Source organism: Monodelphis domestica, chromosome 2, assembly GCF_027887165.1.
Source record: "Monodelphis domestica isolate mMonDom1 chromosome 2, mMonDom1.pri, whole genome shotgun sequence".
NCBI lineage: Eukaryota > Metazoa > Chordata > Mammalia > Didelphimorphia > Didelphidae > Monodelphis > Monodelphis domestica.
Genome location: NC_077228.1, coordinates 168,525,009 through 168,597,097, shown reverse-complemented (window position 1 = coordinate 168,597,097; position 72,089 = coordinate 168,525,009). Strand labels below are relative to the sequence as shown.

The following is a 72,089-nucleotide window of genomic DNA, read 5'->3' as shown; positions in this document are numbered from 1 at the left end:
TTTACACTTACTTAAGGGGGGGGTGGAATCATATTTTAATAAAATCCAAGATTTTTGATATTTTTGTTTGAGAAAGATCTTCAAGGAAGAAGCTGGCTAACTCCTAAATCCAGAGAATGAACTGTTGCAGAAAGATGCCAGAAAACCTATACTACATCAAGAAGATCAAGAATGAACTTTGAGTGTGGTTGATTGAACTGAAGTTTGATTGAATATTCATTTGAATGTATACTTTTATGCCAAGGCTACTGCCCCTAATTTGGCTTTTTGTCAATGAGCCCAGCAAAACATTGGTTTTGCTTTCGTTCTTTTCTATTCCTCCCTAACTACAGTAATTTCTTCTTAGAAAATTGAATATTGTATACATCTATAGTTAGAAGTGCTTTAGGATCATAAAATGATTATGTTAAATGATCAATGGGGAGATTAGTCTCCCAATGATCATCAGGGGGGATTGTGAATCTTAAAAACTACTCAGACTATACTTTGGAAGATTTTATTTCTCTATTCCCTTATTGTAACAATGGAGATACTTGGTCTAACAAGAATCAGGAATGTATTGGGAACTTTTAAAATTACTCCACCCTACTCAGACAGTGCCTTAGGGGAAGATAAAGATGTAAACTCCTGATTGAACAATGGAAGTCCCTAACTCATACCTTACAATAAAAATAAAGCTAGAAGTGAAGCTAGGTCTATTTTTAGATCTAATACAAAAAGGTGTTAAGTACCTGTAAAGGTTAAATTAGTACCTAAAAAGGTCAAGTAACTTACAAAAGGCAAGCTTAACAAAGAAGTGTGAAGTACTCAGAAGATATAATCTAACCAGGGAAGGTGAGAACCAAAGAAGGTGAGAACTAAGAATGGGCAGTCCTGGAAAAAAGCGTCTTCTGTGATTGGTAGACATCAAAATTTAGGGGAGGTGACATAAGAGAAATTTTCTTTAAAAAGAGGGGGTAAAAAGTCAGTGGAGGGAATTCAGTTCGGAGTGGAGATTCTGAACTGAGTTCAGGAGATTGAGCTCAGTGGAGGACTGGAACCCAGCTTGGAGATGGTCTAGTGGTGAGTGATAAGACTGACTCCTTTACCCTTAGGCTCAGGGAGGCCACTTTGGCCAAGGCCTTTAACTACTGCCTGGCTCAGCCTGAGCCAGAGCAGTTTAAACAAATTCTATATCTCTCTCTTTTTCCTTAATTCCTTCATTTATATTAATTAAAATCTCCATAACTTCCAGACTGACTTGGAAATTTTACTGTTTTGGTGTTTACACAGAGAAGCTTCGGTGTCAGAGGAGAGAAGAGGCCATATATGAGAGGTATTATAAAGGTAAAATGGACAAGATCTTGCAATAGATTGGACTTGGGAGGGATGGTCAGTGCAAGAGAGAAAAGTCAATGATGACATCTAGATTTTGACCCTTGCTGTCTTCTACCAATGAGCCTTATACAAATACTTTAGAATTTTTTTAAATTTAAATTAAAAATTTTAAATTAAATTAAATTTTTATGATTTAAATTAATTTATGTAGTCAATTTATGACATTATTCCTTGGTTACAAGAATCATATTATTTCCCTCCCTCCCCTACCCCCACGCTTTCCATAACTGATGCACTAGTTCACTGGGTATTACGTGTGTCCTTGATCAAAATGTATTTCCAAATTGTTGGTGTTTGCATTAGGATGTACATTTAGAGTCTACATCCCCAACCATATCCCCTTGACCCATGTATTCAAGCAGTTGTTTTTCTTCTGTGTTTCTACTCCCATAGTTTTTCCTCTGAATGTGGATAGCGTTCTTTCTCTTAGATCCCTCTGAGTTGATCAGGATCACTGTATTGCCACTAATGGAGAAGTCCATTATATTTGATTGTACCACAGTGTGTCAGTCTCTGGGTATAATGTTCTCCTGGTTCTGTTCCTATCGCTCTGCATCACTGCCTGGGGGTCATTCCAGTTCACATGGAATTCCTCCACTTTATTATTCCTTTCAGCACAATAGTATTCCATCACCAACATATACCACAATTTGTTTAACCATTCCCCAATCGAAGGGCATACCCTCATTTTCCAATTTTTTGCCATCATAAAGAGCATAACTATAAATATTTTTGTATGAGTCTTCCCCCCATGATCTCTTTGGGGTATAAACCTAGTAGTGCTATGATTGGATGAAAGGGCAGACAGTCTTTTAGTGCCCTTTAGGCATAGTTCCAAATTGCCATCCAGAACAGTCAGATTAATTCACAACTTCACCAGCAATGCATTAATGTCCCAACTTTGCCACATCCCCTCCAGCATTCATTACTTTCTTTTGCTGTCATGTTAGCCAATCTGCTAGGTGTGAGGTGATACCTCAGAGTTGTTTTGATTTGCATCTCTCTGATTATAAGAGATTTAGAACACCTTTTCATGTGTGTATTAATAGTTTTGATTTCTTTAACTGAAAATTGTCTATTCATGTCCCTTGATTTAGCTCTTTAATACATCTGAGTAATTAGACTTTTGTCAGAGGTTTTTGTTATGAAGGTTGTTTCCCAATTTGTTGTTTCCCTTCTAATTTTGGTTGCATTGGTTTTGTTTGTACAAAACCTTTTTAATTTGATGTAATCAAAATTATTGATTTTACATTTTGTGATTTTTTCTAGCTCTTGCTTGGTTTTAAAGTCTTTCCTTTCCCAAAGTTCTGAAAAGTATACTATTCCATGTTCAACTAATTCACTTATAGTTTCCTTCTTTATATTCAAGTCATTCACCCATTCTGAGTTTATCTTGGTGTAGGATGTGAGATGCTGATCCAAACCTAATCTCTCCCATACTGTCTTCCAATTTTTATCAAATTTTTAGCAGTTTTTATCAAATAGTGGATTTTGGTTCCAAAAGGTGGGATCTTTGATTGTCTTGCTGAGACCACTTACCCCAAGTCTATTCCACTGATCCTCCTTTCTGTCTCTTAGCCAGTACCAAATTGTTTTGATGACCACTGCTTTATAGTACAGTTTGAGATCTGGGACTGCAAGGCCTCCTTCCTTCACATTTTCTTTTCATGATTTCCCTGGATATCCTTGATCTTTTGTTCTTCCAAATGAACTTTGTTATGGTTTTTTTTTCTAATTCATGAACTAGAAAATCTGTGTGACACTATTACTTGTTGCTGCAGTGACTGATGTACTCTGGCTAGAGACCAAGTATGGGGACACCCTTGCATATTTGCAATGAAGATAGAGGTACTACAGAGATAGAGAGAGACACTGAGAGATACTGATACAGGGGAATGCTCTGGGGTTTGCCTATGGATCCCTACTGATGGCTGATGGATTAATATATTTTCTAACCCCCTCCTCCCTCTTCCTCCCTCACCTCTCTTAACTGCCCACTTCTGGAAGCCTTTTGGCTTCCTCCCTCCCCCCAGAGTGGACTACAAAATACTCTAGTTTTCTTTCTCAGTTAAGGGGTTTATTGTGATAACAGGATGGGAAACTGAAGTAAGAGGGATGAGGGTTTCCCTAAACTACAAGAAGAATTTAGGAGGGTTATGGAAATAATCACACTTGTCACAAACTGTGACAGAGAGACAGTTAGAGAGATGGATGGAGGACAACTGTTTAAAATCTTTTTTCTTTTTCATAAAGCCATCAAGAAAAGTCTCTCCTTCAGCTTGGCTTTCCTCCAACTCTTGGTCGGTCAAATATCAGAGAGAGCAGAGGTTTCCCCTTGATCAGAAAGCCCAAATCCAAGCCAGCCCTATAAGGGTCCTTCACCCATGGACAGAAGCTAACCGGGATCAGTTTTCAGCTTCTTCCCCTTCAGTCAAGCTCAACTGCCAACTCCAAGGAACATTCTGTTTGGAACCTTCTTCTTGATTGACAGGCAGGTCAGGTCCCCAGCTTCTTTCTTTCTTTTTTTTTTTAATATATTTTATTTGATCATTTCCAAGCATTATTCGTTAAAGACATAGATCATTTTCTTTTCCTCCCCCTCCACCCCCCATAGCCGACGCGTAAGTCCACTGGGCATTAGATGTTTTCTTGATTTAAACCCATTGCTTTGTTGATAGTATTTGCATTAGAGTGTTCATTTAGAGTCTATCCTCTGTCATGTCCCCTCAACCTCTGTATTCAGGCAGTTGCTTTTTCTCGGTGTTTCCACTCCCATAGTTTATCCTTTGCTTATGAATGGTGTTTTTTTCTCCTGGATCCCTGCAAGTTGTTCAGGGATATTACACCGCCACTAATGGAGAAGTCCATTACGTTCGATGATACCACAGTGTATTAGTCTCTGTGTACAATGTTCTCCTGGTTCTGCTCCTCTCGCTCTGCATCACTTCCTGGAGGTTGTTCCAGTCTCCATGGAACTTCTCCACTTTATTATTCCTTTTAGCACAATAGTATTCCATCACCAACATATACCACAGTTTGTTCAGCCATTCCCCAATTGATGGGCATCCCCTCGTTTTCCAGTTTTGGGCCACCACAAAGCGCAGCTATGAATATTTTTGTACAAGTCTTTGTGTCCATTATCTCTTTGGGGTACAGACCCAGCAGTGCTATGGCTGGGTCAAAGGGTAGATATTCTTTTAGCACCCTTTGGGCATAGTTCCAAATTGCCCTCCAGAATGGTTGGATCAATTCACAGCTCCACCAGCAATGAATTAATGTCCCTATTTTGCCACATCCCCTCCAGCATTCATTACTTTCCTTTGCTGTTATGTTAGCCAATCTGCTAGGTGTGAGGTGATACCTCAGAGTTGTTTTGATTTGCATCTCTCTGATTATAAGAGATGTAGAACACTTCTTCATGTGCTTGTTAATAGTTTTGATTTCTTTATCTGAGAACTGCCTATCCATTTCCCTTGCCCATTTATCAATTGGAGAATGGCTTGATTTTTTGTACAGTTGATTTAGCTCATTATAAATATGAGTAATTAAACCTTTGTCAGAGGTTTCTATGAAGATTTTTTCCCAATTTGTTGTTTCCCTTCTGATTTTAGTTATATTGGTTTTGTTTGTACAAAAGCTTTTTAGTTTGATGTAGTCAAAATTATTTATTTTACATTTTGTGATTCTTTCTATATCTTGCTTGGTTTTAAAGCCTTTCCTCTCCCAAAGGTCTGACATGTATACTATTCTGTGTTTACCCCCAGCTTCTTTCTTGCATCTTGGCTTGTCCTGAAAAACCTCTCTCTCTTCAAGTCTCTACCACAATCCCCCCGTTTATTAGAAAAAAAATGCAACTTGCATTTTTCAATGATACTTACCTTATTAATAATAATCTCATCTATCTATCTTAACTCTGCTCTGTTATAAATATACCCTTACCCCCCCACCCAAATAACAAAATCCTAACTCATATTAGCTATTCTAACTACCTACATGTTAAGCTAAGAGTGGGATAGGAAAATGGTTTAGGTAGGGGAATTACATGAACATAGTTTCCCATAAGAAAGCAAATAACAATTTCCAAATCATCTCAACAATTCCACTAACATTAAGAATATGCAAATGTCCTATATCCTAATGTTTCTAAATTCACTAAGTAAAATCTCCTAACACTAACAAATGCTAACTTACAATCATAATACAATCTAACTTCTATACTTCAGAACTACTATGTCCCTACGTTCTTAAGCCTTAAATAAATTCACTAGGCTATCACTATTGTTAGTAGTTAGATTATTAATAAATTAGTATAAAAAGTTAGCATGTTAGTAACTTAGTAATTACATGTGTAAATAGGATCTATGCAAACTTACATATGTACATCCTTGTAGATTTCTGTGAAAACTCATGCAGAAAAGAAAAATTTTGAATTTTCCACAGAAATTTCTCATCAGTGTATCTCTTTGTTATGCAACTATGCACTTTGTACACTTACCCAATCCATGAGATATCTTATGTTGCTACATAGGATGTGCATGCATATATATGTTCACATGTATGACACATCCTTACATATCCTCATGGTCAAAAATTCCAAGATTTCAAAGTTCCAAAGTCCTTCCATGTCCATTCATTGTAGAACCTCTTCCATCCTCTCTGGTCAACACTTCACTCTTCTGTCTTCTGTCACTTGATTGAAGACTTGTGTTCTTCAAATCAGGATCCACTGCAATAATCATGAACCGGGAACACATGAACAAACCATGAACAATTGTGTGCAAGTAAGGTTTTAACATGTGTGTGTAAGTAAGAGTGCAAAGTTGCTTTTGCATGGAAGTAAGATGAAATCTTCTTGAGTGCCAGAATTTATCAATTTTATGTCTGTGCAAGTAAGATGACATGTGGTTTTCTTCACGCATGGGGGGTAAGCTTTTGCCTTTGTTTCTCTTCATGCCTGCAAGTAAGCTCAACTTGTGTTTTTTTCATGCATGGGGGTAAGCGTTATGCATAGGTTTTCAAGACTTTGGTAAGAATAATGATATCAATTTTTTTTCATCATCAAGGAGGTTTATCATATGGTTACTGCTATTGTTTCTTGGATGGTTACTGTATGTAGTTCTTGGAGACAGTTCTTTTCGTTTTGTTACTGTTTCAGACAGAGACTATTTTATAGTTTACATTGATTCTTTGTGGCTGCTACTCTTTCAAATGCAAGTTTTCCTTTTGTATTTCTGTGTTACTGGCTGCATATCTTCAGGGGTGCTATCCTTTCATCATGTTAACTTGTGCAGGGCTCTCTCTACTGTATTCTGGTGGCTTTCCTTTGTTTTCATCAGGCTTTCATTCACAAGACTGTTGTTTTGATTTCTTCTTGGGCTACTTGTTGCTGTTCTTGACGAGGACTTTTTCTCAGATGTCATCTGTATATGTATCGTCACTGATGACATGATCGCATTGTTATGTCTAGTGAGATATCTGAAATTATGAAGTAACATCTTCATGGTAGACATATGGTCATGGAGACCCTTTCCCTGGTAGAGGCTGTTTTATGATGAAGGTTGAGAGATATGGATAACCTTTTTCTTTCAGGTCTCATCTATAACTTGCTGTCAAAGTCTTATCATAACAGATTCAACCAACATGAATCCATGCTTCTCCAGCATTCTAGATGTTTGTGTCTGTCCTAGTTATGAAGTTGGAATTTTGCTACAAGTTTAGGAGTATTCTTGCTGTTGAATTACTACTTCTTCTTTTGCTGGAATAACTTATTCACTATGCTACCCCAAGACTAGTCTTCATACACAGAAGGTTTTGTGTAGTATGTTACCCTATGGAACTACAACTAATCACAGTTTCACTGTTACAGCTTGAATGGTACTTGTCATGTGTTTGAGGTTAGAGAATAGAAATGAAATTGTGTATCTATATCTCCTCTTCCAGTTCTTAATATGTATCTTGATATTATCCTTCCCATTCAAAATCTGTATCTGCACAAGCCATGTTATTCAACTTATCTATAAAGTCATCTTCATTATCAACCCCTAAGCTTGCCTAAATTTCTTCTAATGGTATACAACTTGTTCTGTGCCCATAAAATAGTTCCTCCTCAGTGTCTTGGTAAGCATTTGTTTGCACTGGTTCCTGGCACTCTATCTTTTCACTTGTGTCCCACACATCTCCTTCTTTGTCTACCTCTTCATAAAACTTATAAAACTGATAAGGCATTTATTTGTTCTATATCATCTTCAGCCATTATTATCACACCTTCTGGTATTCCTTCAGATTCAGTGTCTGAATCGGGATCACTGAATCCAATCACTGGGTTATTTGGATTTTGCTCAATGCCATTTAAACTTTTGTCAGATGTTGGTAACTCTGGCTTTGTGTTTTGCTCTAAGCCTGTCACCAGCTACTGTGTTACTCAAATCAGTTTCTTTTTGTTTTTCATTACTAAGCTTTAGATTTACCTCTTGAATTGGTAAATTTGATGGTATGGGGTTATGCAGATCTTCTCCACTGTTAATAATCACAGATCCTACTCTAACACTAGTCTGAGGTTTATGTTCATTTCCCTTGTCTTTTGACTGTGTAGAGATAGGAATCTTTTCCTCTACTTCAGTATTTTGTTCTGGGAATAAGGTTTGTACTTATGCATTTCCCCCTGTGTCAGTAATAGAATGTGTGTCTTCATGTTGTCCCACAACACAAACGTGCTGTCCCCCACTACAACATATATCTGTCTCTGGCATAGTAGCTAAGGTGTTCATAACTACTGAATCAGTTCCCATTTCTTTGCTACTCTCTGCCAGGTGCATATGTAACTCAGTTAATTCTTTCTTATTAGATCCATTCCCAATGAAGTCTACATTAGAGGTTTTATTCTCAACTACAATGGAACATGAACCTAAAGCACAGCAGTTGCTTTGTCTAGATACCCCTTTGCCATTTAGAACACTGGCACTAACTGAATCATTGGTTCTTACTAAGCCTACCATTTCATCCCCAGATTCAAATTTAATTGATATGTCACCTCCACTACTTTGAATATGATAATTATTTTGCCCAAAAGTAATTTCAGCTTCATTTTCATTTAGTTTTCCCTTATCTATAACACTCATTGCTGGATGGAAAGTACTAGCTTCTGGATTCAAACTAGATGTATTTTCTAAGGGTACCTCTGCCATAAAGCTCTTGGGAGAATTAACTAAGCTTGGTGGGTCTTCTGTGAATGTTTTTAGAATCTTATTATCTTTATCAACAGTAACCATTAGGGAATTGAAATTATGGGTCTCTGTATCTGTCACAAACTTTTTCTTGAGTTCTTGTCACTCTTTCTTTCTTTTTCTTTTGCATAATTCAATCCCATTATCCACTCTACACTGGAAAAAGTTTTCTAGGAATGATTTGATTTCCTTAACAGATCTTTCCTGTTTAGTTACAGTACAACTCACCTCAAAGTCTTTCATCTCATTTACTATTTGAGATGTCATTTCCTTAATTTCTGCCTCAGTTACTTTAATCTGTCTCAGTCTTTCTCTTGCTTTATTGCAATGGCTATCATTCACAGATTCACTGTCTTGCACCAATTTCACACTATTTTCCAACTTTATTCTTTTTTTTTTTCAATGTTTTTTTTTTATTTTTTTTAAATATATTTTATTTGATCATTTCCAAGCATTATTCGTTAAAGACATAGATCATTTTCTTTTCCTCCCCCCCACCCCCCATAGCCGACGCGTAAGTCCACTGGGCATTAGATGTTTTCTTGATTTGAACCCATTGCTTTGTTGATAGTATTTGCATTAGAGTGTTCATTTAAAGTCTATCCTCTGTCATGTCCCCTCAACCTCTGTATTCAGGCAGTTGCTTTTTCTCGGTGATTCCACTCCCATAGTTTATCCTTTGCTTATGAATGGTGTTTTTTTTCTCCTGGATCCCTGAAAGTTGTTCAGGGACATTACACCGCCCCTAATGGAGAAGTCCATTACGTTCGATTATACCACAGTGTATTAGTCTCTGTGTACAATGTTCTCCTGGTTCTGCTCCTCTCGCTCTGCATCACTTTCTGGAGGTTGTTCCAGTCTCCATGGAACTTCTCCACTTTATTATTCCTTTGAGCACAATAGTATTCCATCACCAACATATACCACAGTTTGTTCAGCCATTCCCCAATTGATGGGCATCCCCTCGTTTTCCAGTTTTGGGCCACCACAAAGAGCGCAGCTATGAATATTTTTGTACAGGTCTTTGTGTCCATTATCTCTTTGGGGTACAGACCCAGCAGTGCTATGGCTGGGTCAAAGGGTAGATATTCTTTTGTCGCCCTTTGGGCATAGTTCCAAATTGCCCTCCAGAATGGTTGGATCAGTTCACAACTCCACCAGCAATGAATTAATGTCCCTACTTTGCCACATCCCCTCCAGCATTCATTACTTTCCTTTGCTGTTATGTTAGCCAATCTGCTAGGTGTGAGGTGATACCTCAGAGTTGTTTTGATTTGCATCTCTCTGATTATAAGAGATGTAGAACACTTCTTCATGTGCTTGTTAATAGTTTTGATTTCTTTATCTGAGAACTGCCTATCCATTTCCCTTGCCCATTTATCAATTGGAGAATGGCTTGATTTTTTGTACAATTGATTTAGCTCATTATAAATATGAGTAATTAAACCTTTGTCAGAGGTTTCTATGAAGATTTTTTCCCAATTTGTTGTTTCCCTTCTGATTTTAGTTATATTGGTTTTGTTTGTACAAAAGCTTTTTAGTTTGATGTAGTCAAAATTATTTATTTTACATTTTGTGATTCTTTCTATATCTTGCTTGGTTTTAAAGCCTTTCCCCTCCCAAAGGTCTGACATGTATACTATTCTGTGTTTACCCAATTTACTTATGGTTTCCTTCTTTATGTTTAAGTCACTCACCCATTTTGAATTTATCTTGGTGTAGGGTGTGAGGTGTTGATCTATTCCTAGTCTCTCCCACACTGTCTTCCAATTTTCCCAGCAGTTTTTATCGAATAGTGGATTTTTGTCCCAAAAGCTGGGATCTTTGGGTTTATCGTATACTGTCTTGCTGAGGTCGTTTTCCCCCAGTCTATTCCACTGATCTTCCTTTCTGTTTCTTAGCCAGTACCAAATTGTTTTGATGACTGCTGCTTTGTAATATAGTTTGAGGTCTGGGACTGCAAGGCCCCCATCATATGTGTTTTTTTTCATTATTTCCCTGGATATCCTTGATCTTTTGTTCTTCCAAATGAACTTTGTTATGGTTTTTTCTAAATCAGTGAAGAAGTATTTTGGTAGTTCAATGGGTATGGCACTACATAGATAAATAAGTTTGGGTAGGATGGTCATTTTTATTATATTGGCTCGTCCTATCCATGAGCAGTTAATGTTTTTCCAATTGTTCAAGTCTAGTTTTAGTTGTGTGGCGAGTGTTTTGTAGTTGTGTTCATATAGTTCCTGTGTTTGTCTTGGGAGATAGATTCCTAGGTATTTTATTTTGTCTAAGGTGATTTTGAATGGGATTTCTCTTTCTAGTTCTTGCTGCTGAGCTGTGTTGGAGATATATAGAAAAGCTGATGATTTATGTGGGTTTATTTTGTATCCTGCAACTTTGCTAAAGTTGTTGATTATTTCAATTAGCTTTTTGGTTGAATCTCTAGGATTCTTTAAGTAGACCATCATGTCATCCGCAAAGAGTGATAACTTGGTCTCCTCCTTGCCTATTCTGATACCTTCAATTTCTTTATCTTCTCTAATTGCTACTGCTAGTGTTTCTAGTACAATGTCAAATAGTAGAGGTGATAATGGGCATCCTTGTTTCACTCCTGATCTTATTGGGAATGCATCTAGTTTATCCCCATTGCAGATGATATTAGCTGTTGGTTTTAGATATATACTGTTTATTATTTTTAGGAATGACCCTTCTATTCCTATGCTTTCTAGTGTTTTTAATAGGAATGGGTGTTGTATTTTATCAAAGGCTTTTTCTGCATCTATTGAGATAATCATGTGGTTCTTGCTAGTTTGCTTGTTGATGTGGTCAATTATGTGGATGGTTTTCCTAATGTTGAACCAGCCCTGCATCCCTGGTATGAATCCTACTTGATCATGGTGAATGATCCTTCTGATCACTTGCTGGAGTCTTTTTGCTAGTATCCTATTTAAAATTTTTGCATCTATATTCATTAGGGAGATTGGTCTATAGTTTTCTTTCTCTGTTTTTGACCTGCCTGGTTTTGGAATCAGTACCATGTTTGTGTCGTAAAAGGAGTTTGGTAGAACTCCCTCTTTGCTTATTATGTCAAATAGTTTGTATAGTATTGGGGTTAACTGTTCTCTGAATGTTTGATAGAATTCACAGGTGAATCCATCAGGCCCTGGGGATTTTTTCTTAGGAAGTTCTTTGATGGCTTGATGGATTTCAATTTCTGATATGGGATTATTTAAGAATTCTATTTCCTCTTCTGTTAGTCTAGGCAGTTTGTATTTTTGTATATATTCATCCATTTCTCCTAAATTGGTGTATTTATTGCCATATAATTGGGCAAAGTAATTTCTAATGATTGCCTTAATTTCCTCCTCATTGGAGGTGCTGTCCCCCTTTTCATCTTTAATGCTGTGAATTTGCTTTTCTTCCTTCCTTTTTTTAATTAGATTGACCAGTACTTTGTCTATTTTGTTTGTTTTTTCAAAGTACCAGCTTCTTGTCTTATTTATTAAATCAATAGTTCTATCACTTTCGATTTTATTAATTTCTCCCTTAATTTTTAGGATTTCTAATTTGGTTTTCTGCTGGGGGTTTTTAATTTGATCGCTTTCGAGTTTTTTCAATTGCATTTCCAATTGATTGATCTCTGCTCTCCCTTGTTTGTTAATATGAGCTTTCAGGGATATGAATTTGCCTCTGATTACCGCTTTGGCTGCATCCCAAAAGGTTTGAAAGGATGTTTCGCCATTGTCATTTTCCTTGATGAAATTATTAATTGTTTCTATGATTTCTTCTTTAGCTAAATGGTTTTGGAGTATCATATTGTTTAATTTCCAATTGGTTTTAGATTTGGTGTTCCATGTACCATTACTAATCATTATTTTTATTGCCTTGTGATCTGAGAAGGCTGCATTCATTATTTCTGCTTTTTTGCATTTGTGTGCTATGTTTCTGTGACCTAATGTATGGTCAATTTTTGTGAATGTGCCATGTGGTGCTGAGAAGAAGGTGTATTCCTTTTTATCCCTATTTATTTTTCTCCATATGTCTATTAATTCTAATTTTTCTAAGATTTCATTCACTTCTTTTACCTCTTTCTTATTTATTTTTTGATTCGATTTATCTAAATTTGATAATGGTTGGTTTAAGTCTCCCACTAGTATGGTTTTATTGTCTATTTCTTCCTTCAATTCTCCTAGTTTCTCCATTAGAAATTTGGGTGCTATATTATTTGGTGCATACATGTTGATTAATGATATTTCCTCATTGTCTAGAGTCCCTTTTAACAAAATATAATTACCTTCCCTATCCCTTTTGATCAGGTCTATTTTTGCATTGGCTTTATCAGATATCATGATTACCACTCCTGCCTTCTTTCTATCAGTTGAGGCCCAGAAGGTCTTACTCCATCCTTTAATTCTGACCTTGTGGGTGTCAACCCGCCTCATGTGTGTTTCTTGAAGACAACATATGGTAGGGTTTTGGATTCTAATCCATTCTGCTATTCGTCTACGTTTTATGGGTGAGTTCATCCCATTCACGTTCAAAGTTATGATTGTCATTTGTGGACTCCCTGGCATTTTGATTGCCTTCCCTAATTCTAACCTTTTCTTCTTCGGCTCTACCTTTTAGTCCAGTGATTTACTTTGAATCAGTCCCCCTTGTCCCCTCCCTTGATGTTTCCGTTTTTAGTCCCTCCCTTTTTGTTCCCTCCCCCTCCCCCCTCTCTTTCCCTCCCTTTTTGTTCTCCCTCTCCCCCTCCCCCCCTTGGTTTTCCCTTCTCCTTACCCTTGTTGGGTAAGATAGAATTCAAGATCCCAATGGATCTGGATGTTTTTCCCTCTCAGAGTTGATTTCCCTGAGATTGAGGTTTAAGTAAACCCCCCCCCCTCTCTTCCTCTCCTTCTTATAGGAGTTTTCTTCCCCTCCCCTTCCCCTGTGAATCTTTGTGTGAGAACCATTATTCTATTTGGTCTTTCTTTACCCCCTATTTATACATTACATTTTCCCCACATATTAGTATACATAGGTTGATATAAATGTAGTCCTTATAGAAGAGAGTTTGAGTAAAAGAAGATAACATTTTTCCCCTTTCCTTAATATTTACCTTTTCAGGTATTCCTTGCTCTTTGATTTTCGGTATCAAACTTTCCACAGAGCTCTGGTCTTTTCTTTGCAAAAAGTTGGAAGTCTTCTATTTTGTTGAATGCCCATACTTTCCCTTGGAAGTATATAGTCAGTTTTGCTGGGTAGCTGATTCTTGGTTGGAGACCCAGCTCTCTTGCCTTTCTGAAGATCATGTTCCATGCCTTACGATCATTCAGCGTAGAACTTGCAAGGTCTTGTGTGACCCTGATTGGCATTCCTTTATATCTAAATTGTCTTTTTCTGGCTTCCTGTAGGATTTTTTCTTTTGTTTGATAGCTTTGGAATTTGGCAATTACATTCCTGGGAGTTGTCTTTTGGGGGTTTAGTGTAGAAGGTGTTCTGTGAGCTCTGTCAGTGGCTGTATTGCCCCCTTGTTCTAGAATCTCTGGGCAATTTTCTTTGATTATATCTTGTATCACCATGTCCAGTTTGGTGTTTATTTCTGGCTTTTCTGGGAGTCCAATTATTCTTAAATTTTCTCTTCTCCCCCTGTTTTCCAGATCTATCACCTTGTCGGTGAGATATTTTATGTTCTCTTCTAATTTCTTGGTGTTTTGGCTTTGCTTTATTAGTTCTTGCTTTAAAGCCTGGTTTTCTTTTACAGTTTGGTCAAACTGGTTTTGTAGATGCGTGAATTTCTTTTGCATCATTTCCCACTTTTCCTCCCAGAGGGCTTCCATCTTTTTGGTCCTTTCTGATTCAAATTCTTCATGGGTTTGTGGAGAGTTTCTATTTCCTTTGGAAGATTTTGGAGAATTTTCTTGTATATCTTCTTCTATCTGCTCTGTATTTTGTATTTTGGCTCCATAGAATGTGTCCAGAGTCGCCCCTTTCTTCTTATTTTTCTTGGTATTTTGGGGCTTCTGTGCTTCTGTGGAGTTTGTCATCTCTGAACGTGGAGGATTGGCTTTTCTTGTCTTTGTCTGGTGATCAGAGGCTTTAGTCCTGGGCAGATGGTTCTATGAGCGTTCCCTGGGTTAAACTGAATATGCCTCACTGGAACTGGAATGGAAGGGTCGGACCACGAGGCCACACTCTCCCCCTGGCTCGATTTCCGGAAGTTGCCTTCAGAATCGCTGGCCGTGAGGCTGTTTCGTCGGCCTGCGGGGGGATGGGCTGCCGCTTCCCCAAGCTCCGAGAGCACAGACTTTCACTGAGACTTGGATAGCAGGATCCAGCCCGTGAGGCTGTCTTGCCCGCCCTGAGGGTTGCTGTTGTTTTGACCAGCTCTCTGCAGCGGAGGCCCCAGGCAGTAACTTTCACCTGGACCGACCAGCTCTTTGCAGCGGAGGCCCCAGGCAGTAACTTTCACCCGGACCAACGGGCTCTCTGCAGCGGAAGCCCCAGGCAGTAACTTTCACCCGGACTGGGACTTGGGTAGAAGACCCTGAGGGTTGTTGTTCCTCAGACCCTGCTCTCTGAGCCCGGCACGGCTGCGGCTTCCGGGAGCCTTGGACTCTGCGCTCCTACCCCTGAGGTCCGAGGGATCTCGGGTTCTGGCTTTTAAGGGGAGCCGTACCTTTTGAACCGGGTCCAGGTCCAGGAGGAGGGTTCCCAGGGTCTGTGCTGTTGATCGTTTTGAATTTCGGCGCCTTAGGAGCTTCTAGTTTGAGATCGGTCGGGAAGGGTTTTCCGGAGATCTGAACTTCAGCTTTCTCTAAGCCGCCATCTTAACCGGAAGTCCTCCAACTTTATTCTATCATTTACAACTGCAGCCTCATTGTCATCTCCAAGTATCACAGTACACAACTTATGGGCCTGGCTTCATAACTGTTTTCTAACCATATCTGAATACTTTGGCTTTGCTCCAGTTTTTATAACATTTTGCATTTCATTCAAATCAGGAGTTTGCTGTGAGGACTTTAACTTGCAGTGTGAACAAGTGGATTTCTTGTACCTAGTTTCTACATTATGTTTGTCTCTGTTATTACTCTCATGTTTCTTCTTCAAAAAACAGTTTCTAATCAAATGCCCTTTCTGGTGACAAAAGAAACACTCCCTGGTTTCTCTTTGCACTGATCTTGCCTGGTAACCAGATTTCTGGGAACTAGGTTTTGTGTATGTCCTAACCGTGTTCAAATTTTTAATTTCATCAGTCTCCTTTTGTTTCAAATCCTTTTCAGTCCTCTCTAACTTATTTTTCAGATCTTGAACTTCCTTGATCTGAATTGTTTTCAAATAGGTAACTTGCAGCCTCTCTCAATTCAATTAGGGAAACTGAATCATATTTAGGGAAATAGTTTTTGAAGAATATTCTCAAATTGGGTGTGCATCCCCTCAAATATTGCCTACAAACGTGGCCAGCTGTCTCGTCAGTGTTGGCTTCTAGACCTGAGATGGACTCTGCCATCTCTGACAGATGGTCTATGTATGTGGCAGGATATTTTCCTTTATCCTGCCTGATCTTGTCAAACTTGGCCCATGCATTTGTTTTAATAATGATAAAGGGTGATAATGGGCATCCTTGTTTTACTCCTGATCTTATTGGGAAGGCTGCTAATTATCCCCATTGCAGATGATGTTGGCTGATGGTTTTAGATGTATACTGTTTATTATTTTTAGGAAAGGCTTGTTTTCAATAGGAATGAGTGTTGTATTTTGTCAAAGGCTTTTTCTGCATCTATTGAGATAATAATTTGATTTTTGTTGGTTTGCTTGTTAATTGTGAAGATTGGATCTAGCTATTTCCTGATTTTAACAATGATTTTAACAACTTACCTTATAGTGAAGCTAGAACTTTAAGCTAAGTCTATTTTACGATCTTAATACAAAAAGGTGTTAAGTAACTATAAAGGTTAAATTAATCACAAAAAGGTTAAGTAACTCACAAAAGGTAAACTTAACAAAGAAGTGTTAAGTAACTCTAAAGATATAATTTAATCAAAGAAGATGAGAACTAAAAAGAATGGGCATTTAGAGGAGGAGACACAAGAGTAAAAGGGCTATATATTTGGCTCACTGGCTCTCTCCAGGAGAACCTTCTGGCCCTTTCCCCAGAGAGGTGGCTTTGGCTGGTCACTTCCTGTGAGCAGGCCTGGGTGCCACTTCAATCCTGGAACTCAAGCCTGGAGGAGCTCCCTCAGACAGCTTCCTTGAGATGGTAATGTGGTGAGTGATAAGACTGACTCCCTTTTCCCTTGGCTCTCAGGGGAGGCCCTCTTGGCCTAGGCCTTGAACTCCTGCATGGCTCAGCCTGAGCTGGAGCAGTTTAAATTAATTCTTTTCCTCTCTCTCTCTTTAATTTTTTCCCTCTATATTAATTAAAATCACCATAAACTTCCAGCTGACTTGGGTATTTATTATGGGATTTCCTTGGTGACCAAATTAATTTAGATTTTAAGTCACAACCCTAAAAATATCTTTAACATAATATGGTCAATTATGTGGATGGTTTTCCTAATATTGAACCATCCTTGTATTCCTGGTATGAATCCTACCTGGTCATAGTGAATAACCCTTGTGATCACTTGCTGCAGTCTTTTTGATAGTATGCTATTTAAGATTTTTGCATCTATGTTCACTAAAGAGATTGGTCTGTAGTTTTCTTTCTCTGCTTTTGGTCTGCTTGGCTTTGGAATTAGTACTATATTTGTGTCATAAAAATATTCACTTTTCTGATATGGGGTTGTTTAGGTAGTCTATTTCTTCCTCTATTAGTCTAGGCAATTTATATTTTTGTAAATATTCATCCATCAAATATTTTAGTTTTGAAGCTAAAGTTACACAACTTTTAACAAGTAGAGAAATCCATCTACTAATGCCCTGGACATCCCTATTTGATTTTCCTTGGTCAGGTGAGGTTCTAGGAGGTGAAGCAAATGAGGAAGCAGTGGCTTCAGGCAAGTCTTTACCATTTAGGAAACTGAGTTGGAGGGAAATGTAATATTTTTGGAGTCAGGAATGATGGAAGGAAAGAGATTGCTCCTCAAAGTTGAGGAAAGAAGTTCACAAAGCAGGAGGGAAAAAAAAGGAGAGACTTTAGGGGCAAAGTTGGGAAGGGAGTGTCAGAGGCTGAGTGACACAGGAGGAGAGGGATGGGGATTGGGAGATACTGTGAGAGATAGGAAGGGATTGGGGGCACATTTAAGATTAATGGAGGGGCACAAGAGAGAACTGGGACAGAGAAAGAGTCCAAAAGAACACTGAGAAATGAGTGAGTGGATGTGGGAGGAAAGAGGGCATGAAGGAGAAGGGCATCAAGGTATATCTTGGGCTTCCCAACATTTATATGAGGATGGAACAAGAGTCTTTATTTGAATCCCAATAATTTCAGAAAGTACCTTTACAGAGATGTGCTGAGGTAGGAATTCAGACATCTAGCTTTCTAGGAGAGCAGAGGCTGATGCAGACACAGGCAGAAGGTAAGGAGGGGAGTGTTGGTTGTTCACAGTATATTCTTTCTACGTGTTTGGTTCTCTGTGTTTTGGGGGTGAAGTGGGGGTGGTATTTATGTTTCCTGATTAGCCTGAGAGGCTTTCCTAGTTTCCTTCCCCTCCATCTTTGAATATAAGGTCAAGTTTAAATTGAGCAATGAACTTTGATGATATCTTCTGGGGCCAAGAGTATGAAAGGGCCACATACAATCTTTAGGTTGTATAGAAGGTCTCAGGCTTGGGGGCAAAGAAGGAAGGATGTGGTGTTGCCATTTGGCCTCACTTTTGTGGTTCTGGCTCTTAACCACTCGGCCTCAAGGAGATCTGTAGGAGGTATTCTTGTTCATTCCCCTTTCTCTGTGGGAGGATCCTGGGTAGGCCTTGTTATCTTGCCACTAAACCACCTTTGAAAGTTTTCTTCCATTTAACAAAATATCTGAGGGTGTGAGACAAATCCTAGTGGGACTTTTGAAATTCATAAACCAACTGAGACCTCTAAAACTGGGTAAGAATTAGCACCAGACATTGGTGGGTAACATTAGAATCGCTGGCTTATGGCTTTGTACACATTGATCTCAAATGGTTCTCCAACAACAGCTTGGTTAATACACAAAATATGAAGTGTTTATTTTAAAAAGTCAACAATTAGTTGCTGTAAGACTTCACTTATCAGGACAGACAAAATGTCTATGATTGAGGTCAAATTAAGGCTATGTTTTAGAACTTGGTTTTTTACCCAGAGATCCAATTTAATTCAATTCTACTTGATTCAACAAATACATATTAAGTGCTAAGCACCATATTAGGTGTGTTGAGCAGTTAAAATATCTTTGGTTATTTTCCAGATGATATCATCAGAAGAGTTGGGTATAGGACTAGGGTATCCAAGTTAAGGATCCCCCCCCCCCTTACTTTCCATCTTTGAATCAATACTTTGTGTTTGATTCCAAGACAAAAAGAGTGATAAAGGCTAGACAATGGGAGTCAAGTGACCTGCTCAGGGTCACACAGCTAGGAAGAGTCTGAGGCCAGATTCGAACTTAGAACCTTCTATCTCTTAAGGCCTGGCTATCAGCCCCCTGAGTCACCCAGCTTCCCCCAACTTGTGTTTTAATCCTGGTTCTGCTACTGGTTGGGTGACTTTAATCATGTACCTTTTTTTGACCTCAGTTTCCTCATCTAAAAATGACAGGATTGGACTAAAGGAAAGACAAAATCTGTAAAACTGTGATGCTCAATCTTAGCCTCAGATAATCAGTGAAGAGCTATATCTTTTTCCTTTTCATAGAGAGGTAAATTACCATTGGTGGGGAATGTTTCATTCATTGTGAATCAAAATTACTGTGTTCACTGGGGTAACAGATTGGGTCAAGTGCAAGTGGTAGCCTCCTCTGCTCTGTAGTGCTGCACATCTATCACCTATGCATGTGGACACCTACTTACTCTCTGGATTATTTCATTTACACCACTCTTCTCTCACACTGGCAGGTTTAGGTTCCCAGAGAAGGACCATCAGAATGTAGTTACATTAAAATTCTCTCAGAGTCCTAGGGCATCTCTGTTGAGGGGAAATACCATGCCACTCCTTATGATCTTTGTTCTCAGACTCCACCAATTCATTTCCATTTCCATAAACCAGGCATGCACAATAGTGATGCTGATACTTTGGGATCTAAAACATAAGATTAGGGTAAAAAAGGATTTTATTGGGGGAACAGTCCTCTCAGAGTTTTTATTTCTCTTTGATTCTGCCCGTGACTTAAATATATGTAGTAAAACGAACTACCTGAATTTCTAGTAGGCACCAACTTGCAAACAAAACATCATCATTTGAACTAGGGTCTTCTTCAATTCTAGACCCAGTCTGCTTTGCCTCCCCACAATATCTTATTTGTTCTCTTTATTGATTTCAGAATATACTGGCTTTGAAAAGCTTTAGAGTTCTGCTTTTATGTAGCAGCTACTTCTCATGTGTCCCTTGGATTCCTTAGTTATATTCATGTAGCAGAAGTGGGTCACATGTGAGAATAATTCTGATGCCCCTAACTCAAATTAATTCATATTTACTCAGTTAATTGTAAGTTATGGCTGTCCATGATTAGCTATAGGTAAGATAAATAGGAGAGAAATTAAATTTGATGGAGTTAATACTGTTAGATTAGGAGTTATGCATATTAGAATTAAGGGGGCAACTAGGAGGCTCAGTGAATTGAGAACCATGCCCAAAGATAGGAGGTCCAAGGTTCAAATCTGGCCTCAGACACTTCCTAACTGTGTGACCCTAGACAAGTCATTTAACCCTATTGCCTAGCCCTGACCCCTCTTTTGCCTTGGAACCAATACATAGTACCAGTACACAGTATTGGTTCCAAGGTAGGAGGTAAGGGTTTTGTAAAAAAAAAGTTTAAAAAAAGAGGACTGATAGTTATCCCCAGTTGATAAATGGGCAAAAGATATGAACAGATAGTTTTTGAATGAATAAATTAAAGCCACATATAGGTATATGAAAAAAATGCTCTAAGTCACTATTCATTAGAGAAATACAAATCAAAACAATTCTGAGATCATCTCACATCTATCAGATGGGCTAAAATGATAAAAGAGAAAAAAGACAAATGTTGGAGGAGATGTGGAAATGAATAGAAACTAATATACTCTTGGTGGAACTCTGAACTGATCCAACCATTTTGGAGAGCAATTTAGAACTATGCCCAGAGGGTTATAAAACTTAGACTAAGCAATTTTATTGCTGGGTCTGTTTCCCAAAGAGATCAAGGGAAAAAGGAAGTAACCTATGTGTTCCAAGATATTTATAGCAGCTCTTTTCATGGTGGGAAAGAATGGGAAATTGAGGGAATGTTCATCAGTTAGGGAATGCCTAGATGAATTGTGTTATATGATTGTGATGGGATATTACTGCACCATAAGAAATGATGAACAGGTTAACTAAAAAATCCAACAACTTGGAAAGATCTACATGAAGTAATGAAGAGAGAAATGAATAGAACCAAGAGAACATTATATATAGCTACAGAATTAATATTTGAAGAATAACAGATGAATGTCTATCTCCAGAGAATGAACTGAGAAGTAGAAACTTGAAAAACACTATCTATCTATCTATCTATCTATCTATCTATCTATCTATCTCTCTGTCTATCTATCTATCTTTTTGTTGGGTGATGCCTTCTATAGTGTGGGGAGTAGAGGGTAGGGATGAGATACCTGGAAATAAATTCCATTAAATTAAAAAAAGACAAAAAGATAAAGGAAAAAATAAAATAAGATCAGATTTCATGATATTCAAGGCCCCCTCTGGCTGACAATTTTATGGCTGTCTGTTCTGATTCAACACTACTATTCTTCATGGGAAGGGAGAAGAATCATTCCCAGAAAAAAACAACCCATTTCCCCAAATCAGAAGGGAAGTATGGCTATTTATTAACCAAGACTCTGACAGTTAAACTTTGGCATCATTCTTGGGGATAGAGGAAGAAGAAATAGCCAATCTGATTAACTGTCCAATAGAAAAATGAAAAAAAGAGAACTTAACTGAAACGGAAGTAAAGGAATTATTAGAAAATATTTTGCCCAAGTATATGTTAACATGACATAACTTAAAGGAACTACATAAATACATAAAAAGTTTAAATTGCCCAGATTTTTTAAAAAAACAGGTTTTTTAAGCATCAGAAAAAGAAAAGTGAATAAACCATAAGTGAACTTCCAAAGAAAAGCAATGGTGTAAATATGTATTGAGGGATTTGTTTTTCATTTTTCAAAAATGTGCTTGATGGAACTAGAAGGTTGTAGAAGGGAGAGATTAATTAAAAAATTCCTTCCTTCTTCTCAGAATTCTAAGGCAGAAGAGCAGTAAGGCCTAGGCAACTGGAGTCCAGCATCACACAGTTAGAAAGTATCTGAGGCAAGATTTGAACCCAGAATTTTCTATCTACTGAGCCACCTAGCTGCCCCTATCATTGATTTTACAATGAGAATCAGTCACTACTCACAGATTCTTAGCTGCTTGTTGTCCTTACCTCTTAGCTCATAGTAGCAGCACCTAGAGACTACGGAGGCCAAAAAAAATCAAAATGGAGACAAGGCTGAATATTCCCTACCTGCTCTAGACATCAGTGCTAGAATGAACAGAGGTGGAAATGTGGAGCAAAGATTTCAGTCAGTCTAGGCAGGTTCTCTGGAAGGAGAAATACTCTATCCACTGTAGTACTAGCTGCCTAAAGAAACCTTAGTCTCCTTTATGCCCACTGAATACACTCAGCCCATCCCTTAGGGATCTTCCCCTTCACGGTAGGCCTATAAGAAGAACCAGGGGGACACCTAGCTGTGTGGTAAAAGAATTAGAGACCATGTTATGTAAAAACAACTTAAGGGAACTTCAGATGTTTAGCCTAAAGAAGTCTTGGTAGGGTAGGGGCAGCTGGCTGTCTTTTAGAGTTTTAATACTAGAAGCATCAGGCATGTCAACTGGCAGAAAAATTCCATTATGATTTTACTTTGAAATAAAAATTTGCATGCTATCTGTTTTCTGTGCTTTATGGCTGAAAGAGTGCACTGTGCCAATTGACAAAGCTTGGTCCTTCAAGGTCTTAAAGTCCAGACCTTCTGTTAAAGATTTGGGGTCCCTGGATCTGGCTTTGCTCCCTGCTACTGTGGGACCTAGGACGAAATCTCTAGGTCTGGTTCTCAATCTACTGAGCTACTCAGCAGCCTCCATCAATGTCCTTTCTAAGTCATGATGCCCCAAATGGAAAATAATACCTCCCATAAGAGCTTATTAGGAGGGGTTGTGAGGGAATAAAGATTTATCAAGCATCAATTATGTGCCAGGTACTGTGAACTTAAGTGCCTTTTACAAATATCATCTTATTTGATCTTCAAAATGACCTTGCAAGGTAGGTGCTATTATTATCCCCATATTACAGTTGAGGAAACGGAAGCAAACAGAGATTAAGTGACTTGTCCAGGGTCACACAACTAATAACTGAGGCTAGGTTTGCATTCAGGTCCTCTTAATTATAGACCTAGCTCTCTATGTCTTGTGCCATAAGCTGCCTCTAGGGAAGAAGATGGTGAGACTTTATCTCTATGCTCCTGGAAGTGCTAATTTTTAAAAACCCTTACCTTTTGTCTTAGGATCAATACTGTATATTGGTTCCAAAGCAGAAGAAAGCTAAGGGCTAGGCAATGGGGGTAATGTGAATTGCCCAGGATCACATAGCTATTAAATACCTGAAACTAGATTTGAACCCAAGTCCTCCCAACTCCAGGCCTGGCTCTCTACCTTGCAGCCCTGAAGCTATAACCTTCTGAATCAAGTGCAAAGGAGACTTGGCTTTTTTAGCTGCCACATCATGTGCTGACTCACACTGAGCTTGTTATCTTTTAACATCTTCAGTTTTTTACAGAACCACTGATATCTTTCCATTCCATCCCCCTTTTATAATTGTGAAGCTGATTGTTTTTTGTACCCAACTTTACATTTATCTCTTTCTGTCTCTATATTTAACATCCCTCCTGCCTCCATTTAAGAGCAGGGGCTTGCTTATTTTTGTCTTTCTTTCTTTGGAGCCTTTCGGAGAATCTGCTGGGTGGCCCAATAAAGACTTGTTGAACAGATTTGAATAGTAGTGACTCCTTAGTCACTATGCCTGTCTAAAAATGGAATTGGTTAGGTCAGGAGGTAGCAAATTCTTTTTCAGGGGACATCTCTAAGTAGATGACTTAAAATTTAAATGGGATGACCATTTTGGGGAGTTCCTACTCAGATACCATTTGGAGCAGATGATCTCAGAGGTCTCTTCTAACACTGTGATTCTATTACCCCCCCCCCAACAACTTGTGAGTCAAAAACTCATAGACAACTTGCCCTTCTGGAGGATAGCTGCACCTTTATTACTATTACATTATATTTTGCATTTATATGGGGCTAATTGTCCCTTTCCCAAGCTCTCCCCCACCCCTGAGGCTTTTGTTGACCAGGTTCTCTCATTTATTATATGACAAAGATAATTTGCATTTTCAGATCCTAATGCAGTTAGCAGTTGGAAGTGAATGCTTTGATGATGTTTCCTTTGGGCTTGAAGCCACAATTTTGTTCTCTATTAGACTTCAAGATGGGCTTTGACATTGAGCTCCCTTAGGGTTTGGAGATCCCTTCACAAGAGGAAACCAACAGCCTCCATGTCTCCTTCATTCTCAAAAAACCTTCATTTGATCCTTCCATTGAAGCTAATCTTTGTCTTAAATCTCTTTTGTTCTTTGTGGCTAAAAAGCTATTCTAGGTGCTTCTACTTTCCCTCCTCTCATTCTCTTGTTGTTCAGTTACTTCAGTTGTGTCTGACTTTGTGATCCCATTTGAATGTTTTCTTGGCAAAGATACTGGAGGAGTTTGCCATTTCCTTCTCCAACTCATTTGACAGATGGGGAAACAGAGGCAAACTGGGCTAAATGACTTGCCCAGTGTTACAGAGCTAATAAATATCTGAGGCTGCATTTGAAATCAGGTCTTCCTGACTCTAGGTGAGAGCTTTATCCACTTCATCATTTAATTGTCCCTTCTTAGTCCCCTAATTTTCTTCTTAACCCTTTATAATCTGGCTTCTGACCTCATTCCAAGGAAATGGCTCTCTCCAAAGTTACCAATGATCTCTTAAATTGCAAGATCCAAAGTGTTTCTCTCAATCCTCATTGTTCTGGACCTCGCTGCAGCCTTTGCCACTGTTGATCATCCTCTTCCCCTATTACTCTCTTCTCTCTAGATTTTCAGGCTACTGCTTTCCCCTGGTTCTCTTTTTACCTATCTGCCTATTTGTTTTCAGTCTCTTTTTCTGGATCCTTAACCAGATCACACAGTCTAATTGTAGTAGTCCCCCAGAATTCTATTATGGCCTCTCTTCTCCCTCTATTCCACTTCATTTGATGATCTCAGCAGGTTCCTTTGATTTCATTACTGTTTCTATGCTGATCATTCTCAAATCTACCTGACTTGTCCCAAACCTCCAATCTTAATCTCCAACTGTCATTCAGATATCACAAACTGGATAGCCAGTAGACATCTTAAATGCAATAAGTCTAAAACTGAACTTTTTATCTTTTTTCCCTAAAATTTTCTTGCTTCCTACCTTCCCTGTTACTGTAGAGGGCAACATCATCTTTTCAGGTTCTCAGGTTCACAACCTAGGAGTCATCTCGAATTCCTCACCATCTTTCATATTGTTAAGATTAAGAGTCTCTGAAGACTATATGTTAATTTAAAGTTATTTATTAAATAGGGAAAAGTGGATATATCACAGGGCTAGTCACCAAGTTAACCTGAGCTTGCTGCTCACCTCATGTCCCTGTTCACTCCTGTTGATTGTCCAGAAAAAGAAAGACCACTGCTTGGCCAGGGATAAAGGCCCTTGAGCTTCTTTGATCCACAACTGATAGTCCACGATGACCTCACTTTTTTTTAGTCTCCTGGAATGGACACATGATCTCAGTCCGGGTTAAAGGCCAGTCTTCTGGACTCTAGGAGTCATGTGGGATTAGAGGGAAGTGTCTTCTTGATGCTGGGGAGCCATGAGGTTTCTGGCATCCTTCTAGAGTAGGCCTCCCAACACACTTGAGGCAAGTAGACATACACAGGGTAAAGGTAAGAGGGTGGAGCAGAATTTACTGGACTGCAACTGAGACAAAGAAGGCAAGAGTAGGTCATAAAAACATTGCAAGCAAATGTAGGAAAGCAGAAATAATGAATGCATTTTTTCAGATCATAATGCAATAAAAACATAATCAATAAGGATTTGTGGAAAGGCACATTTAAAGTGAATTGGAAACTAAATAATCTAATTCTTCAAAACTGGTTAAAGAACAAATCAAAGAAATAATTACTGATTTCATTGAAGAGAATGACAATGAGGAAAAAACTTATCAAAATCTATGGGATGCAGCCAAAGTTACTCAGGGGAAAATTTATATCCCTGAGTGCATATATCAACAAATTAGAGAAGAAAGAGGTCAATGAACTGGGCATGCAACTTAAAAAATCAGAAGGAGCACAAATTAAAAGTCCCAAAATAAAAACTAAATTGAAAATCATAAAAATCAAAGGAGAAATTAATAAAATTGAAAGCAAAAGAACTATTGAACTAATAAATAAGACTAGGAGCTGGTACTCTGAAAAAACAAATAAAATAGATAAAGTACTGGTAAATCTAATAGAGTAGGCATCCCTCTCACTCCCATCCAGATAAGATTCAGGCTTTATTTTTAATCTAATCTTAGAGTGGAGTCTGATCAGAAACCCAGTTCCCTAGAGAAACACCCCAAGATTGATCTTAGGGTACCAAGAAGAAAAGTGCAAAATGATGTCAATTCTCACAATGTCCAATCTTTGGACTTCACCTTTGCAGTATTTCTCAAATATGCTGCCTATATCTTTCATTTGGCAGTGCTGCCACTTTAATGAAGGCCCTCATCACCTCACTCCCTGCATTATTGTAATAGCCTGCTGGTGAGTCTGCCTGCCTCAAGTCTTTCTTACTCAAATCCATCTTCCATTCAGCCACTAAAGGGATTTTCCTAAAGCTAGATCTGACCATGTTAGTCTCCTTCTTATAACCTCCCTATTACCTTCAGGAACAAATATAAAATATTCTGTTTGCTTTCAAAGCCCTTCATAATATAGCCTTCTAGTCATCTTACAATTTATTCCCCAACACATACTCTAATCCAGTGACAGTGGCTTCCTGGCTGTCCTAGGAACATACTCATTCTCTTGGCTCTGGGCATTTTCTGTGGCTGCCTACCATGCCTGGAATGTTCTCTCCCTTCTTCTCTATCTCCTAGTTTCCCTTAAGCCCCAACTAACATCTTACCTTCTAGAAAGCCTTTCTCAACCCTTCCTAATTCTAGTATTTTCCTCTCTTATTTATAATATTTATAATATATAATATATTTATAATATATAATATATTTATATATTATTTATAATATTTATAAGATATATATATCTTATTTTATACCTTGTTTATACATATTTATTTTCTGATTGTTTCATTAAATTATAAGTTTCTTGAGGGCAAGGATAGCTTTTTGCTTCCTTTTTTTATCCCTAATCCTTAACACAATCACAAGGCAAGTGCTTAATAAATAAATACTCATTTATTTTTTAAAAACTCTTTTGGTTTCAAGTCAGAAGAGCAATAAGGACTAGGCAATGGAGGTTAAGTGCCTTGCCCAGAATCACACAGGTAGGCCATATCTGAGGTCAAATTTGAACCCAGGACCTCTCATTTCCATACCTGATACCCTATCCATTGAGCCATCAAGCAACCTACCTTAGTACATTTTTATTGATTGAGTCATTGACTTGTTTGGAGATGACCAAGTTGTTTTTGTTTGTTTGTTTTTATAAAACGGCCTTCATTCATTAATTCAGCTTGAAGTCTTGATTAAAGATGAATAAATGTTTATTGCCTGACAGAGATAAATCAATAAAAGCTCTGCCTTTGCTCAGCCTCTCTGCCTGGGACTGAGCAAACAAATTGAGAGAATAAGGAGAGTGTGCTGGAGTCATGTTGAATTGAGAGAGTGGATAGTTACCTTTTCAGTGAGTTCATTTAACACTCCACTACTGGGTTTGATTGATTGCTTTACTGATTATTAATACTTGAGAGTGGTGGAGAAACATTACTAGAGATAAAACTTAAAAGTTCCTCTTTTTCCTTCCCCCCCCAGAGTTGTTAAAACTTTCTCAATGCATTTATGATTGCCTCTTCCATTCTCTGGCTACTTTGTGCTTTGCTACATTTTTGTGCATTTGCTACAGAGACTCCTCTCTGCTTATGGCAAATGAGGATCTTTGAATAACAACAGCCTGCTGGAGCCACTCTTCGAAGAGCTGCAGAGGGAAAGGGAGGGGAGCAGGGGGAGGGACCGGACCATCTGTTTCTGGTTTGTGAAGAAGAAATCCTTTTCTCAGCCCATTGTGCAGATGGGCAGACTTCCAATGAAAGCGCCACTTGCCTATAAACTAGTATGCCTCCAGCTCCCCAGGGTCCTGTGTACCTTTGTCTGTCTCCTGGGTAAGTCTTGCTGCCTTTGACTGGGTTGGGTTCCCTTTGTAGTCCCCTCAGCCTTGAGCCCTGGAGGAGAACAACTATGGGATCTCATCAAACTCTCCAGCTGAGGCTCTTGGGTCTGAGGAATGCTGGGCGGGCTATGGAGGAGGGGAGCTCTACTCAACTCGTGGCTCCCTAGGCTGCTTTTGGTGGAGGGGGAAGTTGAAGTTTATTTTAGGGAAAAAACAAAACAGAAACAGAATGGAAGTTCAAGGAACTGAAGCTGAGAGGTGAGGCTGGGGTTGGTGTTTCAAGGATTGGGTCTTGATCCTTTGAGTAGAGAAGGGAAGGGGACATCTTTGTTTAGGTTATTTCCAGGGACCTCTTTGCCCCCATACTCCAGGTGGCTGGTGGGAACATTGATTCAGAGTTCTTTTTCCACATGTTTGGTGAAGTCCCTGAGCCAGAAAGAAATCATTTCCCTTATAAAGATGCGTCCTCTATCTCAGGGTCACAGAACCTTGCCTGTACATGTCAGATCAATCAAATTATATTTAAGGCAGAAATAGTTATTGTCTCTCCCAAAGCTTCTGTCTCCCCCTCAAAAGGCCCCTATTTTTCACCAGCTTTAAATCTGGAATTTATAGTGGCTCAGTGTTCTTGCTGTGTTAGTTTAGCAGATATGCCCCACCTTGTAGCCAATATATTAGCAATGATTTCCCTACCAGTGTTTATTTCTGAACTGTCCTCATCTGTATGAGAATTGTTTCCATCCATACCTTTGTCATGACCTGAATTCCAGCTCTCCCCTCTCTGAAAAGGTTCAAAGAGAACATCCTCAAATTTGCCCTTCTTCTTCTTCTTCTTTTTTTTGGGGGGTAGGATTGTCATTTTTATTATGTTAGCTAGTCCCACCCATGAGCAATCAATGTTTTCCCAATTGTTTAGATCTAGTTTTAATTGTGTGGAGAGTGTTTTGTAGTTGTGTTTGTATAGTTTCTGTGTTTGTCTTGGCAGATAGATGCCTAAGTATTTTATTTTGTCTAGGGTGATTTTATTCATTTTTTAAAAATAAGTTCATTTAGTCAATTTAGAACATTATTCCTAGGTTACAATAATCACATTATTTCCCTCCCTCCCCTCCACCCATTCTTCCCCCGAAGCCGATGAGCAATTTTATTGGGTATTACTTGTGTCCTTGATCAGAACCTATTTCCATGTTGTTGTTTACACTAGGATATTCATTTAGAGTCTACATCCCCAACCATATTCCTTCTACCCATGTATTCAAGCAGCTGTTTTCCTTCGGTGTTTTTACTCCGGCAGTGATTCCTCTTGATGTGGATAGTGGTTTTTCTCAAATTGGCCCTTCTCAACCTGCCCCCTTCCTTCCTTCCTTCCTTTCTTTCTTTCTTTCTTTCTTTCTTTCTTTCTTTCTTTCTTTCTTTCTTTCTTTCTTTCTTTCTTTCTTTCTTTCTTTCTTTCTTTCTTTCTTTCTTTCTTTCTTTCTTTCTTTCTTTCTTTCTTTCTTTCTTTCTTTCTTTCTTTCTTTCTTTCTTTCTTTCTTTCTCTCTCTCTCTCTCTCTCTCTCTCTCTCTCTCTCTTCTCTTTCTTTCTTTCTTTCTTTCTTTCTTTCTTTCTTTCTCTCTCTCTCTCTCTCTCTCTCTCTCTCTCTCTTTCTTTCTTTCTTTCTTTCTTTCTTTCTTTCTTCTTTCTTTCTTTTCCAGTCTTTTTACAATTTACCCCCCCTATATTCTGTGATCCTGTGACCTTGGCCTCTGTGAATAAGATATTCCATCTCCTGACAACATACATTTTCTTTTCTTTAACCCTTACTACTTTACTTTTACTTTACTGCATATTAGTTCCATGACAAGAGTGGTAAGGGCTAGGCAATGGGGATTAAGTGACTTGCACACTTAATATATCTATGAAGTGACCGAGGCCAGATCTGAACATAGTTCCTCTTGTCTCTGGGCTTGGCTCTCAATCCACTGAGCCAACTAGCTGGCATCAACTCCATTCATTTTTGCTGGCTGTCCCAAATTCCTGGAATGGTCCCCTTTCTCATCTTTGCTTCCCATCTTCTCTGACTTTCTTAGAATCTCAGTTTAAGTGCCACTTTTAGAAAGAAACATTTATCTTAATGCTTCTGGTGTGGGAGAAATACACCCAAGTCTGTAGCATGGTCTTGCCCCCAAAATGGGAGACTCAAATGCCATTCAATTCAGAAGTAAGAAAAGAATTTTATTTGAAGAAGAGATGGTTTTTGGTGGTATAATAGCCTAATAGCTGGTGGAATAGTCCAGGGGCTAATCAGATAGCCTTAGAACTGATGGATAAGCCCAGAGGCTAGTGGAGCCTCTTTGGAGCTAATAGGATGGTGTAACAGCTCCACTGTAGAGTGGCAGCTTCCACACCCTGTGGATCAGGGTTGGCATATTTATTGGGGTCTAGTAGCTTAGCATCTCCCTTTCAAAACTCAAGTGGAAGCATGTTTTGGAATTTGTTGCCATAGGAATAAGGAGTATGTGAAAGATTGAGGAATTCTTCTGGAATGCCAGAGTCCCCGGTGTGGAGGTTCCATGTTCCTCCATTGCCCACCTTGTCATCATTTGTCAACTCTAGAGAGGTCTCACTGGTCTCTTAGAATGGAAACATGCTGGAAGTTGGGAGTGGGAGGGTGGTACATTGGAAGACCATTATAGGTAATTAATTATTTCTAAGACCACAAAGTTGATGCCTAGTATAGAATATTACAGATCTAGTACACAGAGTGGATAATTGAATAATCTACAATTCATGCTTGAGCAATGCAGACACTACAGATTTTGTAGTTGATGTTTAACCAGTGCTAATTGGTAAGAAATGCAAGATTTCAGAGTATGAGGGTCCTGGTCCCATTACTGCCTTCTATTAGCATCACTTCTCTCTCCAGGTCTGGAGAAGGATAAACGTTGTACTAATGTTTCAAAAGTGATGAGAGAATTATTATACAAACCAGATCAACTGAATTTCTATTCTTGGTTATTGAATATCTTGAAAAGGAAGTGGTGATTACCAAGGGCTGGTACAAATTCTTCAAGACCAGGTCATGTCAGGTTTGTCTCATTTTTCATTCTGAAGGGGCTATTTGACTGTTAGATCAGTAGAATGCCATAGCTAGAGTTTATCTAGATTTTCTTTCTTTCTTTATCTTTTTAAAACCTTTACCTTCTATCTTAGAATCAAATCTGTATATTGATTCCAAGGCAGAAGAAGGCTAAGGGCTAAGCTACAGGAGTTAAGTGACTTGCCCAGGGTCACACAGCTAGGAAATTTCTGAGGCTAGATTTGAACTCAGGGCCTACCATTTTTAGGCCTGGCTCTCCAGCCATTGAGCCACCTAGTTGCCCCTATAATATTCCTCTTGTGGATAGGATAGAGATATGGGCTAGCCAGGAGGTATAGCCAGATTCAAAGAATAGTTATTAATCATTCAACATCAACTTAGAAGGGGCATCCAGGAGAGTGTATCAAGGATACATGCTTGGGTCTTTCCTACCTAATCTTTCAATTGGTTACTTTAGTAAACATATAGGAGACATGCTTAGCCAATTTGCAGTGGCAGCTACATAGTGGTAAGGTTAGTTGATAGGTTGGGTAATAGAATCAGGATCCAAAAAGATCTTGACAAGGTAGGATATTAGATCAATTTTTAAAAAAACAGACTTGTGATTTCAATGATCTAGGGAGTTCCTGGTGGGGCACTACCTCCCTTAATGCAGATCAGAGCTTTCTCTTCTCTAATATTCTTAGATAGTCGCCTATAGGCATCAAGAGGGTCACATAGCCAGTGTAGGGAAGAGGTGGGACTTGAACCCACACCTGTCTCTGTACTTGTATTTTATAAGTACAAGATGACAGTCCTGGCTGGATAGCAATTTATCAAGAAAGACTTGGTAGTGTGCTGTGTCAGCTAAAAAACAAACAAACAGGATCTCAGAGTACTATAGTGTTCAAAAATCAAAATCAAGTAGTTTCTGATCTGGAAATATCTCACTTAGTTCTGAGTTCTACATCTTAGGAAGGATATTGATGAATTGGAGGATGTCCAGAAGAGGACCGCCAGACTGGTGATAAGCCCTTATGACATATTATATGAGGATTGATTGAAGGAACTGGGTAAGTTTAGGGTAGGGAAGAGAAGATGGTGGTGAGATAGGAATATAACAGCTTGAGGTATTGAGGGGTTTCATATGAAACAGGAAAATGAGACTTGTTCTGTTTGATGGAATCAGTAGCAATGGGTACAGGTAAATTTTGGCTTAATGTCAGGAAAAACTCCTTAATGATTTTTGTTTTGTCGTTTTCAGTTATGTTTGATTCTTTATGGCCCCATTTAAGGTTTTCCTGACAGAGAACTAGAATCATTTGCCATTTCCTCAGCTCATTTTACAAATGAGGAAATTAAGGCAAAGAAGATTAAGTGACTTGCTTAGGGTCCCACAGCTAGGGAGTGTCTGAGGCCAGATTTGAAATCAGGAAAAGGAGTCTTCCTGACTCCAGGTCTGGCACCCTATTTGCTACATCACTTAGCTGCCTCCTAACACCTGGAACTTTTCAAAAGTGAAATGAGCTGCTTTGGGAAATGTTTGAATTTTTTTCTCTTGGACAAGTAGAGGCCATCTGATTCCCCATTGGACATTTTGCAGGTGGCACTTCTTTTGGATATGGCTTAGACTACATGATAAATGAGGTTCCTTCCTTCTCCACATTCTACCATTTTGTCACCAAAAAAATGATTTTGTTATGATTGGGAAGGGGGAAGGCAAGACAAGAAGGATACAGAATGGAGACAGATGCTGCTGATGGTGGATGGGATGCTGCACAATCCTGAAAAAAGAAGTACAGAGTAAAGAAAGGTGATTGATTGGTGGATATGTTAAGGGGGAAGGGAATAAGTATTTATGCAGCATCTACAACATGCCAGGCACTTTGGAAATATTCTCATTTGTTCTTCAGAACTACCCAGTGATGTAGGTACTATGAAAACCCTCATTTCACAGGTGAGAAAACTAAGGCAGGAGTCAGATTACTTGCTCAGGGTCACATAATAGTAAGTGAATGAGACTGGGTTAGAACTCAGGTTTTCCTGTCTCCAGGTCTAACGTTCTCTCTGTTGTACCATCACGCTGCTTCTAATTTCATTTGGGGGCCTAGTAAGAGGAAATGAAGGCGGCAGCTGGGTGGGAGAGCAGATTGATCCCAGGTCCTGAGTCAGGAAGATCTGAAAGTTCAAATGCAGCCTCAGATACTTGCTATCTGTGTGATCCTGGCCAAGACACTTAACCCTGTTTGAATCATTTCCTCATCAACTGAGTAAGAACAAAAGAGGAAATGAATATTTAAAAAACCGTTCTATAAACATGAATGAAATGTCTACAATATGCACAATGCTGTTTTAGGTTCAGGACACATAAGAATAATAATGCTGTCCCTCAAAGAACTTAAACCTGTAGAAGAAAGTTGGATTTGGTGACAAAATTCTACTCGTGTAACCTATGTACCTTGGCATGGTGCTCTGGGATTTAGTTCTCCAGGCCTTTAAATATATCTCCTCCTTGCTGTTCAGCTTTACATTAAATTTCTGCTGTCCTCCTTGCAATATTCATTTACCTAGTTCATTTGCCAGTGCCCTCTTTCATTTGAAAGTCCTTCAGACACTTGAAGCCAGCTGTTGTGCTCTCTAGGGTATATGCTTAGGTTCCTTTATCTCCCTCCTCATAAAATAGTTTCAGGACCTTGACATCTTGGTTTCTGTCCTTTGGGTGCTTGCCAGTGTCTAAAAAAAAAAAATGAATTAGGTGGCCTAAAGACGGGAGGTTATGTGTTCAAATTTGAACTCAGATATTTCCTAGCTGTGTGACCCTGGGCAAGTCACTTGACTCCCATTGCATAGCCCTTAACACTCTTCTGTCTTGGAACCAGTACACAGTATTAATTCCAAGACAGAAGGAAAGGGTTTATTAAAAAAATTAATATCACACTCTGTGTTTTAGGAATAAATCTGCTAGAAATAAATTTTATTTATTTAATAGTACTTTAAATAAGGGATTCTTAACCTGGTGTCCATAGACCCCCCAAGAGGTCTGTGGATAGATTTCAGGAATCCACAAACTTGAACAGGAAAAAAAATGCATTTTAATTTCCATATAATTGCTTTCTTCTGTATTTATTTCATGGATTTACTAACCTTATTCTCTCTGCTGGCTTCACCAGACTGCTTTGGCCCATAACTCAAAAACAGGTTAAGAACTCTTGATTTAAATCCAAGTATTTTCTTGCTTTAGGGAGAAATGTCCAGACTAGCAGAGGGCAGATTCCTCAAAACCTTGGTCATATCTTTAGTACATCTTCTTGAAGTAACATAGGAACTGTAAACAAGGCAAATTTCACACTAAATAAAAAGTTGCACAGTTTACGGTTAACATTCTATTTCATCTAATAATAAAATATAATGAATAATTTAATTTTTTTGAATCATCCTCATAAACCCACTTAGTCCTTTTACATACCTCCCTTAAGGAAAATCTCTTTCCTCCCTCTCCCTCCAACCCTCACCATGGTTAAAGGTGTCCTGAAGTAATCAGGGGGGCCTTTTTCCTCTCTCAGTATCCTAATCCATTCAACAAATGGGGAAACAGGCTGTTGTCCTCGTTGTTCAGTCATGTTTGACTTTCTGTAATCCCTTTGGGGTTTTCCTGGCAAAGATCCTGGAGTAATATGCCATCGCCCTCTCCGGTTCATATTACACATGAGGAACTAAGGCCAGTGGGGTTAAGGGACTTGGGCAGGGTCAGCCAGTTAGGAAGTATCTAAGGCCAGATTAGAACTCAGGAAGATGAGTTTTCCTGACTCCACATGTAGGGCTCTATCTATTGTTCCACTTATCGACCCACTGACAACAAATCCCTTTAAGAAATGGGAAAGTTGGGTGCTACCCTTGCATAGGTCAAAACTAATCCTTTCAAGTAGATGAGAGAAAGCTTTTAAATCTTTTAATAAATAATCTTTAAATTTTTTTTAAGCTTTTGACATTTTTTCAATGATATGTAGAAACAATTTTTGACAATTGTTATCTGACTTTTTGCCATTCAGATTCTCTTTTCCTTCCCTCCCTCTTCCACTGTGGTAAATAGTCTGACATAGGTCATACCAGTACTGTCACGCAATGCATAGTTCTACATCCCTCATGTCTAGAGAGAAGATATGTCACACATAATAAAACAACTCATGAAGGAAATAAAGTGAAAAAAAATGTTCTGAGCTGCATTCAGACTCCAACAATTCCTTCTTTGGCTATGGATAGTGTTTTTCATCATGAGTCCCTAGAGTTTATCTTAGAAGCTTGCTTTGCTGATAATAGTTTAGTTTTTCACAGTTGATCATCGTACAATGTTTCTGTTACTGTATACAATGTTCTGGCTCTGCTCACTTCACTTGACATTCGTTCATATAAGTCTGAGAAAAAAATAATCTTAACTAGACAGGAGGCAGATCTATATATTGTTACTACTCTTTTTTTAAATGCTTACCTTCTGTTTTAGCATGAATTCTAAAACCAAAGAGTGGGAAGAATTAGGCAAACAGGGTTTAAGTAATTTGCCTAAGGCCACATAACTAGAAAGCATTGGAGACCAGATTTGAACCCAGGTTCCTCCACCACCAGATATGGTGTTCTATCCATTGTGATTCCTGATCTGCCCCTATTGTTACTATTCTCTTTTTTAAAAAAACTCTTACCTTCAGTCTTAGAATCAATACTGTGGATTGGTTCCAAGACAGAAGAGGAATATAGGCTAGGTCCATGGTGGTGAACCTATAGCATGTGTGCCAGAGGGGACATCCTGAGAACTCTCTGTGGACACAAGTTGCATCACCCCAGCATAGAGTTTGTTAGAGTTTGTTACTAGAAATCCAGAAGGATGCTGGGCCAGTGCTGCTCCTCTCCCCCTTGCCTGAGGACATTTCTCAATCACCTGCCCCTCTAAAAGATTCATCATCACTGGGAAATGGGGGTTAAGTGACTTGTTCAGGGTCACACAGCTAGGAAATGTCTGAGGCAAGATATGAACCCAGGACCTCTCATCTCTAGGCCAGATTCTCTATACACTGAGCCATCTGGCTGTCCCTGTTACTCCTCTTGAATATTTTCTAGGACCTTAACTTCCATTCTTGACTAAAAAAAAAAAAAAACTTACCTTCCATCTTAAAATCAATAATGTGTATTGGTTCCAAGGGAGAAGAGTGATAAGGGCTAGGCAATGGGGGTTAAGTAACTTGCCTAGGAAGTGTCTTAGACCAGATTTGAACCAAAATCCTGCCATCCTCAAGCCTGACTCTCTCCCTTGAAACACCTAGTTGCCCCTATTCTTGCCTTTTTCATACATTCTTCTAAGAGAAAGATGTCAGGCCTAACAAAAAGGTAAAAAGGTCCTTAAAGCAGGGCATTATTTCCTCTGAAATTTGATTAAGCTCTTATTAACTTTCCCTTCTTCAGATAAATCCTAAAAGAACTCTAGACTGGAGAAATTTAAATCTGAATATTTCCAGTTGAATTAAAAACCTCTTTACAGTTCCATACCATCTGATTGATGCCCTTCCTAAAACGTGGCATTCAGGGCTGAACATATGTTTAACGAGGACAGAATACAGCAGGACTATGACCCTTCTTGTATGCCTGTTAATGACCTACTGTTTACTCAGAGAGATCTTGCAAACACCTTAAACCTACAGATCTTTTTCAGAAAAATGATTCTCTAACCATGTTCCTCTCACCTGATTCTTGGAAATTTTATTTTTTTAATCCAATATAGATGTATCTTTTTGTCATTGGTATTCTATCTTCTCTCCACTGCTGGATATGACTTTATGTTCTCCAACTTCTTGTCTGTCTGACAGCTGGCGAATGGAGGTAATAATGCTCAGAATTGGTGAGCCATAAAGTAAATATAAAATAAAAAGTAAAGTAAAGCACAAATGTATCACGTGGGCTGTGATCAAGTCAGCCACCTGTCAGGATGTTAACAAGAAAGAGTCCCTTTGGGAGTTTCATATGGAGTATGGAAGGAAGGCAAGATGACAGAAGAGCCATGGCCCCTTCCTCTAAGCAGCTCTGAAGGAGGCATTGCTCCCTAGTCTCCAGGTGCTCCCAAACTGCCATAGACAGAGCCATAGAGCTAGGTTCCAGTGGAGTTTTGACTTGATTCATGGGATAACTATAAGTGGCGATCTTCCTATTTGTGTAACAAAGCTGAATGTGGTGATGAAGCTGGAGGCCTGCTTGATACTTGTCTGTGGATAAGCCATGACCAAATTTGCTCTGGCTGCAAAGGCCATAGGCATCTTAAACTCATATCCAGAATGGAACTAATAATCTTCCCCCACACCCCCAAAAAAACCAAACAAACAACCTCTCCTCTTCCCAACTTCCTTGAAAACAAACAAAAAACCTCTTTATCTTCTGTCTTAGAATCAATAATACTAAGTCAGGCATAACAGCAGTAAGGCCACAGCAACAGGATTAAGTGACTGGCCCAGGGTCACACAGCTAGGAAGTGACTGAGACCAGATTTGTTCCCAGGTCCTCTGGACTCTGGGCTTGGCTCTCTATCCAGAGTGCTACCTAGCTGCCCCCTAACTTCCTTCTTACTATTGAAGTTGCCACCATCCTTTCCAGTCACCCAGGCATGCAGCTAGTTGTCATTCTTGATTCCTTGCTCTCTCTCACTCCCTCTATCCAATCTGTTGCTAAGGTTTGTTGATTTTACCTTCATAACATCTGTCATATCTGTCCTGTTTTTATCTCTGACACTGCCACAACCCTGGTCCAGTCTCTTTCTCCACCTCCTGCCTGTGCTATAAGTCTCTCTCCATTCCAGTCTGTCAAAATAATTTTCCTAAAGTTCAAATCTAACCATATCCCCCCTCTCCCCTACTCAACAAACTCCAGGTGTTCCCTATTACCTCTAAAATCAAATAGAAAATACAAAAAACAAAACCCTTATAATAAATATGCATCGTGTAACCAGGCTCCTTGGCTTGTTCAACATTAGAGAATGGTAGAGCAAGGCAAGCCCTGTAGAACCTGCCTCTTCTCCTTAGAAGCTGCATATCTATAGCTTCTCATAGACTGATATCTCCTCTAGATGGTACAGATGTGCACTACCAGGAATTCTGGAAAAATACAGATCCACTGCTTTGACCCACCATAGCCTCTTCGACTGAGAGTGGTTTCCAAATACTCTTCAAATTGCAGGGGATCAGGGTCTGCATCAGGGGATTTTGGGGGGGAGGCATGGGTGGGATGGGAGAAAAGGAAGGTTTGAGGAAGCTGAGAGAGGGCACAGGATACAAGGGAGGGCAGAGCAGAGAAAGCTTTCAGGTTTGCTATTTTTTTTCCTCTTTAATTATAAGTAGTGACCTCTATTTCTGGTTCCAATGGTTTCCTGGTTGACTGTTCATTGACTGTGTAGAATTCTGACCAATTTTCTTTTCTAATTATTCCTTCATTTGCTTTTATTTTTTAAAGTTCTGAACTTAATAAATACCACAGTGAGAATTGCCATATACATCATAGAACAAATAATTAAGTATACATGTAATCATTGTTCTGTGGTGCTTTTAAAAAAAATTTTAGAATAAATTTAACATGTTAAATTCATTGTTCTGCACTGGAGTAAGCTCCACTGTCACCCCAGTGAAGCAGACCTTTCTGTTGACCTTCCAAGTAGTCTTGGGAGGGAAAATTTTTTACTGTTGGTTCTTTTGCTCTAGAATTTGTTTTGAGGTGTTAATTTAAGATCATTTGGAGGGGAATTTGGGAGCGCTCAGGTTAGTCTGCCTGTCTTATCTTTCCAATCTCACACCCCCTCCCTATTGGGGGAATAAAAAAGAAAACAAAATCTTTATAACAAATATGGATAGTCTAGTCAATTTTATTTGATGCCTTGTTTAACATTAGTGAGATGTGGGACATAGGCAAGCACAGACCAGACACAGAACGTGATCTCATCTGCACCATATGTCATTTTGCCATGTCTGTCCCTCTGTATATTTGAATCTCCCCTTCTCTCCTATCCATTTAAGAAGCATGTCATTTCCCTCTCAAAGTGGTGCCTGAACTTGGTCTGTTCTCACAAAGTGGGAAGAACAAAAGAGATGGTGATAATCTGGGGCAAATGTTGATTCCTCCGTTGGCTTCTTCCCCTGAAACCTAGCCTGGCTCAGCTCACAGAACGCTCACCCATTTTAATACTAGTTTAAGAGGAACATCATTAGGAAGGAAAATATACTTACATCAGGTCATCTCCATGTGGCATGCTCTTTCTCTATGGTTCTTCCCACTTTTGTTATTTTCAAAGCTTTTTTGTTTGTCCTTAGCCCTCTCATCTCACATTGGGGGATATCTGAACAAACTGATATAAATGCAATGGAAAATTATTGCAGATATACATTTTGGGTCATGTCTACTGTATGGAGTTGTTTTTGCTTCATTATTATTGTATGTTACAAGAGTCTTTTCTTCCTTTCTCTCAGTTAATTGTGAGTGTGTGTGTGTGTGTGTGTGTGTGTGTGTGTGTGTGTGTGTGGTGGGCTGCTGTTGCAATAGTGATGCAAAAAAGAGGTTAGAAGAGAATGGAAGGAAATTCAGAAGGAAGCCCAGATAAACAGGACAGTTTTGAATGTGATGTAGAATTTATTAAATACTTTAAAAAAGCAAGCAGTGTGAAATTGAAATTCATGATTTCTTATAGAATACTCGTTTTTGTGGTTGACTATTTTCATAGAAATGCTCTTTTTTGGTATCTTAAATTCAGAATAAAAAAGACAAGGGAACAAAATAAAGATGTTGGAAAATGTATTGAATGTGAATTGATCAAAAAAGTGTTTTTAAAAATCATATTTTACTCAGATCAAGGATAAATATTAGAGAAGACGATTATATGGAACATGGAGGGGAGGCTTATCCTAGAGATGCCTGGACTTAAATTGAATATTCTCCTCTTTAGATAGCTGAGAATATTTTCTGGAGGAGTCAGGACTGAGATATGGTCAGTGAGGCTACAACTACAAGTCAAGTGATGATGGGGACCCAGGGGTTAGCTCTGGGATTAAAACCTGTGGGTATGGCATTCATCTGAGGCTCTGTTCTGTAGAAGTGAATGATGCCAAAAGCCATTGCCTTATGGGCAGAGTAGAGGTCTCCTGGAATTATAGGACTGTATTTTAAGGTCAGGGAAAAGTCATAGAAGTAATAGCCAGGCTTTGGAGGAATAAGACAATGGGCTTAAGTAGTCCTGGGTGGAGTTATCTGGTATCATATTGCCTGGCAGCATACTGATTTATGTACTTGAAGCACCATGTTTACCAGGAAATGACTTTATATTTATATTTGTATACTGTAGCTATCATAGCCCTACTTAGGGCCTTCTGTAATTATAGACACATCCACCAAATATTTCCGTGCAGCTGTTCTATGTCCAAGAACAGGGATTCTTAACTCTTTCTTCCCCTATTGTGGAGCATTTTTGTGAATCTGGTGAAACCTAGGGACCTCTTATCAGAAGAATATTGTTTGCCTTTTATAGTGGAGGGGAAAAGGAAGACCAGAGTTGGGGGTTTACATATAGATCAGACGTTTACTAAATATTTACTATATTCCAGGCACTGTGCTAAGTGTGGGAGCTACAAACATAAACAAATAACACAGTTTCTATCCACAAGAAGCTTATATTCTAAAGGAAGGGAGGAAGAAAGACAATACAAAAAGGAGCTAGCAAATAAGGGAATTAGGCTATTGTTGAGGAGGTAAAGAAATCCACAAAGGGAATTCATCTGGGAGTGAAATGAGCATGGCTGGGTGCCCTCATGAAATGGGTGGTCCAGGCTTGGAATTCTCTTGGAGTTAATATTGGATCCTCGTAATAATAGAAAACCTCTAAGTTTATTCAGTAAGGGAGGGGAGATATTTTAGGAAAATTACCTTGGCAACTATGTGGAAAATGGATTGGATTTGGGAGAGACTTAAGGTAGGAAGACCAATTAGGAGACTATTACAATAGTCTAAGCAAGAGGTGATGAGGGACTGAACTGGGGTGAAAACATTAAAATAGCCCAAAGGACTCAGAAAAGTAGGAAAGAAGTTTCCCATTGAGCTTTAGGGATATTTCTAAAACCCAGTGAGAATAGAAGGTTTGGTAAATATGAACTGGGACAAAAAAAAAAGACTAAGATGACTTAGCTCCAAGAGGAAGCAGCTTATATGATCTCCTCTCTGAAACCGACCCCAGCCAATATAACTGGTGACTTTAATGATCTAGATAACAGCTTGAATCTTTTCAAATTCAGAGAGACTAATGCTTTTTTTTGCCTTTCCTTAATGATCATTTTTAGTCTTCAAAATGGCAGAAGTAACAAGGGGAACTGCTTTTATAGATCTGATTCTGTCCAGAGAAAAGGAACTGGTTGTCGAAGTAGGAATGATGGAAACTTTGGGAGAAAGGGAACTACTCTATTGTTGATTTCCTGGTAAAGAAAAGACCAGGCGTAGATTTCACATGCATACTTGATTAGGAGAGAATGGATTTCAAAGAATGCAGAAGAAGGAGAAGGAAGTCCTTAAATTCTCCAGGAACATTCAGTTCAAGAAAAATAAGAAACTCTCAGCTATAAAATTCTATATATTGTAACAGTCCTTCTGACCAACCTTTGTGTGTGTATGTGTGTGGGGTATAAGTTGCTAAAAATTCAGGGTCTTTTATTTCTTGGTAGGAAAAAATCAAGGAAAGAAAATTCTGCTGCTTGGGGTAGATGGAACCAGAAAATATGGAACTAAATACCTGGGCCAACCACAACTGAAAAAGCATCTTGAATTTGGGGGAGGAGAGAGAGGAATGTTCAAGACCCCTTGGATGAAAACATCATGGCTAACATAAGGCTGTTGCTACAAAGAATTCCCTTCTCAGTGTCCCCTTCTCCCACCACCTCCATTGGCTCATGTAGTTTATTATTTAAGCTAATTATTCTTGATAACTTGGTATGAAGGTCACATGTTTCTTTACATGTGACATTCAAAAGACCTGATTCTGGTGATACAGGATAGAGCAGTAATCTTTCCAAAAAGATGCTTTTGGAAAGAGGGCTAAGAGTGAGCTTGAACCAATTCTTGTGTCCCATTCTCCAACCTTTCCAAGTATTATTTTAGATCTGGACTAGACTGGGTTGTTGTTTGTTTCAGTCATGTCCAACTCCTCATGACCCCATCTGGGGTTTTCTTGGTAGACATATTGGAGTGATTTGCTCCTTCGCCAGCTCTTTTTTTTTTTTTCAGACAAGGAAACTGGGGCTAACAGCATTCAATGACTTGGCCAGGGTCACCAAATTAGTAAATATCTGAGTCCAGATTTGTATTTAGGAAGATGAGTCTTCTTGACTCTAGGACCAGTGCTCTATCTTCTGTCCCACCTAGTTGCCCTTAGGACTAGACTTTAAAGCATCATCTAGTTGAGGACTTGATATGCTTTGAGTTGTCTAGGCTACCCCTATTTTTGCTGTTCCTGAGGGGACAAATTGGTGGGTTGAAGTGATTGGCTCCACAGGTTGAGCCTCTTTTCCATTCTTAGGCTGGTGTGGATTTGGGTCCTGCCAATCTTGCCTTCTTCTCAAGGAGCTTATCAATTACTTTCTAGTAGGAAATCTGCATCAACTTCCACTCTCACCATTCTACCACCAGATCTACCAGGTCATAATTACTACCTCCTTACTCCAACACCAGACTGTACTCTGCCTTCTTTCTCTGATCAAGACAATCACTTGTCCGTGTCTTTTTAGGTCTTTTTCCTTGAACCGGATTTCCCTATCCTTGGCCAACTGCTTCCTTTGTGACAAAGTCCAGGTGCCCCATCCTAGACAAAAAAAAGAAGGTCCTATGATTTGGCTTTGGTTTTCTATTCCAAGGAGAATGAAATAGACAAAAAATGGAACAAAAATGCTTGGCAAAGAATTGAGATGGCAAAAATATTCTATTTCTTTAAGACACTGTCTTGATTCAATATATCCCAGGGTTCTAAATTACTTGGTAAGTATAATTACTGAGCTTCCTTTGGTGATTTCTGGAGGTCAGTGGCAATAAAGAAAATGGAGAAAGATGAAGAACCAGAGAGTTGTCACAGGACTGGTGAAGTACAGTTATCACAGTTTTTTAAAAAGGAAGAGTAGAGTTTGTAAATTGTAGGCCAAGGAGATGGACTTTAATTGCTCATAAAATCCTAGAAAGTATTAAAAGGATGGCTAGTGAATAAAAGAAAAAAGAAGCTGTGATCTCAAAGAAGTAGCAAAACTTCATCAGAAATAGATCATGGACACATTTTTTTTAACATAACCAATGTGGACATTGGTTTTGCTTGTGTGTGCATATATTACACGTGCTTTTCTTTTCTTGTGTGTGTGTGTGTGTGTACATGTGTCTATGAGACAGAAAGAGAGAGATACACACAGACAAAGAAACAGAAGGAGAGAGACACACAGAGAATAAACAAATTTGTTAAAAGAAAAAAATTTCAAAACAGTTTACACCTTATTTTTTATTTTTATTTTTTGGACTGGGTTGTTAGATGGGTAATATAGCTTGCCCAAGTATCAGTGAAACATTTGATAAAAGCCCTTATGCACCTGGGGACACGATGCAATTTTCACAATGAGTTCCCCAGATAAGATTATCCAAGGTACAAAATATCCTGTGGGTCTACATTTACTCAGAACCATAGTTCATTGTCCTTTATTGATGTAGATTTTTTTTAAGTCATCCCAAAGAAAGAAAGAATGAGAAGCCTCTTAAAATGAATATTTAGCACGTGGCTAGGCACTGTGTTAAGTGTTGGGGAAACAAATGCAGAAAAGAGCAGTAATTCTAGGTTTCATGTTGAGGTAGGAGGTGGAGCATGGGTGGCATGGCATGAAGATTGTGATAGAGCAGTGTGTGGGGTCTGGGATAATCTCGATATGAAGCTGAGGATCTAGAGTGGAAGCTAGAGTGCTGGAACTGCATCTAAGAGGCAAGGGGTAGAATTAAGTGTCATGACATGAGATAGGCAGGGAAGACACAATTAGTTCAGAGCAAACGCCTTTAATGAAATAGCAGAGAAGAATAGCAATTTTACTGCCCATAAGTCAGGGGTACATGCTCCCACAAGTTTATACACATCATTAGGAAGGTTGGACACATAGGGAATGTGCTTGAAAGGCATAAATGAAGGAGCAACTCATGCCTCCAATGCTGTAAGAACACAGATGTCTTTATTTTGCTATAATTTTAAAAAAATTATGGACTTTGGGTGACCCTGGGTAAGTCACTTAACCCCCATTACTTACCACTTATTACTCTTCTTTTTTTAGCATTCACATTTTATTTTATTTTAAATTTCTTCATTTAAAAATATTTTATTTTATTGATTACATGTAATAACAATTTCCCACATATTTTCTGAAATTAAAAGATCCAAATTGTCTGTCTTCCTCTCTACCCTCCCCCTTCCTGGAGATGGTTAAGCAATTTGATCTGGGTTATACATGTATTATCATGGAAGACATACATTGTTGTAAGAGAATATTCACATAAAACCAAAACCTCAAATAAAAATCAAAATAAACTAAAGTGAAAAATGGTATGCTTTAATCTGTATTCTAACTCCAAGAGTTCTTTCTCTGGAGGTAGAGAGTATTCTTTGACATAACATCCTTCGGAATTGTCCTGGATCATTGTATTACTGAGAGTAGCTAAGTATTTCATAGCTGAGCATTCCACAATACTACTGTTACTGTGTACAATGTTCTCCTGGTTCTGCTTATTTCACTTTACATTGATTCACATAGGTCTTTCCAGGTCTTTCTAAAATCATCGTGTTCTTTATTTCTTATAGCACAATAGTATTCCATCACTATACATATACCACAATTTGTTCAGATTTTCTCCAAATGATGGACATCCCCTCAATTTCCAATTCTTTGCCACCACAAAAATGGCTGCTATAAATATTTTTGTACAAGTAGGTCCTTTCCTCCTATCCTTGCCCTTTTAAAAATCTCTTTGGGGGGGGGGAGCTGGGTACCTCAGTGGATTGAGAGTCAGGCCTAGAGATGGGAGGTCCTAGGTTCAAATCTGGCCTCAATCACTTCCCAGCTGTGTGACCCTGGGCAAGTCACTTGACCCCCATTGCCTAGCCCTTACCACTCTTCTGCCTTGGAGCCAATATGCAGTATTGACTCCAAGACGGAAGGTAAGGGTTTTAAAAACAAAATAAATAAATAAATAAATAAAAATCTTTTTGGGATACAGACCTAATATTGGTAGTATTGGATAAGAGGGTATGCACAGTTTTATAGTCCTTTGGGCCTAGTTCCAAATTGCCTTCCAAGGTGGTTGACTCAGTTTGCAACTCCATCAACAATGCATTAGTGTCCCAATTTTGCCACACCCCCTCCAACACTTTCCTTTACTATCGTATGGGGCAATCTGTTAGGTGTGAGATAGTACTTTCAAGTTGTTCTAATTTGTATTTCTCTGATCAAGAGAGATTGAGAATATTTTTAACAAAATTATTGATAGCTTTGCTTTCTTCATCTGAAAACTGCTTGTTCATATCTTTTGAGCATTTGTCAACTGGGGAATGGCTTGTATTCTTTCAAATTTGACTTAGTTCTCTAAATATTTGAGAAGTGAAACCTTTATCAGGGAAATTTGTTATTAAAAATTTCTTTCTACTCCACCAGCTTGTTGTTCCCTTTCTAATCTTGGCTATATTGGTTTTGTTTGTACAGGCCCTTTCTAATTTAATTTTATTCATTTTACATCTTGTAATGTTCTCTATCTCTGTCTCTTATTTGGTCATAAATTCTTCCCTTCTCCATAGATTTGACAGGTATACTATTCTATGTTACCCTAAGTTACTTATGGTATCATCTTTTATGTTTAAACCATCCTTAGCACTCTTCTATCTTAAAGAACCAAAACATTATATTGACTCTGAGATAGAAGGGTTTAAACATTTTTTTGGACTTAAGCATCAACAGACACGAGCATTTTCATATACAATGAATAACAGAAAAAAGTATATGAAGCATATGAAACTATGTCTTTTTTACATAGTTTGTTTCTTAAGTATATATTAAATTGAACTAACTGTTCTGCTTGTCTGTATGTCCTTTGGAACTTCTGCTTTCTTTTATGTATTTTTAAATGATTTTGTAAAAACTTTCTTCTTTTTTGACATTGTTATTACTACGATCCCTCTAATGTTCATAATTCTCCCTCCCACTCAAAAAAACCAGAAGCTTTCCCTTATAACAAACAAATATAGCCATAAAAATAGGACAAATATACATACTGACTGTGTCTGATAACATATGTAATATTCTTTGCCTTTACTCTGTCATCTCTCTAAGAGATAGAGAACATATGGAATTCATCATTAATCTTTGGGAGTAGCCATTGCTCAATTCAATGTTTAGAGTTCCTAATTATTTAAAAGCTATTTTCCTTTTTAGTTCTATAGTCATTATATAATTATTCTCCCATTTCTACCAGTTTCTTCTGTATGTGTTCATGTAAGCCTTTCCAAGTTTCTTTGAACTTATTCTTTTCATCATTTTTAAAAGTACATTATACTAATATACTCTAATTTGTTCAAGTATTACACAGTTGATGTACACACACTTTCTTTCCAGTCTTTTCCTATAACAAAAAATACGACTATAAATATCTTTGTTTATTTAGATCCTTTGCCTCACTGGGGTGTAGGTGTATTAGTTATTGATGGGTCAATAACTAACAATAAAAAAAAGGGTATGCATAGTTTAGTATAACAGCAACAAAAAACTCATTTCTCAGTGAGAGCCCTGGTTGAATTAAAGCTGAAGGTCCTTTCAATAGAGGGGTTCCTGGTTGAATTAAAAAGATTAAAAGGGAAAATAGTTAGAGATGCATGGTGGAGGAAATCTAGGATGGAGACTCTACAGTCTGAGATGAGTAGGGACAATCTATGCTTACAACCTACAAGAGGTGGTTTGAATAGGAATTAGGGATGGAAAATGGGTAGTCTCTTCCAGGAATAGGTGAAACACAGAACCAGAATGTTTTAGGATTTTTGGCAGCAATGGCTGACCACAAGGCTAGTTGAAGTCAGTTTAGGCCACTTCAGGTAGAGCTTGTGAAGGATAGCTCTGCAAGGTCAGTCAGCAAACACCAGGAAGGTGTCTGGGAGTAAGCAAGAGTTCTGGTACACTGCAGACTTCTTATTAGCTCTTTTTTGCAAAAGGCTTACTGTGTGTCCAGTGAACTATATAATGGTAAGGTAGCTAAAGGAAAATAGACGTGTTAGTTTCTGAAATATTTCCACAAGTGACTTTTTGGGGGGGAGAGTTTCAAATTTCTAGAATTCTTAGAATGATTTATAGCTCCATTAATAATAGTGCATTGGTATGCCTGTCTTCCCACAACCCCACTAACAATTGTCATTTTCCTTTTTCGTCATCTTTGTCAGTTTTGTAGCTGTAAAGTAGACCCACAAAGCTGTTTTAATTTGCACTTCTCTTATTAGTGATGTGGAACATGTTTTCCACATGGCTGTTGATTAATTTTTTTTTGAGAACTGCTTGTTCATATCCTTTGGCCACTTACGTATTCAAGAATGACTTTTGTTCTTATATACTTGTATGAATTCCCCATCACTAGAGAGCACAGTGCCAAGGATAGAATAAATAAAAGATTTATACAAAGCATTTTAAGTTAAGATGGCATGGATGTTAATGAAGAGGTAATGAATATGGGAATGGATATATGAGACACAACTTGATCCAGTGAAAAGAGTGTAAGAATTGGAAGCAGAGAAATGAAGTTCTTATCTCAGCTTTGCCACTTCTTTTCTTTGTGACCTTAGGACAATCCCTGAGTTGTTTTTTTTGGGGGGGGGTGAGGGTTGGATTTTTTTATTATTTGTGGTGGAATTTGAAGAGTGAGATAATCTTACACTCTATTCCACCATCTTCATAATCGTCTCTGGCTACTTCCTTAGGACAATCTCTTAACCATTCTGGAACTCAGTTTTCTCCCTTGTCAAAGGATAGGGTTGGATGAGATTATTTCTCAGGTCCCTTCCATCCCCAGATCACAAGTACTCAGTAAATGCAGGACAAATAAATGAATGAGAAGATTGAAGGATAGAGATGGGGTAGGTGGGAATTGAATAATGTACTTCAAATCCCTAAAGTACATCAATACTTAAAAGGGAGTGATGAACTCTTCCCCCTCTCCACCAAGGGAGAGGAAGAGAGAATGTGTTTATGTTGTACTAGGAAGAATGCTATAAGAACTGTAATACAAACACATTCAAGATAATGGTAGCACACATGCGTGTGTATGTGTGTGTTAATAAAGCACTTTACATACATGATTTCTGGTGACCCTTAAAACAACCTGGCAAATATAAAGGACTAAATAATTATCAGCAAAACAAGTTTCCAAGACAATTCTAAGGGACTCATGATTAAAAAAAATAGCTATCCACAGCCAAAGGAGGAACTGTTGGAATTTGATTACAGCTCAAAGCACACCACCCTTCACTTTATTTCCTTAATGATTTTTTTTTATTGTATATGCTATGTGTGTCTTCAGTCACAACATAGGGAATTTGTCAATACTTGTTGCATGAAAGCACTGGTATAATTTATATTGGACTATTGCAAAATGTCAGCAAACAATATCAAAAGTTGTTTCTATATGTAACTGAAAAAAATAAAATGAAAATAAAACAACCTGACAAGACTCATTGTGGAAGGATTGATGTTCCCATTTATAAATGAGGAAGTTGAGGCTAAAAGAGTTTCAATGATTTGCCCAAGGTGTCATGGTTAACTAGAAACTAACAGGATGTCCATCAATGGGACAATGATTGAACAAAATGTGGTATATGATGGTGATGTAATACTATTTTTATATAAGGAAGGATAAACAGGATGATTTCAGAATGAACTGGAAAGACCTGTATGAATTGATGCAGAGTGAATTAAGCCAAACCAGGAGAAGTTGTACATAATAACAGCAATATTGTGGAATGGCACAATATGGAATGATCAACTGTGATAGACTTAGCTATTATCAGCTATACAATGATCCCGGACAATTCTGAGGGATTTAGGACAAAGAATACTTTCCACTTCCAGAGAAGGAATGGTTGGAATCAGAATGCAGATGAAATCATAATTTTTTTTACTTGTTTATTTGGGTTGATGTTTTAGAGTTTTGGTTTTATAAGATTATTCACTTACAAAAATGAACAATATGGAAATATGTTTTGCATGATAATATATGCATCACCCAGAAAAAAAATAAATGAAAAACCAAGGTGTCCTGCTTAGGAAGCTCCTCAAACCTAAGTCTTCTGGCTCCTGGCCCAGTCTGGTTCCTCTTTACCATGTAGTGGGGGCTTATACTATATGACAGTAGTGGCTGTAAGTGAATCCTGTGTGCTGGACTGTGTTGTCCCTTAGGGAGCTGAGCTGCTGCTTCGGTACCCCTTCTCTAGAGTGGGGCTGGTTTGGAACAAAGCTCTCCTGATGAAAAGGGATGGATTAGATGACCAGGTTCTTTCTGGCTGAGGGAGTTTGAAATGCTATGATCTGCTCTATATAAGTAAATAGTGCTGACCAATGTTTTCTGTTTCCCATCATCCCAGGTGTCTGGACCTCAGGAGATCAAAGTTCTGATACTCAGACTTCTCTGTATGGGGTCCAGGGAGGTTCCATTCTGTTTCAGTTGAACACAAGCCTAGGAAAAATGATCCAAAGGGTCGATTGGAGCCTTGACTCAAAGAAAAAACATCTGCCTCTGTTCAGCCTCGAGCCTGAGACTGGGAATCTAACTTTGAAGAAGAGTCTCCTCTGGAACCGATATGAGCAAAGAGCTCATGTAACACCAACATCCCTTAGAATTGACAACGTCACTCTTGAGGATAATGGAAACTTCAAAGCCCGAATACTTCATGAAGAAGTAATCAGTGAACAAAGTTTCTTTCTCTCTATTTATGGTAAGTGAGGACAATAATCTGAGAACCCCAAGACCTGCCTAGACTCCACTGAGATAGTGTTCTACGTCCTCTTGTCTCATAATGCTTTTCCCCAGGAGCTACCAAACTCAGTCTCATCTGTTCTAGTTTTTTTTTTTTTTTTGAGAGAATTAGGAAAGAGGATTTCTTTTCCTATTATTTGAAGAGAATATGTAAGTGTGTGAAGAGCCCTTAAGTTGATGTCTGCTGACTCTAGAATCCAAGGAAATGAAAAATAAATTTGAATGGAAATAGAAAAGCTAGATGGGATACTATTGATCTTCCAACATTTCTGTATCTCTAAAAGTCAGCTAGGTGGTGCAATGGACTTGGAATCAGGAAGATTTGGATTCAAATCCTATTTTGGACACTTACTAGCTTCATGACTTTGGGCAAATTACATAACTGCTGTCTGACTTAGTTTCCTCATCTATAAAATGGGATAACATATAAAATGACTTACAAACCTAAAAGCACTTTATGTTATTATTATTATTATTAATATTATTATGTAAGCCTTGGCACATTCATAACCAGGACCTGTGAAGGGCTTAGAAGGTATTGTTATGATGATGATTTTGGTTTGTAGAGTCATCATTGCCCAGTTTTTTGGTATTAACTACACCGAAGAGCCCATCACACAAAGGCTTTTCTAGATAAAAACAACACAGGGAACATAGATACATCAGGGAAATGCACCCAGAAGCCAGTTGTCTCAATAATGCACTCTTAGAAGGGCAGAAAGGCTCTTTCTGTTTCTCTTTGCTTTGTTCCCAGATCATTACAATCATAATGGGACACCCTGAAACAAATCCTTATATTTACTTTCTTTTTTCTTTAAAAACAAATAAACAAACAACCCTTAACTTCTGTCTTAGAATAGATACTAAATATTGGTTCCAAGGCAGAAGAGCAGTAAGGACTAGGCATCTGGGGTGATGTGACTAGAGTCACACAGTTAGGAGGTGTCTGAAACCAAATTTGAAACCAGGACCTCCCATCTTCAGGCCTGGTTCTATATACACTGAGATACTTAACTACCTGTCTTCCATTTATTTTTCGCATGCACAAAGCCTTAGAGGGAGAGAATTCACATGACCCAGGCTAAATGGCCAAAGAGTCTCTCCTTTTGTTTCCTCTGTTCAGGTGAAGGAGAAAAGGCAGGAAATTATTTCAGTTTTATAGATGTTGAAACTGACACCTGTAGAGTTTAAGTGAGTTGTCCATTGTAAGGACATGGGTCTGACCAGGACCTGGAGCCAGTGCTAACAGGAAGGTGGAGCCCAAATGTGATAAACCAATATAGTGAAGCAAAGTAGCATCCTACCATTAGCCTAAAGAAGTTCTTTGTAGAGTTAGGGAGTGAATTCTCCCAAGTGGGTCAGGAATGGAGAATTCTGTTTATATAGCTTGAACTCTTTCCCTCCTCTCTATGCAATGTCTATCTTGAAAAGCACAATACATAAATACCTTTATGAAACATTTGTAGATGTCCTATTACTAATTGGTTAACTTTCCTTTGCCTTGGAGGTCTTATTCTCACTTCTCATCCAGTATTGTGCCTATTTCTAAGCTAGTGACTCTCTTTTCTTCCTTTCTTTCCTCAACTTTTCTCAGAGAGCAGCTTGGTTAGACTCTGGCAGGCAATTCGAGGAGAGAGGAAAATATGTGTGTTTACTATTACCCAAGCTTAGATGCTAAGTTAGGGGAGAGATAGAAGTCTTTCCAAAAAGATCAGGAGTGAAACAAGGATGCTCATTATAATTAATATTACTTAATATAGTATTAAAATGGGAGCAATAGTAAAGAGAAGGAAAAAATTCAAAAAGGTAAAAGAGGTAATAAAACTATCTCTTTTTGGAGATGATATGATGCTATAGTATATATGTGGAAAATCCTAGAGATTCAACTAAAAAGTTTGAAACTACTAATAATTTTAGTAAAGTAGCAAGATATAAAATAAATCTACATAAATCACCTACATTTTTATATATCACTAAAAAAGTCTTGCAAGAAGAAAAAGAAAGATAATCCATTTAAAATGACCATAGATAGAATAAAATATCTGGATGCATTCCTGCCAAAATGAATTCAGGAACTACATGAATATAATTATAAAATATTTTCTAATAAATAAAGTAAGATTTAAATAATTTGAGAAATATTACTTGTTCATCGGTGGGCAGAGCCAATATAATTAAAATGACAATCCTACCTAAACTCATGTATTTATTCAATGCCATCAAATTACAAAAAACTTATTTATTTATTAGAAAAATAATAGCAAAATTCATTTGAAAGAACAAAAGGTCAAGAATATCAAATGTAGGTATAGCAGCACTAGATTTTAAAATGTATTATAAAGCAATAATAATCAAACTATCTGGTACTGACTAATGAATAGAAAAATGCATCAGTAGAACAGAACATAAATATTACAAACAGTAGCAAAAGATTATAGTAACCTTGCATTTAGCAAAAGTATAGATCTCATTTTGGGGATAAGAACTCACTATTTGATAAAAATTTCCTACACAATTGGAAAGTAGTTTGTCAGAAACTAGATATAGATCAACATTTTATACCATATTCACTAAGATAAGATCAAAATGAGTATGTGACCTAGACGTAAAAGGAGATATCATAAGCAAATTAAAAGAATACATCTGTCAGGTTTATAGATAGTAGAGGAATTTATAAATAAATTAGACAGAATTGTGAGGCAGAAATGGATAATTTTGATTATGTTAAATTAAAAAGGTTTTGCATAAATAACACAAATGTTGCCAAGATTATAAGGAAAGCAGAAAATTTGGAGAAAATTTTTATTTTTTTTTAATAGAGGTCTCATATCAAAAATAGAGACCTCTATTCATCAGAACAAGAATCACCTTCCCAGTCGATAAATGGGTAAAAGATATGAACAGACAGTTTTTAGATGAAGAAATTAAAGCTATATTTAAGTATATAGAAAAATACTCTAAATTCCTACTGATTAGACAAATATAAAACAAAACATTTCTGAGCTATCATCTCATACCTATCAGATTGACTAAAATATCAAAAGGGCAAAATGACAAATGTTGGAGGGGATGTGGAAAAATGAGGACACTAACACACTATTAGCGGAACTATGAACTGATGTAACCACTTTGAAGAGTAATTTGAAATTATACCCAGAGAGTTACAAAATAGTTTATGAATGTCCACCTCCAGAGAATGAACTAAGAAAACATGAAATACACAATCTATATATAACACAATTTGTTTAGCCATTCCCAAGGAGATCAGGGAAAAAGGGAAAGAGTTTTTACGTTCTAAAATAATTATAGCAACTCTCTTTTTGGTGACAAAGAACTGGAAATTGATAGGATGACCATCAATTTGGTAATGGCTAAATGAATTATGATATATAATTGTGATGGAATGCTCTGCACCATAAGAAATTATGAGAAAGTTAATTTTAAAAACTTGGAAAGACCTACATGATATGAAGAGTGAAATGAGTAGATCCAAGAGAAACATTAAATATAGCTACAAAATTAATATGTGAGGAACCACTTGTGAATGTTCACTGCCAGAGGAACTGAAAAATAGAAACACAAGATGTAATATATATATATGTATATATAATTTTTTGTGTGTGTGTGTGGTTTCCGTGATACCTTCTATAGTACATAAAGAGGAGGCAGAGACTGAGATACCTGGGATTAAATTCCACCAAAAAAAAAAAATCAACTCCAGCCCTAAAAGAGTTCATAATGGAATGAGGGAAGACAGTACATGAAAAGATGCTGAAAGGCATGGTTGGTAATGGAGGTATGCTAGGGGAATATCCACCTAGGGGCATATGTGTATGGAGTTACAACGAAACAGAGGAAATGATGGGAAATTGTTAGGTGAAATATTCTGCACCTTTGTAAAGGGAAGTTTTGGGATGAGTTTCTGCTCTACCTTACAATCATAGGAGAGAGACAACTGAGCAGGCTGAATATTAAAGGTGAATCAGTCTTCATAATGGTGAGATTTCAAGTGATGAGCTCGTGGTTGTCCAAGTTTGGCCAGTGCCATATTACTCTTCATTCTCAGAACCCATCCTCCCCAAGATCAAGATAATCTCAAAGTCCCAGACATCAGATGGATGCAACCTCACCTTGGAGTGCCAGATCCTGAAGATCTCAAATGATACAACTGTAACCTGGGGAAGTGGAGATATCCCCAAGAGGCAGGAGGAGAGCTTAGGGCTGCCCTCCAATTCTAGGATACTGAATCTGTCCCTACCACCGAACCTCCACAATTCATCTGTCACTTGCTTGGCTAAGAACCCCGCAGAGCAACAAAACTCGACATTAAAACTGAGTGATGCCTGTGCTGAGAAGTCTTCAAGTGAGTGTGGCCTTCTATGGTGGTGGTGGTGGGGTTTTATGGAAGAAATCAAGGGGAGAAGGAATTATAACTATAGAAGTTGGGGGAACCTTGGGGAAAGAGGCAGCGGGAGGGCCATTTACCTTCTCCATTAATCCTGCCTCTAATTTGGCATTTCTATTGATGGTATCATTATTCCTTCAGGCACCCAGATACTTAATTTTTGTTGAACTAAAATAAATTAGGTCCAATCCATGTCTTTCCTGCCCCTCCCCCACTCAGGTGGCCTCTTACCACCATTCTGTATATTGTCTCTATCTCTTTCCCCTTAAATTGAAATCTGTTATTTCCTTCATGTTCTTACCTCTCCTCTTCTCTATGACTGGGTCATGTCAGATCCCCAAACCCCAAAGTCACCATGGTTCATTGGAAGTTTCCTTCTGGTCATATTGCTGGGGATCCTGGGGATCGGATTGTGGATCTGCAGAAGAAAAGAAAAGAAGAAAGAAGGTATTGGTTGAAGTTGAGGATCTTCTCCTTTCTCCTCTTAAGTATGGCCCCATCCCTTGCTAGTTTTGGACAGGGGTAGTTCCTAATAAAGGGTGGTGGGTGTGCATTTCCTCTAATATGGGGGTGGGTGGGAGTGCCTGTCAGGTAGCTAGAAAAAGTTCTAGGTCTCTACTGGATGGGGAGAGAGAATTGGGATATTACCTTGTATGATGTGGGGAGGATTAAACCTCTGTGTTCTTCATTCATTCACTCAGTTATGGATTCTCCAGAGAATCAGAGAAATAGTGATATGAACATCCTATATGCAATGCTCAGACCAAGTAGACCTGAGGACCAGAACCAGGTGATTGGGAGTTGGGAACCTCTCAGGGCTCTCTGTAGTCCTCTCATCCTTTAGTTCTTTGCTCCTACAGGTACCACACCTCCTGTCCCTGTTGCCCTTTTCTATTTACTGATACAAAAGATGTCAGGATGCTGTAATGGGAGCCCAGAAAAACAGTTCATTCCTAGCTGTGTGATTTTGGAGCAAGTCACTGCTCTTTAGACCCAGATTTCTTCCAAAGTCAATCAAATTCTGTTACCATCTTATGATCTCTGATATTGTTGGCACCATCCTAGGTGCTGTGTGTTTCTCTAGTACCTGCTAGAGACTTGGCTCTGTGCCTCTCCCTAAATCTCCATTTCTACCCTCCCCCACCTAAGTCCTACTATCTCTGTTATCTTCTAGTGCCAAGAGGCTAGTGAGCAGCATCTGCAGGAGGGGAAGCACCTCACCACCATTTACAGTGAGATCCATAATCCTCAGATCATGCTCAGGTAATGGGGATATAGTTGGGGAGATTCTGAGGGTTTAAGCTAGAATAGGATATAAAATGGGAGCTCAGGGTCCCCAAAATGCAAGCCTATAACCTTTCTTCCAACATGTCAATGTATTTGAAAGCTTCTTCCCTACCTCTCTGTCTCCCTAAGATCTTGTCATTGACATGTGGCTTGACCACAAAACATCTTTCTGATTTGAAGATCCTCTTAGTTTGGAAGAGAAGAAACCAACTCAAGATGTACTCTTGAAGGGGGGGGAGGGCATGGAGTTTTTCATGCCTGATTATACTGGGAGTTTGGGGAGTCCTCTTGAAGAGAATGAAGAGGGATAAAAGGAGAAATAGTGATTGTCCCACATGGTGGTGTGAACTAGGTGGCAGCTATAACCTGTCATCTATAATTGTTTTCATTAGGACAGGAGAAGTGACCATCATCTAAATAGTTAAGGTAGGAGGTATATGTGACTGGGTGTGCTTTATTGAGGTGCTTGCTCCAAAAGCAGGAACACAGAGAGAAACAAGATAGGTAAGAGAGGAACAAAAAATGTGCCTTACCTTGTTCTAGTTGAATTTCTGTAATGAAAGAATCCTCAGATTCCCCCTGGATACAAGTGTAGACATTTCCTGTCTGACTGACCCACAGCCCCTGATGCCTGTACTTGCCCAATCATGTAATCCATTGTGTTTGTGTTTGTAACCCATGGATACTTGTAGAAACCCCTGATTGTGTATGCATTATGTTTCATAGAAACCCCTGATTATGTATGTGTATAAAATAGCCAGAGCCTCTGGCTTTGGGTCACAGACTTGAGGAATGATCCTGTCTGGGACTGTGTGTAATCAATCTTCTCCTTAGTCTGAGTGATGTTGTGGTTTCCTCTTGCCTGGCCAAGCAGAAAATTCCATAGAATTTCTTTTTATGTTTTTCTTAAAATTATTTTGTTAAATGCAATTGCAAAAGACAGCTAGTGGATAACATGCTACACTTGGAGTTGGGAAACCTGTCTTCACATTAGACACTTTCTAGTTGGTGTCCCTAGATAAGTCACTTAACTCTGATTACAGACCTTGTTGCTCTTCTTTCTATCTTAGAATTGATCCTAAGAAATACATTAGGCAGATTTAAGATGATTTCTTATAAGCATCTGTGGTTGACCCTATCTTTATACTCCTGGGTGTCCTTTTGTTTGTGGTATGAAGGTGCAATACGAGCCATTTGGAGAGAGGAATCTTTCTTAGCATCGAGCTAGCGGCTCTGCCCCCAGTTCATTGTTAGAGAATTTTGTGCTCTAATTGGGGGTATAGAATGAGCCATTTTGTAACTATCCTATAGAGTACAGAATCCATTTGAATTCATATCCTATTTCCATAAACCTACCTCTTCGATGTGAGCCAGATTTCATGCCCAATAAGGTGTGTGTGTGTGTGTGTGTGTGTGTGTGTGTTGCTTTTGCTCATATATGTCCATCTGGGTCTATCTAGAGGGGCTTGCAGGGGGTTGAGAATAGACATTGTTATTGTCTCTTCCCCTCCTGCATCTCTAAGAGATGATTCCTGCCAGGAGAGGAAGAGGAAGAGAGAAGAAGATTGGGGCTAGAAAATGGTCACCCTGTTTTCCTCAGAGATAGGAGTACTACACTAGAATTCTATTTATCAATCAATTCTGTTAAACTTTACCAGTTTATAGAAAACAGTTTTTAGGTTTGATATAAATTCCCAATTGCTATTCCTTAATGGAGGAGTACCTCAACTCTGTATCTAAGACTTGACCCTCTTGCCACCACATCCAAGCTCCTCAATGAACAAACAATAAATAAACCCCTCATTCCAAGTTGAGAACCAAATAGAAATCAGAGAAAGGAGGACATACATAGTATAGGAGGATATATACCAGACAACACAGAATGAATGAACTCTCCATTGAGAGCAAGATAATTCAGCACAACCAAGAGGGGCTCTCTGACCTCAACCAAGGGGAAATCCCCAGGCTCTAGTGTAGTAAGTGGAGAACAGGAACCATGACAGCAACTGTCAGATTCTTTACATGTCAGTTTCTTTCTAGGATCTTCAGAACCTGATGAGAGGTTGGAATTGCCTATCTTTTCTCTCTATCTGGAAGCCAGAAGAACCCAAAGTTCTCTTCTCTCCCACTCACACCAATTCCACCTTCACAAAGGCAGGGGACATTCAGTAATCAATCTTCACCAATGAGGAGAGAGTCCTTTGCAATTGGTCCTTTGAGCCAAGAGTTACATACACATGTACCGAAATGTAATTGGATCACAGAGAATGTGAAGGGAGTCAAATGTAACAAAACTGGAGAGTAAGGAAGGGGCCAGGTTGTGAAAGACTTTAAAAGCCAAATAGACTCCACTTTTGTGGGGTCAGACACAGAGGAAGGTAGAGGCTGACAGGAGGTAACTGGAAGTTGGACTAGAGTAGGGAAAGATGTGTCAGGGAGTCCAAAGAGCAAGCTATTTGTATAGTCTCAGGAATGGAGTGATGATGGCCTGCCTCAGGTAGATGACTGTGTCTGAGGAGAGTAGGGGGCACATATGAGAGATGTGATGGTAGAATTGATAGAACTTGGCAAATATTGGATGGTGGTGGTGGTGAGAGAAATTGAGGAGACAAGAGTGACACCAAGGTTGTGAGTCTGGGTACCTGGGAGGATGAAAGGACTCTTTTTTTTTTTAACCCTTACGTTCCATCTTAGAATCAATATTGTGTATTCATTCTAAGGCAGAAGAATGGTAAGGGCTAGGCAATGGGGGTTAAGGGACTTGCCCAGGGTCATACAACTGGGAAGTATCTAAGGTCAGATTTGAACCCAGGACCTCCTGTCTCTAAACCTGGTTCTCAATCTACTGAGCCACCCAGCTGCCCCCTGATGAAGGTACTCTTGACAAAAAAACAAAACAAAACAAAACAAAAACAGGCTAGAAGCTCTGGAGGGGTTGGAGTGGAAATAAGATTTCAGGTTTGGATAACTTGAATTTAAGATATCTATAAGTCATTCAGTTTGTGATGGTCTATAGGCAGAGAGAAGTGAGGCTGGAGTTCAAAAGAGAGGTTGGGGGTGGATAAATAGATTTGAGAATTATCTGGATTAATTAGAGTAGATAAGAGAAAATATTTAATAAGTTCTTTTATGACAGGCACTGTTAATACAAAAGTGCTGGGTATATAAATACAAGGAAGTAAGATAATCCCTTTCATCCAGGAACTTATCTTCCACTGGTGGAATATAACAGATAAAGGGAAAGTGGAAAGCAGGTGGGGAGGGGATCTTTATGGGACAAATCAACATTTGTGGAGTAAGAGCAAACAGGACAGTGAGCTGAGAGGGAAGTATGAAGAAGTGAGCATTGGTCATTTTTCAGTCATGTCTGATTCTTCCTAACCTTTTCTGGAGTTTTCTTGGCAAAGATAATGGAGAGGTTCACCATTTCCTTTTCATTCATTTTACAAATGAGGAATCTGAAGCAAATGGGGTTAAGTGACTTGCTTAGGGTCACAGAGGCATTAAGTGTCTGAGGCCAGATTTGAATTGAGGAAGCTGAAACTTTCTAACTTCAGGTCTGCCACTCTATCCACTGTACCTCTAGCTACCCATAAGTAAGCACAAGATGATAATAGAACACATAGGAACAGATGATCACCAAATGAAGTGTATAGAGGAAGAAGAGAAGGGTCTTGGAGAACCCTGTGCTCAGTGGTAGTAACCTGGATGAAGATTTAACTAAGGATATGAAGGATTGATCAGCTATGTAGGAGGACCAGGAGAGAGCAATGCTAAGAAAACAGAGAAAAAAATAAAATCAAGGACAGGAAAATGATTGATAATATTGGAGGGTTCTGAGTGGTCAAGAAGAATAGGAGTAGAGTGACAGTGAGGTAGCATAGTGGCTAAGGTGCTAGTTCTAGAGTCAGGAGGACCTGGGTTCAAGTCTGGTCTCAGACATTTCCAAGTTGTGAGTCTGGCTCTTTTTTTTTTTTGGTCTGTTTTAGAAATTATACTAAGGCAGAGGGGTGTATGGGGTGCTCAGGGAGGGGTAGTATCTCTGGTGTGGAGGGCTTGTCGTGCCCTCCTAGGGCAGCTCTCCAGCCTCTGACCCCCACCTGACACCCAGCTCTCACTTGTGGCTCCCAGTAGCTGCTAGCATGCGGCAGCAGCCACACCCTGGGCAACGGCTTCGACAGGCCGGCTAAACCTTGTGAGGGTAGCCATCGGGTCGTCGTTGACCTCTGGTGAACCAGGGCTTTGCTCACCCAGCATATGAAGACTGCTTCGGCTGAACAGACGGAAGAAACCAATAAGAAGGTTGAATGGCTGAGAGGGTGATGCAGCGAAGCACTGTGGAATGCTTAGGGCATGTTGGAGCACAAAGGACAACACGGCCATCCAATGCAGCTGAGGAAGTCTCCAGGTGTAACGACTTTTCGTGCCACTGGACCCAGGCTTCCAACGCTGAGAGAGTGGGACTGTCTCTGTGCAACGACTTTTCCACTTAAATCTCTTTCACGCACAAGTATCTTTGTGCACTCATCTATCCTAACTCCGTCCACCCTCTTCAAGACCTGCGGCGATGGGGGAGTGGCGACGCAACAGGTGGAGGTGACCACTGGCAGTTGTAGTCATGATCCTGCATGTAGGCGGCCCACGGACCAGTGGTCATTCGGCCCTGTACCTGGGGCAGCAGAGATGTTCAGCAGCATCCTGGGCGACTGAGCAGCCCTCTCTAGGACAGCACTGCTCACCCTAATCAAGGGAAGGGACTAGAAAAGGTGTCCCAAACATTGCCTGCCATGCAAACACCCGGTCAGCACACCGCGGCTGGTGGGTCATCCCTTTAAGAGGTCGAAATCAAAGAAAAAATACAAAGAAACTTCTACTAGGAGCATGGAACATCAGGACATTACTTGACAGAGAGAATACCCCAAGACCTGAGAGAAGAACAGCTCTAATCGGTAAAGAACTGGCGCGATATAACATCGACATCTCAGCCTTAAGCGAAACATGCTTACCAGAAGAGGGATCACTCAGCAAACCCACCACTGGATACACCTTCTTCTGGAAAGGTAGAGCCACAAATGAAGACAGAATTCACGGTGTTGGCCTGGCCATCAAGACCAGTTTGCTCAAACAGCTGCCAGACTTGCCTGTGGGCATCAGCGAGAGGCTCATGAAGATCCATTTGCCTCTCAGCAAAGACCGGTATGCCACAATCATCAGCGCATATGCCCCAACACTGACCAGCACAGAGGAGACCATTGAGCAGTTCTACTCTGACCTGAGTGCCGTCCTGCACTCAGTGTCTACCAATGACAAACTGATACTACTGGGAAACTTTAACGCCCGTGTTGGCCAGGACCATGAAAGATGGAAAGGAGTGCTCGGCAAACACAGCATGGGCAAAATGAACAACAACGGCCTACTGCTACTCAGCAAATGCTCAGAGTTCGAACTCACCATCATGAACACTGTGTTCAGAATGGCGAACAAATATAAAACAACGTGGATGCACCCAAGATCAAAGCAGTGGCATCTCATTGACTACATCATTGTACGCCAGCGAGACATCCAGGATGTACAGATCACCAGAGCCATGAGAGGAGCTGAATGCTGGACAGACCACCGATTGGTTAGAGTGACTCTTCAAATGCGCATTGTGCCTCGCCATCCAAAACGCGCCTAGACAGTTCGCACATTTTACAACGTGAGTCGTCTTAGAGATCCATCTTATTTGCAAACATTCCAGTCCTGCCTGGACAACAAGCTGTCTGCCAAGGGACCACTCACTGGAAGCTCAACTGAGAAATGGAACCAGTTCAGAGACGCAGTGAAGGAAACATCAAAGGCAGTCCTAGGCCCAAAACAACGCAACCACTAGGACGGGTTCGACGAGAACAACACTGCTATTGAAGACCTATTGAGCAAGAAGAACAAAGCCTTTATGGAGTGGCAAAATAACCCAAACTCTGCTCCTAAAAAGGACAGATTCAAGTCTCTCCAAGCCACGGCGCAGCGTGAGATCAGGAAGATGTAAGACCGATGGTGGGAAAAAAAGGCAGAAGAAATCCAGCGGTTTACTGATATGAAAAACTACAAACAATTTTTCAGTGCCCTCAAGACTGTCTATGGACCATCAAAACCCACCACCACTCCCTTGCTATCCTCTGACAGTGACACGCTCATAAAAGATAAAAAAGGCATCAGCAACAGGTGGAAAGAACACTTCACTCAGCTTCTCAACCGACCCTCTTCAGTCGACCAAAGCGCCCTTGACCAGATCCCCCAAAACCACTCCATTGAACAACTTGATGTCCCTCCTTCAATAGAGGAAGTCCAAAAAGCCATTAAACAAATGAGTGCAGGCAAGGCACCCGGTAAAGATGGGATCCCAACCGAGGTGTACAAGGCCTTAAATGGAAAGGCGCTTCAGGCATTCCACATAGTGCTGACCAGCATATGGGAAGAGGAAGACATGCCCCCAGAACTCAGAGATGCCTCCATCATAGCCCTATACAAGAACAAAGGCTCACGAGCAGCCTGTGATAACTACAGAGGCATCTCACTACTCTCCACTGCCAGAAAGATCCTCGCCCGTGTTTTACTCAACAGACTCCTATCATCTGTTTCAGAGCAGAACCTGCCTGAATCACAATATGGCTTCCGACCAGATCGCAGCACCATCCACATGGTCTTCACGGTGAGGCAAATGCAGGAAAAATGCCTTGAGCAGAACCTGAGTCTCTACATTATCTTCATAGACCTGACAAAGGCGTTCGACACAGTGAACAGGGACTCATTGTGGGTGATCCTTAGCAAGCTTGGTTGCCTAGCAAAATTTGTCAAACTGATCCAGCTCTTTTATGTCGACATGACAGGGGAAGTCCTATCTGGTGGAGAGACTTCTGATCGCTTCAACATCTCCAATGGCATGAAACAAGGCTGTGTCCTCGCTCCAGTACTATTCAACCTATTTTTCACCCAAGTATTATGACATGCTGTGATGGATCTAGACCTGGGCGTCTACATCAAATACCGACTGGATGGCTCACTATTTGACCTTCGCCGCCTGACTGCAAAGACAAAGACAACAGAGAGACTCATCCTGGAAGCTCTCTTTGCAGATGACTGTGCTCTCATGGCCCACCAAGAAAATCATCTCCAAACCATTGTGGACAGGTTCTCTACCGCAACAAAACTGTTTGGCTTGACCATTAGCCTCAGCAAAACAGAGGTGCTGTTCCAACCTGCACCAGGGAGGCCAACTAACCAGCCGTGCATTACAATCGACAGCACGCAGCTTTCTAATGTCAGCACTTTCAAGTACCTGGGCAGCACCATCACCAACGATGGGTCCCTAGACCACGAGATCAATGCCAGGATCCAAAAGGCCAGCCAGGCACTTGGGCGGCTGCACTACAAAGTCCTCCAACACAGAGGTGTAAGCACTGCGACGAAGCTCAAAGTGTATAACGCAGTGGTCCTCAGCTCGCTCCTGTATGGTTGCGAGACATGGACACTGTACCGGAAGCACATGAAACAGCTGGAGCAATTCCACCAACGCTCCCTTCGGTCAATCATGAGGATCCGATGGCAGGACCGAATCACCAACCAGGAAGTCCTCGACAGAGCCAACTCCACCAGCATCGAAGTCCTGGTCCTCAAAACCCAGCTACGATGGTCTGGACACGTCATCCACATGGACCCACAGCCAACACCAAGACAGGTATTCTATGGTGGACTGTCAGCTGGACTCAGGAAACAAGGCCGACCAAAGAAAAGATACAAGGATCAGCTAAAGTCCAACTGGAAGTGGGCTGGCATTACACCAAAGCAACTAGAACTCGCTGCCTCTGACAGAAGCAGCTGGCAAACCCACATTCACCATGCCGCCACCTATGAAGATGAGCGACGTCGACGTCTTGCCACTGCGTGTGAACGCCGACACCAGGCCATAACCGCACCTCCTGTAACAACTGGCGTCCCATGCCCCATGTGCCACAAACTCTGTGCCTCAGCCTTTGGACTCCAAAGCCACATGAGGGTACACCGTAGATGAAACTGCACAAAGACAATAGTCATTCTCCATCACCGAGAGACTACTATATATATATATATATATATATATATATATACATATATATATATATATATATATATATATATATATATACACTAAGGCAGAAGGTAAGAGGTTTTTTTTTTTTTTTTAAAAGGATACAGATTGAGAAAAGACTATTAGATTTGGCAATTAAGAGATCACTGGTGATTTTGGAGAGAGCAATTTCAATTGAATGATGAAGTGGGAAGTCAAACTGCCAAGAGTACAGAAGAATGGGAGAAGAAGAACGGAAGTGGAAGCACCTGTTTTCGACAGTCTTCTCAAGGAATTTAACCACAAAAGACAGGAGAAATATGAGACAAAAACAACCGGGGATGGCTGAAGTTGAAGTTAAACTATTTTGTACTTAACTACTTTGAATATATTTATGTTTGTTAACATTGTGTTTGTGCTTTATATAATTTTATGTATATATGTTATTTCCCCCATTAGAATGTAAGTTCATTAAGAGTAGATTGTTTCATTCTTTGTAAATGTACTTTGTACTCAGGGCCTAGCAAAATAATAGTGGTTTAATGTACTGATTGATTGATAACATGTTGAAACAAATGTTTGAATCTGAAAATCTCATTATATTTTGTCTCTAGGTAAATGAAGCTGACCATAGTGATCCTACTCCTTCATCCTCTCCTGGCTCTGTTCCTGACCTTCTGGGCTTCTCTACTATGCCAAATCGTGTTCCATCTCCATCTTTCCACTCCCCTACCCCCATTTTGGTTCCTCCTCCCAACCATGGAAGATCTTTTCACTCAGTGGCCACCTCTTTCAACTGTATTCCTCCTTGGAATCTCCATTTGCGAAAGAGGCCAAGGTTAGCAGTGGTGGTCACTCCTTTACTTCTTACAGGGTATCTACCCTGATTCTCTCCTCCAAACATTTCCCATTTAGCTCTCTTCTATATATTATCTGCCCTTATTAGAAAGTAAATATCCTGAGACTAAGGACTGTTTTTCTTCTCTTATTTGTGTTTTCAATGTTTAGCAGAGCAAATGTTTAGCAGATGCTCTATTATCTGGTAGAAATTTTACTATTATAGTATCACATTTCTCTTAAATGTAGCTATTCAGAAATAAAACATTCATCTTGATTTGTGGTTGGAAAATTATTACAAATGGCAATGTTATCAATGATGCCACATTTTGAGAAACTTTGTGACATAAAGCCAATCTGTGTATCATAGTAATGGTATTATTGAATATAGAGTCAGGAAGACCTGGATTCAAGTTTCATTCATATTGACCATGTAAACTCTCCAGGTCCTAGCTTTCAAAGACTACAAATTGTGGAGATGCTGCCAATAAAACTATAGGTCCAGTCCCTATCCTGACCGTTTGTCATTATTTTTAAAATAAGTTATGAATATGAAAAGATTCTGATAACATTTATATTAGTTATATTTATACAATTGATTTGCTTATAAATTATTATTAAATTATGATAAATTCTTAATTTTGTTTGAAAAAATATGAACTGAGAAAATTATTTGTAGAAATTGTTCTATGAAAATTGTGAGAGTTGTGTAATAATTGTGTCCATGAAATGTGTGTATGTGTATGAAAAGGGAAAGTATCTCCACAAAGCTTGGAAACCATTGGTCTTAGCTGTTTCCTTTCACCTCCTCCTTCTCTAATTTGCAGACTTTTACTAGGTCTTCCTATGGTCCTTCTCTTATTCTTCCCTCACTCCCCAAATATCATGTTTCCTCCTGTTGAATAGGAAAGGGGAAGTTGGCTTACTTTATGAATTTTCCCTAGATTTTCTCCCCTCTGCTGTCTCAGGGTGTGAATTATGATCCAGTAAGGTCAAAGTAACTTATTCCCCTTTCACAAATATACTCATTTCCCATGGAGCAGGGGAATTCCCAAAATTTCCTGGGAATAATTCTTGTTCCTTCCTTAGATGCTGGTGTTTGCTGATGGGGTGGGGAAGAGAGTAGCAGAATTATAACCAGCAGTTTTTGTTCTCAGGGCATGAAATAAACCCTCTAATTCATGATATGAAAACAATTCAGGAAGTTATTATAATACAATTCAGGTGAACAGGAGGAGATGTCTTGGGGTTCTAGGCTATTGATTGGGAAGAAACTTTAGGATATTTATCTGAAGAAAAGGAGAAAGGAAATAAGGAAGAAAGGAAGGAGTGGAGGGAGAGAAGAAGAAAAAAAAATAGGCATTTATTAAGTGCCTATTATTTTCCAGGTACTGTGCTAAATGCTTTATAAATATTGTCACCTTTAATCCTTATAACAGCCCTAGATATTAGGTGCTATTATGATCCCCTTTTTTATAATCTTGGGAAGCATGGGCAAAGAGTGATTAAGCAACTTTCCCAGGGGTACACGTCTAGTAACTGTCTGAGGCAGGATTTGAACTGAAGTCTTTCTGACTCCAGTGCACAACTAGTATCCACTTTATACCTCAGACATCTTGTCTCAATTCATGAGGGATCTTGGGGTACTCACTGTTTTATGAGTGACATACAGAGACCCTGGGATGCTGTGAGAGGTCTAGGTCAGCTAGGAGGCTGCTATCTGTTGTGGATTAGAATACATTTTGGGCTGAGCTAACCTGCAGTGTGGCTGGGGACTGATTAAGCCATCTAATGGGAGAGGGTTGTGTTAAGTGAGATAAGAGTAAAAGATTAGGTAGTGGGGCATGGAAAATGGAGTTTGAGTGATGAATTTGTGTGTGTGTGTGTGTGTGTGTGTGTGTGTGTGTGTGTGCATTCGTGTGTGTTCAGAATCAGTGGAATGGGGAAAGTACGACTAGGGATGGTTTGTTAATTGTTGAGGAATGAGTTGAGATAGATTTATCATCTATTTATTTATCATCAACAGTTCAGTGAGACGTGGCGTGTATGTTATCCTATCAGTAAATTGGAGCTTGGAGACTGGAAGAAGACTGAGAAGCTGATTTGATTTGAAGATATAATATAAGAATATTTATAATTAGATTAGATTATATAGTTAGAAATTTATATTTTAGATAGATTAGGAATAAAATGTAGGCCTGGTTTTCTAGTCAGAAGACATTCTGTGTGGAGTTTTAGTTTGGATTTTTTGGGATTTAGTTAGAAGCCTTTAGCATAGCAAAAAAAAATACACACACACACACACATATAAAACCTTTCCTTTTCCTTTCCCTGAATCTCTATAGTTACAATAAATAGGATTTTTTGTATAACAGTCTTCAGTAGATTTTTCTTCAACTGCCTTGACCAGACATTTTTCTCCAACTGTCAAAACAGTATCAACCCCAACCTAAAACCCTATTCATAACTAATAGCCACCAATATTTATCAATATCTAGGAATACCAATACAAATCAATAAGGGATTATATTCCCCATAATGGGAAGGTACACCTCTTTGTCTCAGGCCATTATCACTGAGGTTTGTTTGAGAGGATTCTCTAAGCAGTTCCAGTTTTGCTGCTACTAAGCCACCATCTTGACTCTAATCCCTCCCTTTTATTTTTATTTATTTTTTTTATCAATTGCATGTAATAATAAATTTTCACATAAGTTTCTTGAAGTTATATGATCTGAATTATATCCCTTCCTCCTTCCCTCTCCTCTCCTAGAGCTGGCCATTATCTCTGAGAGAGAGAAATTGCTTGTTCTGCTCTCATCTTTGTCCAAGGAACTGCCAAGTCTTCTCTCTGGAGGAGAAACATTTGTGTTGGGTCATCAGAATCTAGAAGAAACAGATCATAATAGTTGCAAGAAAGACCCTTCTTCTGAGCTAAGCAATGTAAAGTAGGGAAGGGGGCAGGAAGGAGGATACAGGTTTGATGTGGCCACAGTGTGAGCTTGATAGGAAAACCACTGTCTGATGTAGAAAGTGGGGAGAGGGAGAAAGCCTGATGGAGTGAGTTGGCAAGTGGATAGAGCTCTGGGCCTAGAGTCAGTAGGACCTGAGTTCAAGCCTCAGATATATAAAATTAAAATTAATATACAATAACTCCAAATATTATATTTTATGAGATTTATTAATAATTATAATCACTAGAAGTAAAGGAGTAAAAAGTAATTGACAAAATAAAACCATGTATCCAAACTAATCTACCTGCTCAAAAAGCCTGCTCCTCCAAAGCTGCAGGAAGACAAGAGGAAGAAAAGCAGAAAAAGGGAGAATTTACATCCTGCCAACCTCAGTATGTAATGACAGGAGGAGAGTGGGGTGCTGGGTAATGTAGTTCAAAGATATAAGATTTCTAATTACACAATACTTACTAGCTAAGTGATCCTGGACAAGTCACTCAACCTCTTCTCTCTTTCCTCAACTGTGACAACACCCACTTTCTAGGATTAAGTAAGATAACATTTGTGAAGTGCTTAGCACAATACCTGACACAGAAGAGGTCCTATATAAATGCTAGCTATTATTTTTTTTTTTCTAGATGGTACTTGGGGGTAACAAGCTGTAATTTCCTTCTGCTTAATGGACAGATGGTGAATGGCAGCCAAAGTTCAGTATAACCGAGTATAGAAACTACAATCATGCCTAGTGGACATACCTGCATCAGGGATGACGTGAGCAGCAGAATCATTCAAAGGAGAACATAAGAGAGAGAAAAGAGTAATACCGGCCCCCAGCTCTGGGCAAAAAGACTACAATCCCAATGACATCACGAAAACATACCAACAGTACTTCAACATCAAAGACATGAATGGCCCTAGTCATGCTTTTGTCCTAGTCACCTATACAGCGTTCTGTAGCCACACGTTTCCTGTATGCCTCCTCTCTCAGGGATGTGGTAATCTGGGAGACAGTATAAGCATGTTATACTATCTATAAAAGCTTCCTCTAATCCATCTTATCACTGTTCTTGTTATGCTGTTTAAGTAAAAACATTTTTCTTTGAACTAATGTACCATCTGGTTAAAAGAAACACATTCATGGGGGCTCTTGAACTATGGCTTTGGGGAAACTCAAAACATATTATCTGTTTTGTATTGAGAAATCAGAGAAAGAAAGTACAGAAGGAGGAAGACAAAGAGGAGGCTGAGAAGAAGTAGGGAACGTTGACAGTATTTAGACAGTTCCTGTCTCCCCATGTGTCCTGGCCTATGGTTTCTTCTGCTTGGGGAAGAAAAGAAGAAGAGGGACCAGGGATAGGTCTGCTATTACATTATGATGCTGTTCTCCCTTCAGCTTGCTCTGTTCCTCTCTCTCTGAGTTACAACTCACTTATAATTACACATGGCTGTTCAGCTCTCTACACAGACCACTGCCTATTCCCTAATCCTATACTCTTACAGAACCTTTTCCTGCCTGGAAGTCATTGTTCCTTTTAAGGTCTACCTTAGGTGCCATCTCCTTCATGAAGACTTTTCTAATCATTAGAGCTAAAGGTGATTTCTCCATCTTCAAACATTCAGAAAGTAGTTGATCTCACTCCCAATATTAACTGTTCCAAATCTTCTTCCTGCTTTTCCAGCCCTCATCTCTATCCTAAACCCCTCTCTCTAAGCACATATTACTGTCTACTTTCCAAAAAAGATCAAGGCCACCCATCATAAGCACACACTCATTTTAGCTTCCTCAGACCTCAAAACCAACCTACCTCTTCACCCATCATTCCTCTTACAAGCAGATCAGGAGAGATTAAAGATAGAGATTGAGCAGATCCATTGATGGGCCAAGATGCTGGAGGAGGTGAGATCACTGATACAAATAGCAAGACGATCCTTGGTGAGGAGGTACATTTATTGGGATGACATCCACACAGGAGGTTAAGTAGCTATTTCCAAGAGAATTGTGGCAACTGGAACATGTGTAGACCTATATTGTTCTAGCACATGGTTGGGAGGAGCTTTTTTTCCATTGGTAGTGTAGCTGAAACAGCTGGTATTTTTCAATTTTTGTTGCATTTCTAACTCAAGAAACAAGATGATTCCTGTGCTGATAGCTTCTGGTAAGAGAATTGACCTGGAAGGGGAAGGACCAAAGGGCTCTCAGTTCAAATCCCATTTCTGAAGTCTCCTATCTATGTGTACGTTAGTCAATCGCTTAACTTTTTTGAGCCTCAAGCACCCAAGACTATATTATGAAACATGTCTGTCTCTGTTGGTGCAAAGAGTGATAGATACATGGTCTAGACATCTGTTTTGCTCATCTCATTTTGTATGTTACTTGTGTGTATGCCATGCCACCCCATTCCATTCCATGATAACCTTTTTAGACATCCCAGTTTTCTATTCTTGTATCCCCAGTGTGTGAGAAATAATAGGCACTTAATTTTTAAAAACTTAAATGTATTTGTTTGTAACATGAAAGTTCCCAGGTATCTCCCTTCCTCCATCCCCTCCCAACAGTGACAAAATAATGGTTAAGTGGATTAAAAACAATGAGAGTAGATAGTTATTAACAAGAAAGGGACTTTGCTTTTTTGCCTTGCCACTGGGGTAGAAAAGGAAAGATCTAATGTCACCCTAAGGACATTGCCTGACTACTGTTTACTGGATGTGGTAGCTATAATTAAAGAGTTGTCAGCCTTCCGCAATTGGGAACTATTTCTAGCAAGGTCTGTTGTAGCCAGAACTAAGGGCGTGTGCAAAATTAGTCATTATGGTGTGGCAAGAAAATATTAGAATGTCTTTTCATTTATTTTTATAACAAAATTAAGAAAGAAATTAAACTGCTAAGACCTAAAAGACTGGTCCTGATAGTTTTACTCAGTCCAAGTCATAATAATAATAGTAACAACAACAATAGCTAGCATTTATATAGTGCTTTAAGGTTTGCAAAGTACTTTACAAATATTATCTCATCTTTATAACAATCCTGGGAAGTGGATGCTATTATTATCCCAATTTTATAAACAAGGAAGCTGAGTCAGATAGAGGTTAAGTGACTTGCCTACAGCATGACTTCTTCCCAGGGTTCTTCTCCCTTGGGGGACCTCTTCCTAAAGAGAATCTAGTGAAAGCCAGAAGAGTAAGGTCTCAGTTGTCTCAGCACTTGCCACCTCTGATCCTCTTTAAAATGCCAGATCATTACATAATCAACTTCCACCAATCAGGAGAATCTTATGCAAATGAAATGGAACTACTGGTTATATTACAGAGGATTTTAATAATATGGTTTGGGTCCAGGGAAGGATATCTAGGATAATAAACTTATTGGAGAACATGCTATATTGAAGAGTGGAGGAATGAACTGGCAACTTTTATATTGAAAAAGAAGTCAGGTGGAAATCTAATAGTTATCTTCAAATATTTGAAGGATTCTTATGTAAAAGATGGATCAAGTTCATTTCACATAGAGCTAGAGGACAGAGCCAGGATTTCTGGGGGGAAATGAAAGGATTTAGGTTCTTTATGAGGAAGAACTTTGCAGGGAGCTACAGCTTTTCATTTAATTTTTCAATTTAATTCAATTAATTTCATTTAATTTAAAGGTGTTCACTTAATGCCTTTACAATTACTAATATTTCATTTTTAACTCACATGAAAAAACAATTTTGACTTTCATTTTCTTTATGTTTGAGCCAAATTCTTACCTTCTTCCTCCCCCTCCAAGATGGTAAGCCACCTGATATATATAGATTTTACATCTTTGCATGTTAGTCCTTTTGTGAATGAGAACTCAAACAAATTAAAGAAAAATTAATACATAAAGTGAAGTGTAATATGTTGCTGTCTGAATTCAGACTCCATCAGTTCTTTCTCTGGAAGCAGATGGAATTTTTCATCATGAGTCTTGGAGGCTTTTCTTGGGTTATTGAACTGCAAGGAATAGCTAAGTCATTTATAAACATTCATTTCATTTTGCATCCATTCATGCAGGTCTTTCCGGGTCTTTCTTAAACCATCCTTCACATTGCTTCTTTTAGCACAGTAATATTCCATTAAATTTACATATCACAACTTGTTCATCCATTCCCCAATTGATGAACATCCCTTCAGTTTCTAATATTTTGCCAACACAAAAAGAGCAGCTAC

The 72,089-nt window shown here is 39.1% G+C and overlaps 1 protein-coding gene across 1 annotated transcript; it reads left to right on the top strand.

Moving 5' to 3' along the window:
* The first annotated feature begins 28,048 nt into the window (after window positions 1–28,048).
* LOC103101312 (CD48 antigen-like) lies at window positions 28,049–65,464 on the top strand. Its single transcript, XM_056816205.1, has 7 exons — window positions 28,049–28,200; window positions 49,947–50,297; window positions 54,405–54,701; window positions 55,077–55,190; window positions 55,445–55,533; window positions 55,918–56,006; window positions 64,731–65,464. The coding sequence occupies exons 1-7, from the start codon at window positions 28,110–28,112 to the stop codon at window positions 64,732–64,734; spliced, it is 1,035 nt and encodes a 344-aa protein (XP_056672183.1). The 5' UTR covers window positions 28,049–28,109; the 3' UTR covers window positions 64,735–65,464.
* Window positions 65,465–72,089: the final 6,625 nt, after the last annotated feature.

What these genes read in the sequence shown, in the direction of transcription:
- LOC103101312 (XM_056816205.1), top strand. Translation starts at nt 28,110, where the DNA reads ATGGGCAGACTTCCAATGAAAGCGCCACTTGCCTATAAACTAGTATGC. An exon ending in TACCTTTGTCTGTCTCCTGG is followed by an intron (nt 28,201 to 49,946) that starts GTAAGTCTTGCT and finishes CCATCATCCCAG; the next exon opens with GTGTCTGGACCTCAGGAGAT. An exon ending in CTGTGCTGAGAAGTCTTCAA is followed by an intron (nt 54,702 to 55,076) that starts GTGAGTGTGGCC and finishes GGGTCATGTCAG; the next exon opens with ATCCCCAAACCCCAAAGTCA.